General features: G+C 36.6%; 1 protein-coding gene across 1 annotated transcript; it reads left to right on the top strand.

Annotated features, from left to right (window-relative positions):
* The first annotated feature begins 33,997 nt into the window (after window positions 1–33,997).
* On the top strand, window positions 33,998–64,685 carry LOC109109081 (synaptotagmin-9-like). The gene is made up of 7 exons (XM_042754508.1): window positions 33,998–34,444; window positions 51,232–51,682; window positions 52,370–52,922; window positions 59,294–59,414; window positions 59,879–60,050; window positions 60,952–61,081; window positions 64,024–64,685. Exons 1-7 carry the CDS (start codon window positions 34,297–34,299, stop codon window positions 64,090–64,092), a joined length of 1,644 nt encoding a protein of 547 aa, XP_042610442.1. The 5' UTR covers window positions 33,998–34,296; the 3' UTR covers window positions 64,093–64,685.
* The last annotated feature ends 6,819 nt before the right edge of the window (window positions 64,686–71,504 follow it).

Raw genomic sequence — 71,504 nt, 5'->3', positions numbered from 1 at the left:
GGACTGAGTCTGGAGTAGAAACATCCAGAGCCACCGTGCACAGGCGTGTGCTTTTGAACCAGAAACAGCGGCAGAAGCGCCTGACCTGGGCTACAGAGAAGCAGCACTGGACTGTTGCTCAGTGGTCCAAAGTACTTTTCTCGGATGAAAGCAAATTTTGCATGTCATTCGGAAATCAAGGTGCCAGAGTCTGGAGGAAGACTGGGGAGAAGGAAATGCCAAAATGCCTGAAGTCCAGTGTCAAGTACCCACAGTCAGTGATGGTCTGGGGTGCCATGTCAGCTGCTGGTGTTGGTCCACTGTGTTTTATCAAGGGCAGGGTCAATGCAGCTAGCTATCAGGAGATTTTGGAGCACTTCATGCTTCCATCTGCTGAAAAGCTTTATGGAGATGAAGATTTCGTTTTTCAGCACGACCTGGCACCTGCTCACAGTGCCAAAACCACTGCTAAATGGTTTACTGACCATGGTATTACTGTGCTCAATTGGCCTGCCAACTCTCCTGACCTGAACCCCATAGAGAATCTGTGGGATATTGTGAAGAGAAAGTTGAGAGACGCAAGACCCAACACTCTGGATGAGCTTAAGGCCGCTATCGAAGCATCCTGGGCCTCCATAACACCTCAGCAGTGCCACAGGCTGATTGCCTCCATGCCACGCCGCATTGAAGCAGTCATTTCTGCAAAAGGATTCCCGACCAAGTATTGAGTGCATAACTGAACATAATTATTTGAAGGTTGACTTTTTTTTGTATTAAAAACACTTTTCTTTTATTGGTCGGATGAAATATGCTAATTTTTTGAGATAGGAATTTTTGGGTTTTCATGAGCTGTATGCCAAAATCATCAGTATTAAAACAATAAAAGGCCTGAAATATTTCAGTTGGTGTGCAATGAATCTAAAATATATGAAAGTTTAATTTTATCATTACATTATGGAAAATAATGAACTTTTATCACAATATGCTAATTTTTTGAGAAGGACCTGTAAGTAATGGATCTGTTGTCTTCTGTGATGATTTTTTGGTGTGTCAATTTTAAACTAAAGGCACATATAATCAGCCATTCCAGGATTTTCTATGTCTCATGTATGAAATGAATGCTGTCTAGGATCCACTGATCTGTTTCTGTTTCTGTTCTGATTTTATTCCTCACTGTAAGACATGTAGACAGCATTTAACTGAAATTTGATAATTTGTTGGATTTTGATTTGCTTTGGTTTTATCTACCATCCTGATAATGCCCTTTTTTATAAGAAATTATTCTTACCAAAGTCTTGCGTAGATGTTTTGTAGTTGTCTCTCTTCCTTGTTGCTTCTCTGACATGGTTCATACTTTTTAAATATTTCACCTTTACAATAAAAGGAAATGTAACAAAGTGCCTAATCTATTTTCTGACTATTCGTGCAAAAGGTGTCATCATATAACTCCACAGATTATAACAGTACAAATTCATTTAAATAACACATTCGTTGTGCCACAAGGCTTGGTCTTGGGCCCTTTGTTGTTCTCCAGACAGTTGCATATTATCTGCATGATTTATTTATTTATTTATTTTATGGTTGAGCCGTAAAACTGCAAATACCATGTGTGTGTGTACTTGTTTATGATGAATTGTGGGGACCAAATGTACCAACAAGGATAGTAAAACCTGAAATATTTGACATTGTGGGGATCAGTCTGCGGTCCCCAGTAGAGGAAAAATAATACAAATAGTAAATTATGTATATCTGAAAGTATAACAATGCAAACAGGTTTTCTGTGAAGGGTAGGTTTGTGTGTGTGTGTCTGTGTGTGTGTGTGCGTGCGCGCAATTTGTGACACATTGAAAACAATAGTTAATAAATAAATAAATAAAGTTTGAAATAGCAATTAGCCTACTGTGTACCGTGTAAAATTTTCCCCTGGATGCTGACATTTTTAGCTTATTATTATAAGCTAAGTTGTGTCTGAATAATGCAAGGTAAATTTTTGAACAAACAATTTGTTTTTGTTTTTTTATTAAATAACTGTCTTTTATGTTGTCACTACTAGCCAAATCAAAGGATTAAAATATGACCTTGCCTGATAAATCCTTACTGTCATTGAAAGCACAGAGTAGCCAATTCACTCCCACTAGTAAGTGAATGTGTGGCTGACAGACCAATTCTGCACCTTAATATGTTTGTGCAAAATAACATTGTCCTACACACTTTTCAATGTCCATTTGGTTTGTGTGCAATACTTATAGTACATCAGATTCAAACACGTTTTTACTAAAGCACAACTAACAACAAAATCCACAAGAGGGTGTAAAGCTTATTAACAAGCATTGAAATATAATTTCTGATCTTGCTGATTTACAGATGCTTTATCAGTTAGATATAATGACATTGTTTTTAATGCATTTTTTTCCCCATTATTTATTTCATTCCTTTAATGTTTTGTCTGTCATTTGTATTTATCGTGAACATATCACAATTCACTTCAGTATTTTTTTTTCCTGTGATGTTTCTGTGATTTTTACTACAGTAGCATGTGTTTTTACTCTTTAGCACAAATTTCCAAGCTTCTATTAAATATGAATAAAACCTATATTTTCTCAGTGGCATGTTACTGCATGACATAACAGATATTACAAATTATTTTAATCTATCTAGAAGTAAGCCTTATCTCCTTAAAAATATCAGAGTGTTGTTTTGCTACTGTTCTGAATAATTCTTCTGTAGTGTTTGGTTTTGAAAGCTACTCTGTTTTAGAACAATTTGAATTGTGAAACATGCTAAATAAATATCAATTGAAGTAAATGTATTATTATTATCATTATTATCATCATCATCATCATCAACAACAACAACAACAACAACAACAAGATATTTTGAACAATTTCCTAAATTCACTTGTGTTTCCTATGAACACAGCTCTGTCTCTTATATTTGGCCACTAGAGGGAGGTATGAAGATATTTGTTAGGCCCAGACAAATGTTGGGAAGTTACAGATCTGTTTCTCTGCTTATGCATGCTCTCTATTTAGTTTACGCTTTCTATTTGAGCTCTGTATTAATCTTAACCTCACTGGCTGTGATTAATTGTCTGATCCAGCATATAAAGAAACGTGCCACAAACGTTCCTGTAAAAGTTCACACTGAGACATGCCTGCAAACTATGTGTGATTTTGCAATTGCTTAGTTTTAATTATTGTTAATCCCACACTTCTTTTCACACTAAAGAAACAGCCTTCCTGAGAAGTTTATATACAGTAGGTAATGTGTTTGGCACTTACACAGATCAAGTGTGGAAGGGCCTCAAACCAGCAAAATGTGTGAAAAATAATTCTGACAGTGACTTGGTTGACATCACACTTCAAAATGAACGTCACTAGAATGTTGGCTAAGGGATAACTGAAATAGCAGGATATGGGTGCATGGAGAGACAGCTGAGTATTACTCTTATGTTTAACATTTAGAATGATTTAACATATATAGTTTTTGTCCTACCATTTTAATTAATTTAAAATTTTGTTATGTTTATTTGTTATATTTATATTTGTGTATGATTAGCATCATCAATACAGCTTTTAAAGATAATCGTAAACCCACACAAAGAGCCATATGAATTAAATGACAGAATTGGATAAATGGATAGATGAAATGTTCCTAGATGATCCGGTGTCCAAATCTTGAAATGCTTTTCACACTCCTACCACTCAGGGGCAACAAAACACTTTGAAAACTACCTTAAAGGATCTTATGGTGTATAAAGTGGGGGGAGTGCATGAATGGAAACAGAAAACCCATCAAGTGCAGTTCAGAACTGCAGTCTTCATTACTAACCTGATTACCATGAGCCTGCAATAGTTTGTGATGCACCTTTTGAATGCGGTTGCCATGGGAACGTTAGTGATGGTCTTAGCCCTCATAAGCTGCAGTCCCTTTGACAAATTCTGTTGCCTGAGCTTATGCTGTGCTCTACTCTAGCATAGAATATACAAACAAACACAAGTGCTGTCATTTAGGTACAATATGGACACATAATTGCATGACAAAATCAGTACTCAGGTTCCCCTGAGAACAAATTACAGATGTAAGAGGATATGAGAGTGTAAGTATGACTGAATTATTCAGTATGCACATTAAACATTATAAATTGCTGTCGCTATGGTAACGCTGATATGCATTAGCAAGGGCTCTGTTAGGGTTTGTAATAGTGATACCTGTTGACATTTGTGTTAAACATTCATAGAAATTGCTTTGGAAAACAAGATGGTCACACGTGTTTGGGAACTGCATAAACTGACAGTTTTGTGTTTTCTAGTGGCCGCTTTTTCCCTCACTTATGCAGGTTTGCTTTTCTCCAGTGCATATATTGTGTTTGACAGCAAATGTTTGCTCATAATCATTGGCTTCATATTCTGCTGACATATCTAAATCTAAATGGCCTAAATTGAGGATCTATTGTGCTTCTCTGCAGCTGTAGAGTGTCAGTACAGGAAGCCTTCAGACAGTTCTCAGTTTTAAATTAAATAAGGAATTTAGGTCTTGTTTGTTTCTTCTGTGTTACTAGTAATATGATATGATATGATATGATATGATATGATATGATATGATATGATATGATATGATATGATATGATATGATTTTGAAAACTACCATATGTAGGGTTTTAGTGATGCTTGATACAATATAATGTATTATTGCATTAGGGCTGTCAATGGATTAAAATATGATTACAGATGAATGTTTTGCCAATTACAATTTGAAAACCTAATGAAATGCATAGCATATAAAAACGGATGACTAGTAATTTCTTACAGTTAAATTCTAAAAAAAATAAAAAAAAAAAAAAAAAAGAGGTGCTAATTAGGTGTGCTATTTGATAGCAATCTTTCCTCCGAAAACCAAATTTCTAGCATTTGTAAAACCACATTTTTCCATCTCAAAAAATATATCTAAATTATGACCTATACTCTCAATGGCAAATGCAGAAATGTTAATTAATGCGTTCATGACCTCAAGGTTAGATTATTGTAATGCTCTATTGGGTGGTTGCTCTGCACGCATATTAAACAAACTGCAGCTGGTTCAATATACAGCAGCTAGAATTCTTACTAGAACCAAGACGTACTGTATGACCATATACATGTAAGCCAGGTTCTGTTGACACTGCACTGGCACCCTATTAAACATTGTATAGATTTTAAAATCTTGCTACTTACTAGGGGTGGGAACCTTTAGTCACCTCACGATCCAATCCGATTCCGATTCCTATTCTGGGAGTCACGATCCGATTCCAGAACAATTCTTGATCTACCACCCCCCCCCCCCCCCCCCCCCCCCCCCCCCCCATAAATTAATTAGTTTACCGACTTGAGAATCTTAAAATCCTTATATTTACATATCCTTGCATAAGTAAAGTACTTTTTAAAATAATTACAAATTGAAAAAAAAAAAATATAATAATAATTAAAACAGTTGTATGTTACTAATACAACTTCAAAACATAATAGCAAGTAGCAAATAATAAAGAGGAGCGTAGAAGCATAAGTCATAATTTAAACAGGTTGTTCTAAACCTGCATAAAGTTCTTTCTCCTGTTGAACACAAAAGGAGATACTTTGAAGAATGTGTCTCAACTAAACAGCTGATGGTTGTAATTTCCATAGTAAGATAATAAATAAATAAATAAATAAATAAACACATCAGAGTAATTGGGGACTAGAAACTGTTTGGTTACCTACATTATTTAAAGTATATTCTATGTTCAACAGAAGAAATAAATTATTACAGGTTTGTAACAACTTGTGGGTGTGTAAACAATGACAACATTTTAATTTTTGGGTGAACTATCCCTTTAAGTCAGACAGTCAACAGAACAACTATCATCAGACAACTAAATGATTCTCTGCAAACTGCGTGTTCATCATTAGTTACTGGACATTAGTTACTTGAGTAAGACCAAGCCATCCTAAAGTTAGTGCACATAGACTTTTTTGCCGCAAATAGGCATCTCAGTGTGTATTTTTACCATATGGATATTCAATATTTAAGTTCAATATCTGTCAATATTATATACTTTTTATCATTTCAGCTTTACATGCTAACATTAGCTTCGAGAGTGTCAACATAGGCTAACGGCAACAGTCGTACGGGACAACTTCAGCAAATATTTAAAAAGGTAAACTTTTCATAAAATGTGAGCATTACAAGATACACAGTAGTTACGGTAGCTAATGTCTACAAATCCAAAAGTATAAAAACCTTTTCGACCAAGGAAAATGAAAACTCAAGGCCAACCATTAACTGTCACTACGCAGATGAGTGTTGCCATAGATACATGCTGTGCCCTTAAGTGATGTCATTCGATCAAGTGCTCAGTTGATCGACACTTGCTTGTAGCCTATGTGGCTATATTACTTTTTTTTTTTTTTTTAGCTGCACGTGGTATAGCAGTTTTAAATGCAATAACTAAAATAATTTTCCTAAATAACTTTTCTTGTCGGCTTTAATATGTAAATGAAAATAATTAATTTATTTGTCTTACCTGTGTTATTTTTTACTTTATTTTCTTCATGTTTTTCTTGGCTGCATTCATCACCCTATAACATTCTTGTAGAGCACCTGGGATGCAACTTTATTTTCTTCATGCATGGGGAATGCATAAACCTAATTGTAGCCTATATGTTCAATTATATTATTGAAGTGTATCATGATTTTGATGTTTAAATGCTGAAAACAGACTCCCAATTTGCTGACATTTTTAATTACAGTTACTCCTATTTTATTTTTAGTTTTTTCAGAAATGAAATTTAATGAATTTAACATTAACTTCATTTTACAATGTATTCAAATATATTATACTATAGTAAATAATAATAATAATAATAATAATAATAATATCAATCTGCAAAACATTTTTTTTTTTTTTTTTTTGCATTTTGCATTTTGCATTTTGCTTTTTGCATTCTATTATCACAGTTAAGGGTGGGGGTGTTTTAGGAATGATGCCCTTTAAAATCCAATATGGGTTTATATTTTAGTTAAATTTTGTCAACTCTCTTTGTCAGAGTTGCAAGGTGTCAGGTCTGATGATAAAAGCCACTGCATGGGCCACTGGATTGTTCAAGTGTTATGAAATGCCAGATGAGGGACGAAACAGGGACGTTCGCAAACTGGCTCAGACAAATGTCCCCCGAACGTCCACCAGCGAATGTTACAAAGTGGACCAAATGCAGACGTCCTCAGAACGTCCAACAGTGAACGTCAAAAAGAGGACCAAATGCAGACGTAAGTTGACATCCTCAAAAATTCCGAACTTTACAAAGCAGATATACTGCGGACCCAAATGGACCTTTGGAAAGTCCTGGGGACGTCCCCTGTTTGCTGGGGACCTCGACAGCCCTGAATGTCAGCGGAGACCATGTCAACTAGATGAGCCCCTAAAACAGATCCCCTCAGAAGACCTCATCACCTAGATGGAAAATCAGGACAAGACCATTGGAAACCAGATGAATCCTCTGCACAGTCTGACTTTGTTGCAGCCTAGAATTAAACTACTGGTTTCGCCTGGCCAGTAAAGACCTGGGTACGGTTGCACCAGCCATTCGTAAGTTCTTACTTAAATTAGAATGTTAAGTCCACACTAGAGGTTTAGTAACCACTAGCTAGTTTGTAACTATATTTGTACATTATTTGGTTGCACCAGTTGTTCGTAAGGCAGGACACCGGTAGTAGATCTTAAGTTCTATGTAGAGTAATGCTTAGTCGCATAATATGACATTTTCCCCGAACTCATCCAATATAAATCTTCAAATACGCCAGCAGAACTTGTTTAAATGCTATGAATTTTAATTTATCCTTCATTCTGACTTCTTTTGCCTCATGTATACTAACGGTAAAAACAAGTTTCCATTAAAACGATACATTAATAGTATTAGTCTGTAAGCTATTTTTATGTAAATAACATTCAGAAACTGTAATTGAAATAAATAAGGATCAATCAATCAATCAATCAATAAATAAATAAATAAATAAATAAATAATAATAATAATAATAATAATAATAATAATAATAATTAAAACATAAGAAATGCCATTTATTTATTATTCCATTTGACATGAACAACATGGACCAAAGCGCACAGAGGCACACGGTAGATGGGGCGTTGAAGATGTCCTAAAAAGGAAACAAAGTACATTTATTCACATATTGTTCTCTCTCTTAATATGTATGTGAATGTAAATGCCAGCAGCATCATATATGCCTAAGGATTGCAAGTTGTCAGGTAACAGAAGAGCATTTAATTAATGCAGCTCTCAGTCTGCTATTTTATTCCAACTGTTACTCCTGACCAGATGCTTTCGTAAATATTTAGTTTATACGCAGAGTTACACTTCAACTAAGTGTAATGGTGCAACGAAAAAATATTTAGTAGTGTGTAAGTTGTAACTTAGTGCCCATTAATGTCAAAACTTGGCTAAGTTGTAACTTAATGTACAGCTGGTGCAACCGGCCACTGCACACTATTTCAACACACTACTTCCCTGTTTAATACTGTAAAGCTGCTTTGACACTATTTGAATTTATATTTTATCGCATACAACAGTTGTTTTGTAGTAAAGCCATTCAAACCAACAACAGTTTTGCTGATGATATTCTTTTGTTTTATGCCTACAGTAATTATCAGTGAGACATCACGTCATCATTGTATTTCAAACAGTGCCACCTCAAAGGATAAAGGTGAATTGCACATATTGAGTTAACAATATTCAAATATTGTTGCGCAGGAAAAATGTACATATACTATTACACACCTCAAGTTTCTAGTGACCTTATACATGTTTTACAAAATAATAATAATAATAATAATCAGAAAACAGACATCCTTTTAAATGCTATATTTTTATTTTATATTGTTTTATTTTATTGTTTGTAATGATATATGATATGATAATGTAGATTGAGGAATACTAAGAAAGCTGATTTCTAAAAAAATAATAATAATAAATAAATAAATAAAAATAAAAAAAAACGAATGAGGAAAAAGGTAGTGAATGATGTCCCGGGCTATGCATTTAAAGGGATAGTTCACCCAAAAATGAAAATTTTGTCATTAATTACTCACCCTAATTTCGTTCCAAACCTGTAAGACCTCCATTCGTCTTTCCTCTCTAATTTCCTCTCTTATAGCTCTCTAATTCCGGAGGCTGCCGGACGGGGGCATCCTCCACCGAATACCAGTCACCGTCTTAACTTAAGCAGAGAGGTATTAATGAAGGATATAGAGGTTGGATTGGACATGCTGCAATAGTGTATCCACCAGTGCCACAATATAAACATAATACCTGGTGGTAGGTAGTGAGGAGAACACGTTCTATTCACTTGATGCTGCTAGGGTCCTAATCTTTAGAGCATAATTAGTTATATAACTTTTCCTTGTTTTAAATGATATAACTGCTAACTGACTGAAGAATCAACAGTGGACCATCCAAAAAAACTTCTCTAAAGTGAGTTACAAAACCATCGAGATATTGTGTTACCAGCCCAACCTTTTGACAAAGGATGTAAATGCAGGTAAGTATTGCAAGTCACATATTGAAATCCAGGTCATGATGATGAATAATTTCATCCAATCGTGTGTGTGTGTGTGTATGTATGTATATATATATATATATATATATATATATATATATATATATATATATATATATATATATATATATATATATTTTTTTTTTTTTTAACATTGAAATGTAATTTTCAAAAATCTGAAATTTTAAAGAATATCATGTTATCACAAAAATGTAAACAGTCACCGAATCTTTCAAGAATTTGTGCTATTATACAGTATATAGTGAGTCTCTTGATCTACTGTATCTTATGTAACATGATATAATGTCAGATGAAACCCAATGCGAATACTGATAACAATACATACTGCCAACATATTCCAGATCAAAAGTTACAATCTACACATTCTACAGTGAAAGATTACACAGTATGCAACCCCTCTGGGAATGTGAATAATCTTCGTCTGAATAATTATTTGCATTATCCAATACACACAAAGGACACAGAGACATGCAGACCCTTACAGATACTGAAAAGATAAACAGTCAACCTCCAGTAAACAATGAAATAAGCTCAAGCAGGTGGTCGCTAATGTGCACATATCTTATCACACAAGCTCATTTTAAATCAGTGAACTGCGGTAACAACAGCCTAATAGTTTTAATCAGTAGCACAAAATCTGTAGAACTGAGGATCCAGCATGGCACAATGTTTTTTTTTTTTCATTCATTTTTATAATGACAATTTTCACAAACAGCATCAAGCATTAAAGTAAAAGTTCACCAAAAATATAAATAAAATAAAATCAAAAAATTATATATGTATTATTTTACTCATCCTTATGTCATTCTAAACTTGACTTTTTCAATGACTTTTTCTACACTGCAATACAAAAAACATCATGATTGTTTGTTGTTTGTTTTCATTTTTGAGTGAACTATCCCTTATTTTTTTTATTATTATTATTTTTTTTTTTAAATGCATATAGTAGTGCTGCTATATATTACAGAAATGTGCCGTGACAGACAATGTATTGAAATTGGATTGCCTCACCTGTGGAAGTTGCAACAGCAATATGATCAAATACCCTAATGCCTGTTTCACACTTCAAACGTCAGTAGCACACAACTGCTTTTTTAGTACCTATGTTAACAGATGAGAGTGTTCACAATGGAAGCGTAAGAATCGCATCAAGCACAATCTGCTTGTTAAGTCTGACATCACCCGTCATTATTTGGGGGGTCCAAATGCGCTATCATATCCCAAAAGCAAACAACAACAAGCAGTGCTAATATACAGTACTGTACACACAGTATGCTGTAGTGCAACTGAAAAATTATTCAAATCTTTATCTCTATACTCAAATTAAGATATTTTTGATCCCATAGACAGCAAGGACCCTTACACAATCAAGGCTCAGAAATGCAAGGTGCCGAGAGATCTTTAAAATAATCCATGTGACATCAGTGATTCAACCGTAACTTTACGAAGCTACAATGATACGTTTTGTGTGCAAAGAAAACAAAAACTTATGTTTGCGTATGTAATACTCTCCAAAATGGCACTATAGGGTGACGTGGAGGAGACGAATTGTTGAATAAAGTCATTATTTTTGTTTTCTTTTAGCACAAGACGTACTCTTGTAGCTTTGTAAGTTACGGTTGAACCACTGATTTCACATGGATTATTTTAACAATCTCCTTGCTACGTGTCTGAGCCTTGATTGTGTAAGGATCCTTGCTGTCTATGGGAGGGTCAGAGAGCTCTCGGAATGCATCATAAATATATGAATTTGTGTTCCGAAGATGAACGGGGGTCTTACAGGTTTGGAACAACATAAGGGTGAGTAATTTATGATAGAATTTTCATTTTTGGGTGAACTATCCTTTTAAGCAGACACAACAAGAACATAACATTAAAATGTTACCATAGTATAAAAACCTTTAATAGTGAGTTAATACATTTAAAAACACAATCCAACACATTCTCACTTGTGAAAGGTCATTCCATTTTTCCAGAAATTTAAATCTCTTTGTTAGTTTTTTTTACCACAAGATGGCTGCACAATGTGGTGTCGTCTTGGAAAACTCATATTCTTACTGTGAGTGATGAAACTGTGACTGTTCCAAGATGGCAGACATGTTAACGTGTCTGGAGCAGTCGAATAGGGCATCTGTGTGAGGAGAGAGAGTCATAGAGCCAATCAAGTGGATGGGGATTGTTAGGAGGCCATGATTGACAAGGGCCAGTGGCAAAAATTTGGCCAGACCACCGGGATTACTTCTCTACTCTTGATGAGAAGTGCCATGGGACTTTCTAACACCTCTTCCAACAGCAACATATAGTTTTCCCAAGAGGTCTCCCATCCAGGTACTGACCAGGCTCAACCCTGCTTAGCTTCAGTGGGCAACCAGTCTGGTCTGCAGGGTGATATGTCTGTCGCCATATGTAACGACGAGGCTGAGGCAGTATGAGAATCCATTTGCAGGAGTTTATTAAGGGAAGATCTTACAATCAGAGTCGTGAAACCAGGCAAAGTGTCAGTACCGTAATGGCGGTCCGATCTTTCAACATGCACAGGGGTAATCCAATAGGCAGAGATGGATAGGCAGGCAAACAGGTCAAACACAAACATCAGTCCAATCATGCAGTAAATCCAATAGGGCAATCCAAGAGACGTGAACGAGGAAACAGGCAGAATCGTAAACAAACAGGCAGTCAGAATAGTCAAGGAAAATGCTCGGTAAGGCAGGTAAACTGGCAATACTTCGCAGTGAAGTAACATGCTGACTTATGTTAAATAGTCCCAAACAGGAAATGACTGTAGAAGCAGAGGGAGCGGTAAACAGTCAATACTCAGGTGAGAGCTCCCTCTGCTGGCGTGGCGTTACAGAATCCCCCTCCATATGAGTGCCTCCTGGCACTCGGCGCGGACGTCCCCGTGGTCGTGGCGCTGGTCGATCGGGTCTGGCTCGATGGAAGTCCTCCGTGAGAGACGGATCCAGAATGGATCCAGAGGTCCCGTGTAGAGAGCCAGACCCGTTGTCCTGGTTGGTAGGGAGGGTGTGGCTGACGTCGCTTGTTAGCCTGGAGTTCCTGTACTCTTACAGCTCGTTGAAGGTGGACATGAGCACTGTCCCACACCCTCTCACTACGACGAATCCAGTCATCCACAGCGGGGACTGATGATGGTTCGCCAGACCACAGGAACATAGGGGGTTGATATCCAAGGACGCACTGGTGAGGGGTCAGACCTGTTGATGAATGAGTCAATGAGATTTGTGCATACTCTGCACATGGGAGGGATTCTGACCATCGATGTTGTTCTCTGCTGCAATAGGATCTTAAGTATTTTTGTTGTTCTTGATTTAACCTCTCCACCTGACCATTAGCTTGTGGATGATAACCTGATGTGAGACTGACATTTAATATCCAGTTATTTGCAGAATGCTCTCCAGACCTGGGATGTGAACTGGGTGCCTCTGTCACTGACAATAACCTCCGGGATTCCATAATTCCTGAAAACGTGTTGGAACATAGCTTGTGCAGTTTCCATGGCTGTGGGGAGTCCTTTCAAGGGGACCAACCGGCATGACTTGGAGATCCGGTCTATGATAACTAGGATTGCCGTGAAACCATTGGACAACGGTAATTCTGTAACAAAGTCTATTGAGAGGTGAGACCAGGAGCATTGTGGGATGGGCAGAGGTTGCAGGAGGCCGGATGGTTGTGGGATGGGCAGAGGTTGTTGAGCACAGACTTGACAGGCTTTGACATAGTTAGTGATGTCCTTGGACATTGAAGGCCACCAGAACGAGTTGCGTAACAGGTGTAGCGTGCGGGAGATACATGGGTGGCCAGAGCTGACTGAGGTGTGGACCCACTGAATCACCCTGGTTCGCAGACTGTGTGGAACATAATGGGTGTTAGGGGGGCAGTTGGTAGGAGACGGTTCTTGGATCTGTTCCCGTTGGATCTCCTCCATAATATCCCAGGTAATTGGGGCAATGATTACCGATGGAGGAAGAATGCATTCTGGGGTATGGTTGTTGATAAGAAGATCATACTGCCTGGAAAGAGCATCTGCCTTACAGTTTTTACTCCCTGGGTGATAAGTTACGGTGAATTGGAAGCGTGTGAAAAAGAGGGACCAGCGAGCTTGGCGGGGGTTGAGTCGTTTTGTGGTTTTTGTGTATTAGAGGTTCTTGTGATCAGTAATCACCTGGAACGGGTGGACTGCTCCCTCGAGCCAGTGTCTCCATTGCTCTATAGCGGCTTTCATAGACAGGAGTTCCTTGTTCCCCACATCATAGTTTTGTTCAGCTGCCGTTAACTTTCTTGAAAAGAATGCACAAGGATACAATTTACCAAGTTGACCATGGCGTTGAGAGAGTACGGCTCCAATTCCTGAGTCAGAGGCATCTACTTCAACGATGAAGGGCAAGTTGGGGTCAGGGTGTTTGAGGATTGGAGCTGTGGTAAATTTACCTTTCAATGTGTTAAAGGCCTGAGTTGCTTCCTCACTCCACTTGAGTTTAGCAGGTTTTCCCTTGAGGAGCGATGTCAAGGGTGCTGCAACCATGCTGTAGTTTCGAATAAATCGTCTATAAAAGTTGGAAAAACCCAGGAATCTTTGAAGTTCCTTGACGGTGGATGGTTGGGGCCATTGAGTTACTGCCTTGACCTTGGCTTCATCCATCCTGACACCCTGATGACTAACGTGATAACCCAGGAAAGATGTCTGCTTGACGTGAAACATTTCTCTGCCTTGACATACAGTTGATTCTTCAGGAGCCGAGTGAGTACGGTCTTGACATGGTTAACCCTCTGGAGTCTACTGGTATTTTTGGGGCCTGGAGAAGTTTTGTCATGCCCTGACATCTGTGCTTTTTTCAGTTTCTTATAAATATCTAAATGGCTAAAGTCTAATTTCACTGTAATCAGCACAAACTGGGCTATAATAATATGTGAGCAGCATGTATGTACATGATTGTGTGTTTTTGAGAAAAAAAAATGTTATGCGTGGTTAGTGAAAAACTAAAAATGTTAAATCACTTGAATAAGGCAATAAAACACATACAGAACATTGGTTCACAGGACTTTTGAGAACTGGAGCTTGTAGCCTAGAATTTTTTTTTTCTAAATGATGTGAAAATCATCTTGTTTACTCACTTACAGAAAACAATATATTGATTTAAATTTTCTAAGACACTTTTTGTTGGTAAAAGTCATATGCGAGTAGGCGTCAACTATCATGAATTCACACCTGAGAAGACAAAGGCCTGCATAATGAGCTGCATAATGAGCCATTCAGTCAGCTGTGTCACTGAGAGGGATGAGTTACAAGAAAGAATGTGAGGACAAAATAAATCTATATCATTTTATGTTTGTAGTTTATTTAGAATATATTTAATTATCCCACAACATAATTTAATATTCACTTGTGAGTGCAGTTAAACAGTTTATTAGGAACAATCAAAGCTGGCTTTCAAACTGAATTTTTGCATCATTACTCCAGTCACACAATCCTTCAGAAATCCTTTTAACAATCTTGTTTTCTACAAAAAAAAAAAACATTTATTGTTATTATTATCATTATTATTATTATTATTATTAATGTTGAAAAGAGCTGAGAATATTTTTTTTCAGGTTTTTTAGGGGGGATAAATTGAAAGTACAGCAATGATTGTTACATTTGTTACAGTTACATTTATTGTTACATTTATATTATTTACATCAAGCTTTTGAATGGTATAGTAGTGTATATTGTTATTGAAACTTCATAATATTTCACTTGATTATACATTTAGTCAGGAATTATAGTTTGGAAAAAGTCTAACTAGTAAAATGTTTACACGTTATGTGAAAACTAGTACAATAAATAAATAAAAAGAGACTTACTCATGTTTATGATCTCTGCTGAATAAAGTGCTTCATTCTTTTTTTTCTGAGGAAATCCAAATCTCAAATCTTCAACCACATCACATCTTTTTGGGGTGAATTATGTCTTATTTCTCTCATCGCGAAGCAAACAGTAAAATAAAAAAAACTTGAAGAACAGTCTCGCTGCGTTGTCTTCTGTTGTGTGGGCATATTCAAAAGCCGCGCGCTTCAGTGAAACATTTGAATCTCAAAAGCGCGCTCGGCGCGGGGGCGTGGTCGCATTAGAAGATAATGAAGGGAGACGTGAAAAACGGACATGGCGTTGTTTTCATATGGATTACTTTATCACAGAATATTTGTTTTCGGCAGCACTTGTTTAGTTTAAAAGTAGACATGTCATGTCTCTGTGTTGAGTATTCACTGAGTTACAGTTCATTTTAATGACGCGTTTGTAACTGAAGATCAGCGCAGACAAAGGCTGCAGACAGCACTCCTTGTTTGTTATCTTTATTTTATAAGTGCACAAAGTTTTGTTGTTATTATTTCTGTATAAAAAAAAAAGTAGACCCTTTACAGATTCGATTGATGTATTGCTCTTATCTGTACGATCAAAACTGAAAGTGTAATGTAAGTTCTTTTCGGGGTTATCAGGAGAAAATACCCCAAAACGCGTATACGCGTTAATCGACTTCAGAGGGTTAATGTGTTCTGCTTCAGACCTGGAGTAGATGAGAATGTCATCAATGTAGGCAATCACATACTGATTCAGTAAGTCATGGAAGATCTCATTTATGAAGGACTGGAAAACTGCTGGTGCGTTGGCAAGTCCATACGGCATGACCTGATACTCGTAGTGCCCCCTAGTGGTGAGGAAGGCAGTCTTCCATTCGTCGCCCTCCTTGATCCGAATCAAATTGTATGCACTTCGTAGATCGAGTTTGGTGTATATCCTTGCTTCACGGAGCTGTTCCAGAGCTGAAGGAACCAATGGCAGGGGGTAGCGGAATTTTACCGTGGCATTGTTTAATCCTCTATAATCAATACAGGGCCTGAGTCCTCCGTCCTTTTTCTCTACAAAGAAGAATCCTGCTGCCGCTGGAGAAGTAGAAGGTCGGATGAATCCTGAACTCAGAGCTTCTTCAATTTAATCCTCCATGGCTTGGGATTCAGTTCGAGACAACGGGTAAACTCGACTCTTGGGTGGCATGGCATTGGGGAGTAAATCAATACTACAGTCCCAGGGACGGTGAGGGGGTAATTGTGTGGCCTTAGTTTTACTAAAGACCTCTGCTAGGTCATCATAACAGGGGGGGAATAGTGACAGCCTTGGCACTGATGGGACTTTCCACACTGGTAGTATAGCATGGCTGGGGAACTGACGAGAAACAGTGACTTTTACAAAAGGCAGACGACTTGGTCAACTCACCCTGATGCCAAGATATGACTGGGTCGTGAACAGACAGCCATGGAAATCCTAGGATGACTTCATGCTTAGGTGAGTTAACGACATAGAGGGATATGGACTCTTGGTGAAATAATCCCACTTGCAGTGTAAGTGTCTTAGTTTGATGAGTTATTCCAGTTCCGATTGCAGTGTCGTTGATGGCCTTAATCTTAATGGGTGGGTTACATGGTTGGACGGGTAAGTTGTACTTCCTGACGATATCCTCATGGATGAGATTTAATGCAGCTCCAGAGTCGATCATTGCTGTTAACGATATGGACAGTTCTTCAGTTTTCAAGATAAGAGGAAGTTTGAACGCTTGATTACTAGGCAATGACATGTGTTCCATATTTACCATGATGGGGTTCTGGGCTTTGTGTGGGCATCTCTGGCAGCAATGGCCTGGTTCACCGCAGTAGAGACAGAGATGGAGTTAGAGTCGCCTTGCTCGTTCGATCTCGGAGAGCTTGGTAAGGTTTACTTCCATGGGTTCTCCAAGGAACTTGACGGTATTGGTAGGTATGGCTTGAGTCATCGTTGGGGTAACAGGCGGTATCTCACTCACATTCCTTCCTAAAGGAGTTTGTCTCATTAAATTATCCATCTTGATTGCGAGCATGACAAAATCGGTAAACGATACATTTTCTCCCTTACAAACCAATTCTGCCTGAAGGTCAGTATTGAGGCTCCTCTGGAACACAGCTTTCAGAGAAACATCATTCCAACCACTCTGGGCCGCGAGGGTGCGAAACATGATGGCGTACTCTGCAGCTGTTCTGTTTCCTTGTGACATTTGTAGAAGTTGAGTTGATATATCCTTGCCCCCTGCGGGATATTCAAACACTTCTTGAAGTTGTTGCAGGAAATAGTCAAAGGATCGTCTGAATCGCATGTCAGTATCCCAAACAGCTGCAGCCCAGTCAATCGCCTTTCCAGACAACAAGGACATCATGACGGCACATTTCTTTTCGTCAGAGTTAAACTTGTCTTCCTGGTTGTCGAAATAAATCTTCACTTGTCGAACAAAGCCCCTACATCGATCAGCAGAACCATCAAATTTATCGGGTAGTGCAAAACTCACCGCTCTAGGCATGGTTGATGGAAGGGACTGGATGTAGCTTGTCAAGTGCTTGTTGACTGCTTGAAGTTTACCCAACTGATCTTGGTACCCCTTTAATACTTCACTTTGATAAGCGAACACCGCTTGCATGTTAGTAACTTCTGCTGGATTCAGTTGTGGCGAAGTATTCTGTAATGACGAGGCTGAGGCAGTATGAGAATCCATTTGCAGGAGTTTATTAAGGGAAGATCTTACAATCAGAGTCGTGAAACCAGGCAAAGTGTCAGTACCGTAATGGCGGTCCGATCTTTCAACATGCACAGGGGTAATCCAATGCAAAGACGAGTAGGCAGGCAAACAGGTCAAACACAAACATCAGTCCAATCATGCAGTAAATCCAATAGGGCAATCCGTAAACAAACAGTCAGAATAATCACAAGGAAACCGCTCGGTAAGGCAAGTAAACTGGCAATACTTCGCAGTGAAGTAACATGCTGACTCATGTTAAATAGTCCCAAACAGGAAATGACTGTAGAAGCAGAGGGAGCGGTAAACAGTCAATACTCAGGTGAGAGCTCCCTCTGCTGGTGAGGCGTTACACCATAACATATGTGTGCTATAAGAAAATCAGTGCTCATAAACAGCTATTGAGATTCTCAACAAAAACTTTACGGAGGCTTGGGCCCAGAAACAGTATTCGATATATCACAACTCAGCAAGTGGATGTATCTGCTGTTGCAGTTTTGCAGACATGCAGTTCAAGTTGTGCTCACACTAGCAGTGTGAATAAGATATAAAAATAAATAATATATAAATAAATAATGCATTTACTAATAAAAATTGTTATTCTGTAAAGTTTTAGTTATCATTTTTATGCTAATATGAAGATAATATGTCAAAATTCAGATGTGTATACACTATATCAGCTACTTTTACTACACCTCTGCAATAAGTTTCAAGTACTCAATTCAGAATTTTGGACTGGAAATATCCATTTCATAAACAATATACAATGATTTAAACAATATACAATCACACATGATTGTTGGTGTTATTCAACCTAACTGAAAGCAAGAAAGTTCATCCCTATCTAACTGTCAGTGGGCATAAGCAGATTGTATGGAAATGTACAAACAGGATTGCACCAATTTACACATATTTGCCACCAATTTCCCAAAATGTAAAATAGTTATGAATTCCTATGAGAGTGTAATGTTATTTGGTGTTATTTGTTATTGTTTGATGTTATTTTAAACTCACATTTACATATTTAATTTAATGTCCTGATTTTTCTGAGGCAAAAACAGTTAAAAACCTCTGCATTGCATTATTCCAAACCACATAACTGCTAGGGCTTCATCTCCCACCCCTACAATCTCAGCTGTGTTTCTAACAGTATTTCATTTGCATACATCACCCACATTAAATTCCCAAACAGAAGCATGCCAGCAGCACAACACATCACCCATAATGCCCATTTAACTGATCAGTGTTCCAGTCCATATTCTGATTTGAATATGAACTCTCTGTACATTCCCTACAGTCAAGTCAAATTTCATTGTCTTTACTGCATAGCAAGGGAGGAAACAAAATATAGTATCTCCAGAGCTACAGCACAGAAAATTGTAACACATATTTTGTATTTGCCATATATATATTTTTTTAACAACTGCATATACAGTGCATTACACTGAAAAATGCCCCCAATACTACTTTGCCTCCAGAAGAAACTGTTAACAAGAACATCAAGGGCTGGCCAAAGGGAGCAAGCCCGACCATTTTAGACCCTTTTATTCACACTGACTTGAATATGATCAACACTGCCACATGCTGAGGTTACACACACACTGAAGGCATCGCTCATAAAAGTAAGTGTGTGGATGATATTGTGACACCAAACCCATCATCAAACATCTCATTCAGAGACCCTTGTGGCTCTCTCACCTCAATACCTGCAAAGCTGCTTTCCTATCTGTGGACAGAGAGGTGCTTGGGGTAGTCAGAGCCAATCTTTCCACAGGCATTGAATGAGCCTAGACTATGACCTGAAAATACAATTCAATTCAACAGTGATCCATGGAACATTTGGAAGACATCCGGTGTGACCACAGAAAACTATTGAAAGAATGATTTGACCAGAAGCATCAATGTGTTAAGAAATCCTCCTTCGTAGATAGCAGTGCAATACAAAAAGTAATATTTCATATAGTTTTACAGTTGGGTGCATTTTGCTGCAGCATGTAGCTCAATGAGTGTAAAAGTGTTTGAAAAATAAATGATTGTAATGTAATCAGTCTATCATAGTGTTAATATACTGGTTATCATCACTGGCCTCAAATTTCCTAATTAGTGCAAACAGTGTCAAGGCTTACTTTTTGGTACTGCATGTGAGTGCAATTAAGAATTCCTGGGTTACAATAACCAAGCTCGGGAAACTGAAGTGTGTTAGAACTTTTTACTGTACTTATTCCTCATTCCACAAAACAGATAATTTCAAAGCATGCAGTATAGCTCTGATATAGTGCAAGTCATGTGTTCAGTAAGAGACATATAATTATGCTATTTTTCAATGCATTATCAAGGCAGTTAATATAGTTTTTAATTGTAGTGACAACAATATAAGGATAATATTATGTCAGTCTTTTAAGTCCATGTTGGCATAATTTTCAGTCTTCAAACAGAAGCTGATGAAGTCTCCAGTAACTCTAGGATTGGCACCCTGTAATAAAAAACAGGAGAACAAATGGAGAAGGATTAGCATATTGGCTGTTCATTTTATTTCAGGCAAAGGAGATCCATGCATTGCTACAGTTTCATTAGTCATAATTGTAATGCAAAAGTTTGGCTTAAAGAGTCTTTATTGTAATATCACAATATCATTATATTAATATTATTTCTATTAATATTATTTTTATATCTAAATATTAATGTTTTTGCAACAAATGTGAGGCCACTGAATCATTATAAAAAAAATTAAATAAAAATCTGAACCATTACACCACCAATGTTCACAAATTAAAAAAGAAAAGAAAAGAAAACCATATAGAAGGGTCATGATGAGATACAATTTTCATGGTCACAGTTCCATTTCCTGAGCTTATTCATGCTGTGATGGGAAGCATTTCCTGTGCTTTCATACAAAGCCCAATCTTATCCCAAAGCAAAGCTCTTGTTTCTCTCAACATTGTCCCATGTAAAATCCATGTATTGGGTTGTTGAGTGCAGGTGTTGGCTGCAACAGTGTATGATTGTCTGGCATTTCAGGACCTCACACATTTTATTTTTCTCTTATTTCTTCCCTATATTTGTTATTTTTGCCTTCCTTTCCTCTAAAAAGCTTCATATTAAATACATTCTCTCTCTTACCTCTTACTCCTTTGATGTTTCATATTCTTATAGCAAAAAGGTGGGTGTGTAAGGTGTGAAAACTATTTGCAGGGCAACCTTTAATATGCTACAAATGTACACACCTTTAGTTAAAATATACAGTCAAGACCCCATGTTGGAAAAGTGTGCTATTTGAGGTAGGGAGTTATTATATTATGTCTACAATGTTCGAATGTCGCAGTTTGTTCAGTTGTAAGATGTGCAAAACAGCAATGTAGTGTTTTCTTATCATTCAGAGCTGCTTGTTGATAAACAACTTATTCAAACAGCTGACATTGACACATTACAGAGAAAAAATAAATAAATTAAGTTCCTGCTTTGTAATCTTTGGATTGTCAAAATTAAAGGATTATCCCTGAAACTAAGAAAATAAGACTCTAAAACTAATGTGACATGGCAATCAAGCTGATCCAAATTTACCATGACTGCCGCTGAATCGTAACTATAATACATGAATGTTCACATATGTTTAGCTGAGCACTATTAGAAAGGAGAGTTTGTCTGAGAGGAAAACATGCTTTATCATTCGATAATGAATTGGAGCTCATGGAATGAAGATGGAGAGAGACAGACTGGGTTCTCTCACAATAAACCAATTAAAAATAAGAGCTCACTATTGCACTGCCATTCATCAAGCCTTACATCACCATGACAACAACACCCATCTCCAGCAGCTTATGTGTGTTCCACAGAGACGAGGAAAAGATATCCATTCTGTATATTAGAGTCAAATAAGAAATGCAACACCTTTGACAGCTTGGCATCGCTACCTGTGAGATGTCATGAATAGAAAAACAAATTACATGCAGGAGATCAAACTAATCCAAAAATTAGCTGCAAGGTGAAATTCTTCTCCGAGATGACAGCAGAATTCGCCACACATATCAGGACTGTGAAATCTATTTCTGGTTTGGAAACTGCAGGCAAGCATCAGTTTTCCAGGCTTTAGCTGCATTGTTGCTCTGCGTGATAAAACATTTTTGACTGTGGCTCGCATCAGTGTGTGTTTCTGTGGCAACAGCTTCCCTCAAACCATGTGTGTGTTTGCCGGTGTGTTGTAAGTGTGTGTGTGTGTTCTCTAAGCGGGAAGTTGAAATCCCACACACAAGAGGAGGGGGTGACCATCGATCTATTCTTCCAGAGCTGAGCTTAGAGCTGGGAGGTGCAGTTGGGAGCTCTAGGCATAGCTAACATCCCATCAGGTGACTCCCTAATGCTTATCAGGATTTGAATAGGATCTCAGCTCCCTAACAAGCCTTCACAGTCTCTGCTGCATGTGTCAAGAGAATAGAATGTAATAGTTCTGCTCTACTGGAGAGTCACTAAGGCTGCTCTATAAAGATGTTGGAATGCATTGCATACACATCATATTTTACGCACTGTAATGCTAATATATTGTGATTATACACCTTGTTCTTTGAAAGGAAAAGTTTTTTTTATTTTATATATATATATATATATATATATATATATATATATATTTTTTTTTTTTTTTTTTTTTTTTTTAATGGTCTGCCCTAATTAGGTTGTATCTCAGATAGAGATACAAAATATTGAGAAAATTGCCTTTAAAGTTGTCCAAACTAAGTTTTTAGCAATGCATATTTCTAATCAAAAATTAAGTTTTTACATAATCATGGTAGGAAATTTACAAAATATCTTCATGGAACATGATCTTTACCTAATATGCTAATGATTTTTTGGCATTAAAGAAAAATCTATAATTTTGACCCGTACAACTATTGGCAGCTACAAATATACCTGTGCTACTTATGCCTGGTTTTATGGTTCAGGGTCACAAATGTTTTCCCAAGTATCTAAGCTAGTCTAATGTCATGATATTGGTTGTGTACTCTTACTGTATGTACACAGAACTTTCAAATTATTCATAAAATGTGATGTCAGTATTGGTTGATGGTTATTTGCGCTCAGTAAACAGTGATGTGGAACTCATGTTGAAGGCAGATATGACTGCTATGTTACAGTGCTCCAGGGAAGACACGAACTGCTTGACAATAGTTTTAATAAATCAGGAAGCTTGCCTGAGAGATCGTACCTGAACATCACAACCCTGTTACCTGTGCTACTTATGCCTGGTTTTATGGTTCAGGGTCACAAATGTTTTCCCAAGTATCTAAGCTAGTCTAATGTCATGATATTGGTTGTGTACTCTTACTGTATGTACACTGTATGTCTCATCTGTTCTTCTATTTTTATGTCTCCTACGCAACTTCAGAAGAAATATCTCAGAAAAAATGTATGCATTTATGAAGTATGACTGAAAGTTCAATAAATCTCAAAGCTTTGAAAGCATCACTTTAGGAAAAAACTAAACAAAAAACAAAACAAAACAAAACAAAAAGTTTAGTTGGCATCCATTTTTGTCCATTTTTTTCTTAGTAAATTTGATTAGTTTTTTGCTTGAATGTCATAGTCATAGTGAATGTGATTTTTCCAACATGATTTCTGTCTCTTTGTTATGACCTCTGTAGCTTACAGATATGTCTCTTCCTTTCCATAACCTCACCCAATAGGTGCAGACACTCCTTTAATGACAATGCTAGAGCTGTTAGCTCACCTGTGAATAAGAAAACTGTTTCCCAGGTGATGGTCTTTTTGAGCTTGACAAAAAATATTGAAAAGTTTTGCAAAGTTTTGCTATTCACTATTCTGAGACTTGAGAATCATTATGAGCTCCTGCCCTCCCATAATCAGTGTTAATTTTGACAGGCATTTTTGATTTAGTCCTAGTCTTTATCTTGAGATGAAAATGCTTAATAGTTTTAGTCACATCTTAGTCATTTGAATCTTTCATAGTTTTAGTCTAGTTTTAGTCGCTGAAAAGTCATTGCATTTGTGTCAACTTTTAGTCATTACTTTTAGTCAAACTGCATTTACCTAATTTGACAAACATCTTGCTGTGGCCATTGTTTTAGATCGCTAGGTCTCATTTTGGTAGCCTATCCATCCACTGCTGCTGCCATATTGAGACTAAAAATGCAACACCCCTTATATCCGATTGCAATCCAATGACAGGGACGCACATTTTGAAAGACAAGACTGTAGCCTATAGGATGTATTTTGAATGTCCAGTAGTCCTCAAAAAACATTATAGTTCTGTCTTGTCTTGTTTTTCGTCACAGTTTTTATCATCAGATATTAGTTTTAGCTCATCAACATCTCATCTTAGTCACAAAAAAAACAGTTGATTAGCGAATATTTTTCGTTGTCATCTTCATTGACGGAATTAACACTGCCCATAATGTTAAAGCAGATCACACACACACACACACACACACACACACACACACACACACACACACACACACACACACACACACACACACACACATACAAATAAAACCGTCCTCTACAAACTCCAAACCCTAGTTAAAGTAAAACAAAACCACCTGTAACAGCATGATGGAGTGGAATGAGAGTAGCTGCGGTGTTGATCTAGATGTTCTGAACAGATCTAGATTTACTGAAGCAAACAAATCTCAGAAACATGGGAATCCATAGAATATGTGATGAGTTTGTTGCTTGAATGTCATAGCTTTATACATTATACTATATATCAGTATACAGGTGTGAAATGTGGAAAATGCACTGTTGATGGTTATAATTGTACTGTCCTCATAACAGTCCACCATAACAGTCAATGTGATACTGAATAAATGTAGGTGCATGTGTGTTTTAGTCTCCCACATGTTCACTGGTTCTTACTCATCCAGAGATTAAATATTCATGAGGTGAAATGGAGGCAAGTTTTTACTGTCCTTTATCCTTAATTCCATTCAGTTTTTTAGTGCAAATAGTGTACTTAAGCTCTCGGGATGAGCATGAGCTGATGAGAAGAGGCAGTGAAACAGAGCAACACCCGGTGTGGTAATGATCCATTTACCCAAGTTAATCAATGCCTTCTGCTGTTCAAGGCCACCTAATGGGCTTACTAGTGCTCACTCAGCAAAACACACGCAAACCAACATTGAATCATTGCAAGCTCATTCACTTATGCAGTCAACAAAGGAAGTATAGTGTACCGTGGCATCTATTGTTATTGTGTATGTTAAATTATTTATTTCTAAAAATAAAGGTTGTACAAATATCTGCTAATATTTTTGTATTGTTACTGTGGATTGTTTCCCTTATGACACACTATTCATTAATTAATTATTAGGCAGAAATGGATGGCCACCACTCTGAGAGTGCAGTGAATTCATCATTTTACAACCTCTTCCTTGGGGCATTTGGGACATCCTAAGGGGTTGCTTTATGTATAGTTCACTACATCTGACCAGGAAATAAAGCTTAGTATAATATCACAGGCAGGATGTTCAGTATGCTATAGCATTTTGTATATTCAGAATAAAGCTGATACATTTCACTTTTGTATAATTTAAGTTAAAATATAGCATTTTTGGGACATATCTATCATGTCACATCTGAGACCAAAGAGTTGTTGGAGCAGGTGATCACGTGATCTTGGGTTACAAGTTATCACAGTGCATTTTAAAAGATGTCATATTACTGGATTACCCTTCCTGTAAGTTTTAGCTCTAATCCTGATCAAACACAACTACACCAGCTAACTAAAATAAGTAAATATTATGATTTTAATATTATTATTATTATTATTATTATTATTATTATTATTTAATAATTATAAGTATTCTTAAAATTATACCATTCATGCTACTAGACCATCTCATTCTATCATTTAATGCTATCTATCTATCTATCTATCTATCTATCTATCTATCTATCTATCTATCTATCTATCTATCTATCTATCTATCTATCTATCTATCTATCTATCTATCTATCCAAGCAATGAAGGCTGAAGAAGGTTATTCAGAACTTTCAAATTATTCATAAAATGTGATGTCAGTATTGGTTGATGGTTATTTGCGCTCAGTAAACAGTGATGTGGAACTCATGTTGAAGGCAGATATGACTGCTATGTTACAGTGCTCCAGGGAAGACACGAACTGCTTGACAATAGTTTTAATAATTCAGAAAGCTTGCCTGAGAGATCGTACCTGAACATCACAACCCTGTTGGCACAAATGATGCACACAGCCTTTTCCATATTTGGGAAAGTTTCCAGTTAATGCATCACTACAGCACAACAAAAGGCTAAAGAAAAAGAAAATGTGTGGTGTAAATAATTTATTGTTGAACACTGTTCTAATCATGTGCCATAAATAACTACTTGTAATTTTATGAACAGACTGTGTATTGCATGCCCTTAAACATATTTATCTATATATCTATCAATATAATGTGTACAGACATGTTTTGTGTTTTAAAGGGAATTTGTATTCTAAAAGTCCATTAGACCAAAAGTGGCCATAGAAACATGAGTAAAAACACAGATTTTTACGAAGGCTTTGCACATAAATTTGTTCTGCTTGTGTTTAATTAACATGTGAGGTCTAATATAAAGACATGCATGAATTCTCATAGTTGCAATCTGATGAAAATATGATTAATCTTGTTTCAAAAGGAGAGTTTTTGGTACTATGAGGAAAGTAAGGAAATAAATAGCTCACTTTCAATGTCAGCATTCAGCATGTAGATTTACAGTCTCTTAAGACTGACTTAATTTAAATTAATGGTTATGTTTAAAGAAGTATCTCAACAGTTCAGCATGACCCTAGCTGTGCAAGTTCAACACAACATTAATTGAACTGAATGAAGCTTCTTCCCTTGAAACACAAAGAATAAAGATTGCTTATGCCACAGCGCAGTGTATGTGACCTGCAAAAAAACAACAATAATAAAGAAAAACACCATGAGTCAACCATTTCACTGATCTAGTTGCTCTGATACAACTGCAAGCTAATATATAATAACAACTCAATAAATAAATACATAAATAAATAAAGTAGAAATACCTCTGCAAAACAGCCTATTTTGATGTCTTCAACTAAACGCAAAGCCCTAAAAATTATAATGGCTTTTTATTTTGCTGTATTCAGGACCAAAGGCAGCTTTCTTGCCCAGGGATTCAATTATGTTATTTAAATGTTAGATTCATACATACATTGTTGCCTTCCTACCTACATAACCTGTCTGTGAAAACAGCAATTTTCAGTTACCATGACTCTTGCATTAAAATATAAGTGTGACAAACAAGGACTGTAGTCATAGCTGAATACATGTTTAGTCATTACATGTATTCATATACTGTATATAGCAACCAACCTGACACAATAGCAGTTCTGCAATGAAAATCTATTGGATTTCAGAGTGCCATGAGTTTTTTAATGAGCACTCATCCTGCCATGTCCTGTGTACAACAGTGAGTACAACACGAGTTTTAAATAAGTGATGAACTATTTGTGAATTATTCATTAATTTGTAAACATGGATGTGCCTTCCACGCTGTTTGCACTTCCAGTTAGTTTGCAGAAAGAAACAAAGTAAAATGGAATACCTAAGCTCCTTTTTCTCATATATCAAAAAATATACAGGGGCTGTAGCTGTAAAGTACTGTAACATGTTAAACCCTGTGCAATATTCGAAAGCAGCACTAACATGAAATGTGATAATAGTAGCTACAGTTCTCATGATGAAATCTAAAGTAATAGTATACCCCACAATAATAATAACAGTAACTGTAAAAATAATAATAATAATAACAATAATAATCAGTCATAATTTACCCACCCTCATGCACTTTTTCAACTGTCAATGATGATTCATAGTGGCTAATTAAAGGGTTAGTTCACCCAAAAATTAAAATTCTGTCATTAATTACTCACCTTTGTGTCGATTCAAACCCGTAAGACCTTCGTTCAACTTGGAAACACAAATTAAGATATTTTTGATGAAATCTGAGAGCTGTCTGACCCTGCATAGACAGCAACGCAACTGAAATGTTCCCAAGTCCAGAAACGTAGCAAGAGATCTGTAAAATAATCCATGTGACATCAGTGGCTCATCCGCAATTATACAAAGCTGCAAGAATACTTTTTGTGCGCAAAAGATAAATCAACTTTATTCAACAATTTGTCTCCTCCGCATCACCCTAGTGCCATTTTGGAGAATATCCTCTGGATGTATGCTGTTCTGTTTCAGCTGCATCACGCCGGATACACTGTTTCCGTTCATATTAACTCACAACAATGTAAGAAACAGATCCAAAACAGAACAGCATACGTTTACGGATATTCTCTAAAATGGCACTAGTGTGATGCGGAGGAGACGCATTGTTGTCTTTTTTTTTTTTATGCGCACAAAAAGTATTCTGGTAGCTTTGTATAACTGCGGTTGAGCCACTGATGTCACATGGATTATTTTACAGCTCTTGCTACGTTTCTGGACTTGGGAACATTACAGTTGCGTTGCTGTCTATGCAGGGTCAGACAGCTCTCCACTTCCATCAAAAATATCTTCATTTGTGTTCCGAAGATGAATGAAGGTCTTACGGGTTTGAAACAACATGAGGGTGAGTAATTAATGACAGGATTTTGATTTTTGGGTGAACTAACCCTTTAAGCTCCAGACATAAAAAGTAGACTATATTAATTATCAATAGTTTTTCTTTTTTTTTTTTTTTTTGAGGAGTAAACCAAAATGTAAGTCATTACATACTGAAAATTTTATCCTCTGCCTAAGCTGTGAAATCTCATACATGCTAATGTTTATTTCAAACATGGCACCTCATGTCTCTACCTACAATTTTTTTGTCTTTGTTTTTTGTTTACCTATACTGAAGTAATTCACTAAAGTTTCCAGTTTAAATGCACACCAGTGCATATTTTATTAAAAATATTCCTATTTACATAAATTATGATTGTAGAGGCACAGTAATGATTAATAAAGACTTTTTTTATATACTTAATACTTAAAATACCTAAGAAAATGGCACACATGCTATGGTATCTTACTTTTGGACTCTTTTTCTCTTTATTTTTTCTTACTTTTTTTTTTTTTTTTTTTTTTTTGGAGCACAACAGCACCATTTACCCATGTAAGTGTGGAAAAGAGCAGCTTTGACACTCTGCAATGTCTTTGTTCATGTTCTACAGAAGAAATGAAGATATTCAAAAGCAATGACCCAAGATTGGAATTTGTGGAGTCTTTAATAACATGAATCCACTCTGCAAAAAATAATATATATAAAAATGTCATACGATTTGGTCAGTGACCACTATGTCTGCAGAACTGCCACAGGACAGACTTGTCTCTTTTCCCATACATCACCATGCCACGATTCCTTGCAGAGCCCTTTGAGGCTGTTACCAGGTCAGTGGCTTGTTATTTTGCCTTTACCTGACTCAACACATTGTAAGACACCTACACAGAAATGGTCAATAAATTATATCAATGACCAACAGAGAGTCCAGTAGTTGAATTAAATCAATTTCAGTGGTTCAATAGAGGCTGGGAACTCTTCCTTATGTTTTTCTTTAAGATTCTGCAGAGGCTGTCTTTGCTATGCTGAAAAGCTCCAGACGGATCATGTTACTTTTGAGCGTAAATGTCTTTGTGAGAAGGAAGACAAACTGCAGTTCAGTAAACATAATAATGTGGCATTTTGTGACTCTCAAGAGCAGTTCACGTCGTAAAAGGCAGCACTGCACAAACAGATTTAGTCTAGCGAGCTTTATCTCAAGGCTAGGAATATCTGTATAGAATAAAGCCCTTTGCAAGCATTCATCAAGGCCACAGTGATTGTTGCTATGAAACAAGTTGTCACATCACACACACAGGCAGATGTGTGAACATTTTCCCCAAAGAGTGAGCAGCAATGTTAACAGGTGCAGTAACCTACAACACTCTGGAGGTACCACCCCACTGACGGGGTTGGCAGCTCTGCTTCCATCAGCCCTCAGTTGGGAGTCTGGTGTTGACAGGCCTTGGGGAGGGTTATGCTGCACCCCGCTGAACAGAGAGCAGGCATTGTAAGAAAGAGAATCCATTTTCAAAATGTATTTATAAGGCATATATTAATATAGCCAGATTCATAAAGAAATACCTCACCCTACAGTGAAAATTCTGCCATAATATACAGTGATGTCCACAAGTTTGAGGCCATTAGTATTTTCACCAACCGCCCCCCCCCCCAAAAAAAATGGTTTTAAGCCAGTTATTTAGTCTTTTGCTGTAATGTGTCAGTGGGAAATCTCAGTTTACATTTTCACATATTCCTTTTGCCATTTATTTTTATAATCCAGTAAGATTTTCATATACATAAGGAGTCTGACAGCAGCTAGTATGCTCCACACTGTGATTTGATCTCACCATCATCAAATCAAGACATGATGAATCAAAAAAACAAACAAACAAAAAAAAAAACGGACACAGACTGTAACCAGAGAACTGTGGCAACATCTCCACGACACCTCACACTACCTAAAAAAAAAAAAAAAAAAAAAAAAAAAACTATGTGCAAGTATACCTAGGATAAAAGCTGTTTTAAATGTTAAGGGTGGTCACAACAAATGTTGATTTAGTAATAGCCTAAGACTTTTGCACAGTACTGTAGCTCAAAAAATCCAACAATGCTGTAATACGGACTGTATAATGAAAGTCAATTTTGAAATTAACAGTTATTTGATGTGTTTTTGCACAAATTTAATATAGAAGGAGATTTGTTAGTGTGGAATGTTCTGATATGTTGGAATTTATAGTGATTTCTGTTATTTTGCTGATTTGGGGAAGTTACCATTGTGGTGAACATATACAGTATGTTAACTGAATGTTGCTTTATATTAAAAGCAATAACCACCATGCAGTGATCTGTGTTAGTTAGTTAGCATGCGTATGTGTGCTGTTGCTATAGTTAATAGTTAGTGTATTTGTTATTTTAAATGGATTTAAATAAAATAAGTTGGCATTACTCATAAATAAAGTTTTCTAAAATTAATTAATTAGTAATTAATTGGTTTTGTTTTCCCTCTCCAAAACAGCAGTCTAACTTGGATAAATCTTGATGTGTGTAAAGACATGCAGCATTTGTGGTATTTTAATACATGCACTAGATTGTGAAAATAATGCCCATTCCATTGTCTCAGCCATAGACAGGGAAGCACACTGGATACATCGCCAGTCCATCATGTATGATAAATTATTTGTGTTGGCTGACATTCATGAATATCTGTCTAGGTTTATATGCTAGACTTTATGAATGAGACTGCAATCCATCCTCAGGGAAATGTGTATCTCAGTTTCATTGTGCATCTGAGTCTCCGTTTTTATTAAACAATCTCTTACAAGCTTCAGAGTTAATCTGGAAGAGATAACATTACCATGCCAATTAAGAATATATTAAATTGTATACATATTCATAAACTGCAGAGTAACCTGTGATTTATCCGGGACTGAAAATCTGTAAAGCAATATTAGACTGTTAAAATACCATCAGAGATTTCTTTATAGCTTCCAGGTATTAACTGGCAGCCAAGAATTTATCAGCTTATCAGTGTACAGCACATTGCATGGATACTTTAAGTTCAGCATCTAAGGATTTATTAGTGTGATGACAACCATTTTTCTTCAGATTCTTGGGGAAAACAGTTTTAATTACAGATACTTTTTTCATCCTTTTAAAAGCTCTTATCATAATTTGCACAAGTTACACCTGTACATGCATGGTGTCAGTATTGTGAAACCAGGCCTTTTGATGGGAACATTTGCCCAAAGCAAGGCTAAACCTCGGAAATGTCTAGTACCTCGGAAAAGAGTGTGAGTGATTGTATTAATGAAGAGCTACTTATATGCTATCAGTAATTTTTCAAAATAGACACCATTAGTTAACTAATAATTTGAATCAGATTTTTAGCTGCTTTTCCTTCACATCATGCCAAAATAAATAAATAAATAAATAAATAAATCATACATGGCTTTGGCTGATACTGTATGGTTTATTTGAAAAGATGTTTAATATTAACACAGTACATAGCATATATATTAGTAGTAGCCTGAATACAAAGATAGTGTGGGTGTATTTTATCCAGTGACATTAGTGCTGTTTATGAACCAAATATATATATATATATATATATATATATATATATATATTTATATATATATATATATATATATATATATATATATATATATATATATATTCTTAACATTTGTAAAATAAATTAAAAACTCTTTATAATTAGCTTTGTTTACTGAAGCTAAACTGTCTTGTTTATTGAATGCATCTGGTATTTTCTTGACATTTGCATGGGTTAATAAACCTTTAAGGTGAGTTCTGTCATTGAGATTCTTCTCTGTGATTCTCAGCTTTCCTTTTGTGTAATTTTAACCATTTAACAATATTCCTCACACAAAGCTATCATATGAAGTCAGATTTCAGTCTAAAAATAGCAAGGAGCTGAAGGATCACTGTTATGATACTTTTATTGTGTTTTTGTCATTTTTTTGGAGCCACAGTGTAGACATTCCAAGCAAATAAACTGGAGAGAGAGAGAGAAAAAAAAAAAAAAACAGACACAGAAACAGAAATAGAAACATAGTATTTTTTATTTATTATTATTATTATTTTTTTTAATAATAACTATAGTAACTATAGTTGACAACAAAAAAAAAAACTGATGATTGATGTTTTCAAACCAGAACAAGAGATTTGATTTCCTTATGAGCCTGTGTTGGGCATTCAGAGGCAAACAGCAATAGTTTAAAGTGTTTAAACTATTAAAATACTGCTGGGCACAGAGGCTGTCTAATGAATCATGTTTACTATAGGACATGCCAAGGATGGGCTTCTGCTTAGAGAGTTGCCAAAACTTGAGTAAACAACATAAACTTTATAGTTTGTCCTCTTCTAGATTTATTGATTTTTATTTCACATTTTGCACTTTTTCACCTCTGTAAAGATGACCTCAATATCAACGATGATGTATTTTCTTCTAAAGGAAGTGTGTGATGAAGGCTTTGCTCTCCACCAAGGTACATGCATCTTCATTACTGGTGCTGGACAAGGTCTGTGCACTTCTGTACACACTGGTCTTATACACCCCACTGTCACTTCAAGACAGTCTTTTGGTAATTGCAGACTGAGGGTGACAAAAAGACAAAGACGTTTGATTCTGGCACAGTTTTAATCAATGTTGTCTCAAATATACTAGGTTTTCTTTGCTTCTATTCATAAATCTAAAGTCAGCTGAATGTTAAATCTAAGGAAAATACACAGATAAATACTCTCTCTCTCTCTCTCTCTCTCTCTCTCTCTCTCTCTCTCTCTCTCACACACACACACACACACACACACACACACACACACACACACACACACACACACACACACACACACACACACAGCACACAAATTGATACCAAAATTGTTTAAAGATTTAAAGGCTCATCTTCCAGATATCAAGAGGCTGTTTCACCATTTACACTGCTAGCAAACACTGATAAGCTGACAATTAATTAGCTGTGGATCTGTGTCAGTTATCTGCAAAATTCTTAATTTAGATTAATCAGATATTTAATTGATTTCACATTGTTTCACGTGTGGCCACTCATATTGATATTGAATACATTCTCAGACCATAAATCAGGTCAGTTCCTGTTTAAATGAGTAAAAGCAACGTATTAGCGTAGGCTAGTAGGCTACTAACTCGCTTTGGACCAAGAAACACAGAATGATTGCGCTCGTGCTGATGAGTAATTACGTGGCGATCGGGCGCTGAGAGTGAGCATGCGCACTGTTTTCAGCACCACGGCGAGCGTGGACAGCGAGCGCCTCACACTTCAGTTCGCGCGTGTGATTCAACCGGTGGCTTTTCATTTCTGACTCCACTCGCGTCGCGACTTGGCTTCACATCACGCAAGAACTTCACCGTGTCGAATAAATCCTGACAGAAAATAAATAAATAAATAAATAAAATTACCATTACAGAAAGCCGGGTTTGTCCGTGAGAGTGGGATGCCGTCCGTGAGATGATGTTTCTCTGTGGGAGGATTGCGCTTTAGAAGCTCCACAATCCAGAAGGATGCTGGTGGGAAATGCCTGTCGACAGAGAGGACGAGATTTGTCAAAAAGCACTAGAACTCTTATCGGATCTTTGTTCTAAGGGAGAGGTTCAGAACGAAAACTGTTTGGATTTCATTTATTATTTCCGAGACCTTGCCAGGCCGAGGTATTCGGACTCAGGTAGGCGACACTCCTGCACAAAACGGTTGCATGCGCTTTTCCCCCTTGAAAGGATCATGAACTACATTGAAGTGCCATCGCAACTTCATATATATTTCCACGTAGTAGGTTCTTTTTAATTTGATTCAGTATTGACTTGTTGCTCAACAATTTATTCCATTTTAACCTCCAGGTGTCATCACGCTGGAGGAATATCGACTGTATTTAATGTGATACTATATTTTACTCGACGTGATATTCGGTGTCGATTCAGTTTGGTGTATAGACTCAAATACTTTTGTCAGAAATAAAATGCTATAATGTCATAAATCGAATGTAGAAATGCTAGTGGAGCAGCTTTTATAATTGTACACCAATTAAATTAACACGATTCTAATATCAAACCGTTTATAATATTTATTCATTTATTACAGTTGCGCAGCAGGGCCATATTTCATTCTTGCAGGAACCTTTAGATTGTACAAATTGCAGATTTGTTGTCCAGATTATGTCATCATTACACTGGTAAAAGCTTGTTCCTTATGACATGGATAGATCTCTGGTGATCAAAAAAAAAAAAAAAACACGTTTCAGTCCTCAATGGAGACACTCACCTCTGGTAAATTACAATCAATATTAATAGACAAAACATATCAAAACAGAAATTTAGCTTATAGTCATGATAAATGAATTGAGGTGGTTACAAGACCTCTTCTTTAAAATACACTCTTAATGTCATGTCCCTTAGGTTAGCCTGAGACATAATTTTCTTACACTTTGACCATGTTTCATCATCATTAACTTTTTTTATTCATAGCCGGAGCCACATCATCCAGGATGAAAATTTATGCATTTTAATTAAATATGGCATCTGTTACTTCTCATATATGCTGTGCGGATAAACTTAGATTGAGACACGTTACAAAATCCATTCCAACAGCACAGACCAAAAGTGCAGCATTGAAATATGACTGATTAGATTTAAATGCTACAGCACCTGCTGAGCAAGAGGGCAGAAGTCTTTTGTGCTACAATGAGGTGTACCGGGTGATTTGATAACCTGCGTTAAATCTACCATCCACCAGTAATGTTTTATTTATTTATTTATTTATTTATTTTCACAAAAGCTTTTATTTTGATTCCTTTCGATGTCTGATGCAAGCTTTGTTTATAACACCAAACAACCAAATTTCAGGACCAGCTGGGCCTCTTTATAAGATACAGCTTTGGTATAGGTCATGAAATTTTGGAAAAATGTCTTAACTGCATGACTACAAGGAGCCAAATGTGAACCCCTCCCCCAACAGATGCACACCAGCTCAAGAATCCTAGAAGCTTTATTGGCATCTCTCTCACACTCTCACACACCGATCCCCTGTGGCTGCATTGACAGCTGTTCATGGTTGGTTTTGTCAGTTCATTGAGAGCCAATAGTCTGCACCCTACCCAAATTCCACAGTAGTGTAGTAATTAAAGACTATAGCTGAGATGTGTTATTTCATATTGGGTGAGTGGCATCAAAAAAAAAAAAAAAAAAAAAAAGGAAAAAGTCTCTGTACTATTTATTTATTTATTTAAATATTATTTGTTTATTTTATTATTTTTTTTTTTTTATCTGAAGGAAAGTTGAAGTGGTTTATTAAGTATGAGCAGACTGGGTGAGAATGCAAAAGCATTCAATTCATAAAAAGAAACCTAATCTCATAAAGAGAGTACCTAATATATGCAAAATTCTGTTTTCAGCTGAATTGAACACTATTGGAGGAAAAACACCACTAACATTCTTCGGATAGTACAAATTCTGATTACAGGGGTAGGTTATTGATTATTAAAGACTTACACTAGGGGGCCATTGGATACTTCAATCTGATTGGTTGACGAATGTGCAATTGTTTTACAGAAACTTTTACCATAGTGCATGATTTGTAAACTACTACATTTGGACCTTTGCATAAATCAGTACCATACGTAAGGTCTTGCTGGTGTAGTAAACTTGAAAGGTAGCTAATCTGGTACCTGGTCCTCGGGATATGTTGATAAAAGTAAGTAAATAGTTGTAGAAGAAAGCTAAAATGGAGCTGATGCTTTAGTTTGCTTTTGTTAACACTATTGGTTGGTTTAGGCTAGGGTTTAATGTAGGTGATACATTATTTTTAAACAAAACTATTAACCATTTAGAACCATTTACGAACTGCTGCAATCTGAATAACAACCTATCTATGTAAAAAAAAAAAAAAACCTGAGCAGATAAAACTCACTCATGGCTCAATTTAGTATGTTGCAAAACATGCAAGAAGCAATGTAATTTCATAGATGACAAAACTTCATGGTGTAACTCACCCTGAATGGTTGTACTATGGACATGAATGATACCACAAATTGTGCAGGATAGGTATACTAATACTTTTTACAAACATGTTTACTGTTTTTTGCAGGTAGACAGTGTTTGATTCACTAAAGGAACCATCTAGACACCAACCAAGCAATCACCTAGCAATGCTCTAGCTACTACTAGAAAATGAGCATAAATCCACCACGAAAATTAGCACCAAAAACCAATCCACCACGAAAATTAGCACCAAAAACCACAAAGCGCTCCTTATAGGAGATGTGCAGCGAAGCCAGTATCTGTATTTGGATTAAACCAGATGTGGTTGGGTCTTAAATCATAAGTTTGTCCAATCTATCTATCTATCTATCTATCTATCTATCTATCTGTCTATATATACAGTATATATATATATATATATATATATATTATCTATCTATCTATTATATAGTCAATGCTGATTATACAGTACAGGTCAAAAGTTTGGAAACATTACTATTTTTAATGTTTTTGAAAGAAGTTTCTTCTGCTCATCAAGCCTGCATTTATTTGATCAAAAATACAGAAAAAAAATGTAATAATTAATTTGAATATATGTTTATTAATATTATTACAAAATTGCTTTAAAGAGAGAATGTCCTTTAGTAAAGAACATATGTGTAATTTGTGTGTGGGATGGGTAAGACATATTCCCACTTCTTTTAGTCAAATCAGGATTTTGTCCCTATCACTTTTTAAAAGCCATTAAAAATATCTTGCAGAAATTATATACAAAGCATCTACAGTCCATCATTCTTTACAGTTTAATTCATACATTCATACACACATTTGCATTTTGTTCTGTGGTCGAAAAGTTAGTCGATATATTATCAGACCCAATGGCACAGTACTGTACAACCTCTGCCATATGTAGGTGTGATGTGAATAACCAACCAAATGAAAAGTTGCTTCAGTAAAATTCCTAGAATTATTCTTTATTTACTTTTCATATTTGTTTATAGGTCAGTATAGTGCAGAGAATAAAGTAGGAGAGAGAAAGGAGGACTGGGATCATGACTCTGGCAAGACAACAGCTTTTATATGCCCTCAGCACATCCAAGTTCTGGCAAAATACTTACTGTACTCTATTTGATAAACCATTGTTTTGCAGTGCTAGATGGTTTCCCTAGTATTTTCAGCAGAAATCAAACATTAATGAACACTGTGCTTCCCAATATTTTGGATTTGATTGAATAAGCAAATCGACACATTTGACCAGTTTTACGCCAAGAGTATTTTTGCTCCATGGGATATCAGGACATTCAGACCAAGTGGCTGTGTAAACAGTAATTAAATAATCAGCAGCATGAAGCCGGAGTGAAAAGAAAAGAAGCAAAACAATCATTATCCGGTGTCTCACTGTGTCGGAATGGTCGACTTTATGTGAAGCCATGGTAACATTGTTATTCCGTTTGGAGGACAGATGATCAAATGATTTTATAAGAATAGACTTGATTACACAAGGGGCAATAATGAGTAGCAAAAGCAGTGCTTGTATGATTTTGCAATCATTCAGCATTTCCATAGCCCTTCTTTTGAAAGTGCTTTATAGGCATAACCAGCATTTGGTGTTCTTCAGAGCTGTTTTTTATTTTATTTTATTTTTATTTTTTTATGTTCGACAGGCTTTAGCATGTCACAACATACTAAGGGTGAATGACCACCATATGTAATATATTCGACAACCGGCATATTCACCATACTGTATGTATGATATATTATTTTAATTGCAAACAACAGTTTTTTTTTTTTTTTTTTTTTTTTTTTTTTTTTACAATACATAGAAATTGTTGCTATAATATTACTCTTTAAAACAAGACTCTAAATTTCTCATTTATTGGCCACTGGTTAGTAAAAATGCTTAACTCCTTTAGTTTAAAATGGTTAAATCCTCGGTATTTCCTGTGTGTTCGCACAATGTTAACACAGATGCATTCATACAGGCAGCTGCAGTGCAGTGGGAAGCTCAGCTACAAGGCTCTTTGAAGCTCTTTGTGTGTTGGAATGTTTCTATGGGTTACTAGATATGAGCCATTGTGGAGCTTTCACTTTGATGTGTAACTGACACACTCAGTGGACTGAAATGAGTTGTGCTGCTTTAGAGGACTCTGCTCAGAGACAGCCCAGATCAAATAGAGGTTGTCATCTGCTGTCTCTGCTGAATGCTAGAGAGATGTGGTGTACAAAAGAAGAGGAAGGGGGGAAAGTCAGTCCATTAAACAATCCAGGTGTAGTTCCGTCTAGTTGGCATACAAATCAATTGATGTATATTGACTATCTTACTAACTGTGGCTTCATAGTGCAATTTTAAGAGTTGAAATATATCTACAGGTTTTCGTGTGTAGGTCTTACTTTTTTTTTAGGCTTTCTTCTGCAAAAACGTGCAAAATATCACTTTAGAATAATACTCCATCGTTTATAGCTAACTATACAGGAAGTAATGCAGGTAGAACATTCCAGGTACTACTATTAACCTATATGGAAACTTACTAATAGCAAATTTAGGATTGAGATAGTTCCTTAATATATAATGAATAATTACTAAATTAGATAATTTTCATTTTATAAAGAATTACACATTAAATACTGATTACAACATTAACATGTTTCTGAGAAGTGAACATTTGTAACACAGATGATGAGGCAAACCCAGTTCTAAATTGCTGACACACGTTAATATAATAATATAATTAATATAATAATATAATATAATTAACTGATTTATTGTTAGATTTTGGTAAACAATTGTTTTATTCAAATTATATTTTAGGCACAAAATCATATTTACTCTTTTGTCACATTCAACATTAAAATACATTTAAATTATAGCATACTATAACACTAAGGGAGAAAAAAAAAGGTAATTTATGTCTTGATAATTTATTTAAACTTTGCTTTTTAACTGGTTGGTCTGTTTCTCTGAGCCCTGGCTGTGCACTATAAACTGTGATAAAGATAGTTTGTTTTGTGAAATTCAATTTTATTTGTGTTATAAATCCATTTTACAGTAGGATAAAATTATATTGTTTTCATGATTTGTAATTTCAGTAGATTTCCTTTGCACCACAATCATTCTGAACCAGCTGAAAGCTGTCCCCATTTATTATATATTTTGGTCAACTGTTTATCACAGATAGCTGAATCTTAATACCAAAGCCCTGTTTACACCTGGTATTAAGATGCGTTTTGGTTGATCAGATCACAAGTAGATGAAGGAGACACATTCCAGTTCACACTTGATGCTTTAATCTGTCTCATCTGTCCACTTTCAAACACTTCTGTCCTGGTTTCTTTTGAGGAGAGGGTCTGTGGGCCAGTGTATGTGGGCTTTTTCTGATCTTTCGATCTAATATTGTGAAATAAACTAGCACAATTTACATATGATCCAAATGCTGATTTATTTTATTTTATTTTATTTTATTTTATTTTATTTTATTTATTTTATTTATTTTATTTATTTTATTTTATTTTATTTTATTTTATTTTATTTTATTTTATTTTATTTTACTGTACAACCTGTAGTCTAGGGCTGGTGCAACCGACCCCTGGTGTGCAAGCTTCCTGTTGCATAATGACATATGCATGGGGGAAAACACACTTGTGAATTGACACTCTGTTGGATGGGGTGGATAAATGGAGAGAAAATTTTCATTTTTCTGTGAACTATCCTGTTAAATACTCAGTATCACCTCATATGTAAGATTTAAATTACTGAATAACCAGTCATCTTTTTAATGGGAATCACGCCGACACATGGTCTGTGTCCCATTTTCTTCAACATTCGGAACCCGTTATCAGATTTCCCAGGATCCTCGTGTACCACATGCTCCAACCTACTAATAATTGTGGATCAAGAAGCAAGAGACCCTTTAAAGTCTATTACTGTATGCCACTGGTGTAAATTTAACATGATGTGGAGGACCTGTCTCTCCACCAGAGCAGCATCTCAGAGCAGGAGTCTCACAGCAGCAGTGGGCAAGTAAAGGTGTGATCACACTATTCTTTGGCTCTGTCCCAAAAGGCATGTTTGCACTTGCAGACTTGCACTAGATCAAAGTCTCTTATTAACTTACACTGACAGAATATTCAGGATTCAAAAAGTAACCAACAGCAATGACATTGTAATATCTCCATACTGAATTGTGTGTGGAGCTGACTCACATCTATTTAACCATACAGTATATACACCAAGGAAATAAACAGTAACAAAGGACTATAGTTCTTGTCTGGACTGGAAGCATTTCATGTTGTGGTATTTTCATAACCTAGAACTGCCAAAACAAATTGAGTAGTGCAAACGTTTTGAGTATAGCAAAATTAAAATAATAAATGGATATATATACACACACACAAAATAAAATCACACCAACAGTTGTCTCCTTCTTACCAAGCTTCTTGCTGATGGTCTTGTAGCCCATTCCAGCTTTGTGCAGATCTAAAATCTTGTCTCTGACAGCTCTTTGTTCTTGCCCATGGTGATGGGAGTGGTTGAAATAGATACAGATTATGTGGACAAATGTCTTATACACCTAACGAGCTGAAATTAGGAGTAACATCTTACAGTGACAGGACTAATCTGTGTTCCACATGGGCACATAATCAATCTGTGGGAGCCAGAATTGACCTATTGGTAAGCCCCACCCATCGAACGTAGATGAAGCAATGGCAGTCGAGTATAAGTTGCACAGGGAGTGGAACTCGGACATCTTTATATTTCAGGGGAAGTCGTGGCCTAATGGTTAGAGAGTTTGACTACTAACCCTAAAGTTGTGGGTTTGAGTCTCAGGCCGGCAATACCACGACTGAGGTGCCCTTGAGCAAGGCACCGAACCCCCAACTGCTCCCCGGGCATCGCAGCATAAATGGCTGCCCACTGCTCCGAGTGTGTGTTCATGTTGTGTGTGTGTTCACTGCTGTGTGCAGAGCACGAATTCTGAGTATGGGTCACCATACTTGGCTGTATGTCACTTTGTCACTTTCAGAGCCAAAGAGAAACATTGGAAGATCAGAAGCATTCATTGCTTCAATGGTGTTTATGCTACGAAAATGGAAAGAACTATGTGCCTGTGGTACTTGTAACACTGATTCCAGATATCCTGAGAGGATGGGCAATAGAATTTATTTTATTACATTTCCTAAACCCAAACAAAACAGAGCAAAATGTCCCAAAGCATTCAACCCCAATACCAATGAAGACAAAAACGTTCATTTTCTGGTCGTCATACTTCTCATTAAGTTGCAATTTTCAACTGCTCAAGCAAAACGTTAATGTCATCTTGCATTTCAGCAAGGTATATCTGGCTAAAGCCAGATAATGTTAAAGTTAGTGAGTCAATGCTATTACAAACCTAAATAGCAAACTGTTCACACACCATGTACAGTGTAAGTCAAAAACACATAAGGTGTACATTTCAGTGCCTCTCCATATCATACTAGTTAAATGTACATTCATTTAATCATACTCTGCAGTACATGAACAGTGTTGATCCGGGATGTTGTCCTCCGTGATCATGATGGCCGTAATATGAGACTTCTCTCACTTGCATTGTGATCTGTAAACCCCCGGTTCGAGTTACCCACCATATTTATTTTAAAATCTTTTTATATCCCTCCATGGAATATTTAATTCCCAAATGAATGGTTGTTAGGGACCAATCAAGCTCGGTCCCATCCACCAGTCAGCGTTCACACTCACCTGAGTATTGATCAGCACCTGTTCCCAATCAGCACCGTCACTTTCCAGCACATAAAACCCATCTCACAACAGCACTCCAACGTCAAGCCTTGAATAGGACACACCACTTACCTGCTTATCTTCATACCCCATTCCAAGTTCGCGGAGAGAAGTATACTTATCTGAAGATTGTTAAATTCTGTGTCTCTGTTGATCTTCTTCCAGATCCGCTATATGATCCCTGGTCTGATCTCCCAGCTCCTGTGTATCCTCAGACTCTGTTTCCATCCAAGCTGTCTGTTCCTGTGAGGGAAAAAGACCAAGTCTTAATGACCTTTGTCCACTACGATACAATGTATTGCATCGCGGATACTAACCTGCTTACCTCCAATGCATCGGGTGAACGCTACCAACTTTGCCACAGATTCACCTAATCACTCATCTTGCACTTTATTCTTGTAAATAAACACTGTGTTTGGATTCACTTCCCTTGTCTCCGAGTGTGTATCCTGACAGAAGGCTTGACCAAAATACCGTCATGGATCCAACACAACCAGAAACCACTCCACCGCTGAGCACAGCTGGCAATTCCAACGCTTCCGCATCATCCACTCCTTCGCTGATGTATGTTACTAGCCCGACATCTAGACCAGCGCCCTTCTCTGGCAGGGCGGAGGATTGCAATGGTTTTCTGCTTCAATGTTCACTGGCCCTGGAACAGCAACCACATCAATATTCCACAGAGAGATCCAAGATATCTTTTATTGTGCAACAATTATCCGGGTCAGCTCTGAGATGGGCAGAAACCCTCTGGTTCCAGGAAACTCCAGTTACAGCAACCTTACAGAATTTTCTAACACATTTTAAAGAGGTGTTCGGCCGGCCAGTGGGAGATTCCTCCGTCAGCGATCAGCTCCTGCAACTCAGACAGGGTAAAGATTCAGTGTCTGAGTATTCATTTAAATTCAGAACCCTGGCCTCAGCTAGTGGGTGGAACGAGAAGGCACTCATCACAGTGTTTCGAAGGGGGCTTAATCCCACACTCCGTCTACAACTAGCCATTTATGATGACAACATGGGGTTAGAAAAATTCATGCAGCAAGCCCTACGAGTAGATCAGCGATCCCAAGTTTGTTACCATGAAATTCCGAACCAGGTTTTCACTTCTCATATGAATCTCACTGAACAAGTGGAAACACAAGGGGTGGAGCGGATGCAAGTTGAAACCAGCAGATTATCCCAAGCAGAGAGGAAACGTCGCTATGAACTCAAGCTCTGTTTATATTGTGGAAATCCAGGCCATTTTCTACGATTATGTCCATCTCGTCCTCCTCGCATGATGGTGAGTTCGATTTTAAATACCCCTCCGTATCCTCTCCACTCACGATCTCAGTGACATTAATGTCTCCTAGTTTCAACGTTTCAGTCTCTGCCATTATTGATTCCGGGTCTGCAGGGGATTTCATCTTGGGAGAATTATCGTCCAGACTCAACCTCAAGAGGATCACCATTCCGAAGCCATACTCCATCCACGCCGTAACTGGAGAGATCATCAATAAAGGGTATGTCAACTACCAGATCAAACCAGTTACATTGTGTGTAGAGAGAGACCACCAGGAGTGTTTTCATCCTTTTATTCTTGAAAATTGTCAAACAGACATTATCCTAGGTCGTCCGTGGCTGATTCGTCATCAACCTGAGATCGACTGGAAAACGGGTTTAAATTTGCTGGGGTTGCAAGTGCTTCTTAACATGCTTAAATGATCATCCTCAAATCACAAATGAATTATCTAACTCAGTCCACGTGAATTCGACCTCAATTGAAAGTCCCAAAGGGAAACTTTCAGTGATCACACCTCCATGCTATTCTTCCTTTGCCGATGTATTTAGCCCTGTGGAGGCCTCCAAACTACCTCCACAAAGACCTTGGGACTGCGCTATTGAGTTAATGCCGGGTGAGCCTGTTCCCAGAGGTCGAATATACTACTTATCCATTCCAGAACAAGAAGCCATGCAGAAATATGTCCAAGAGCCCCTACAGCAGGGGTACATTCAACCTTCTACTTCTCCTGCAGCTACCAGTTTCTTTTTTGTCCCTAAGAAGGATGGAGGATTAAGGCCTTGTATAGATTACCGAACCCTAAATAAGATCACGGTTAAGTTCAGCTATCCCCCCGCTTGTGCCTTCTGCTCTGGAACAGCTCAGAGAGGCTACCATTTTCATCAAACTGGACTTGAGGAGTGCCTACAACCTGATCAGAATTCGGGAAGGGGATGAGTGGAAAACAGCATTCATAACACCAGCAGGGCACTACGAGTATCTGGTTATGCCTTATGGGTTGGTAAATGCTCCCTCAGTCTTCCAGAGTTTTATGGATGAGGTGCTTCGAGACTTCTTGAATCGTTTTGTGTTAGTCTATATCGATGACATCCTCATTTTCTCCAAAAATCCCTCCGACCATCAACACCACGTCTCTCAGGTGCTCCAACGACTTCGGGAATTCTCACTGTTCCTCAAAGCGGAGAAGTGCACATTTCATCAGGAATCTGTCCACTTTCTGGGATATCGTCTGAGCAGGAGAGGGGTGGAAATGGATGATAGTAAAATCAGTGCAATCACCACATGGCCCGTTCCCAAATCTGTGAAAGAGTTACAACAATTTCTTGGTTTTGCGAACTTCTATCGTCGATTCATTGATAAGTATAGTATGATGACAGCCCCATTGACCTCCCTTCTGAAAGGAAAACCCAAAGTCCTCAATTGGAATCCAGAGGCGCAAAGAACATTCACCGCCTTGAAGACAGCTTTTACAACGGCCCCATTGCTCTGTCATCCAAACCCTGATAAAGTATTCATCCTGGAAGTTGATGCATCGACTGCAGGAGTCGGAGCCATACTCTCACAACATCAAGAAAATTCAACCAAACCCATGCCTTGTGCTTTCTTCTCGAAGAAGTTGTCCTCAGCAGAGAGCAATTATGACATTGGGAATCGAGAACTTTTAGCAGTCAAACTTGCACTTGAGGAGTGGAGACATTGGTTAGAGGGGGCCAGACACCCATTCGTAGTGTTAACAGACCATAAGAACTTACAGTATCTGAAGGAAGCAAAGAGACTAAACCCCCGTCAGGCCAGATGGGCTTTGTTTTTTACCCGCTTCCATTTCATGATCTCTTATCGTCCCGGGTCAAGAAACACTAGAGCGGATGCCTTGTCACGTATCCATTCCCCAGAAGAAGTTACAGGCGAACCTGAAACCATTCTTCCTGCCAAGATATTCGTCAATTCCATTCAATGGGACCTAAACGATCAGCTCCAGGAAGCATCAAAAGGTCTACCTACCCCTCCTGAATGCCCTCCGGGCAAGACTTATGTTCCCGAAGCTTTCCGCATAGCTTTGATCTCCTCTGCTCATTCCTCAGTAGGGACTGGCCATCCCGGGACTACTAAGACCTGCACAGCGATCCAACAGAAGTATTGGTGGCCAGGTATGCACCAAGAGGTTAAAGAATTCATCCAAGGTTGCCAACTCTGCGCCATGACCAAGGTTCCTCGACACTTACTCTCAGGGAAGCTGTTACCACTACCCATTCCACAACGTCCCTGGTCCCACTTTGGAGTAGATTTCGTCACTGATCTACCACCCTCTGAAGGGAATACATGTATTCTCGTTGCCATCGATAGGTTCTCTAAAGCCTGTAAACTAATTCCCCTCAAGGGTCTCCCCACAGCCTTTAAAACTGCGGAATTACTATTCGAGCACGTATTCTGAAACTTTGGAATCCCGGAGGACATTATGTCTGATAGAGGACCGCAGTTCATCTCTAGGGTTTGGCGAACTTTCTTCTCCCTCCTGAATATAACAGTGAGTCTGACATCCGGGTACCATCCACAAACGATTGGGCAGACGGAGCGCAAAATCCAAGACGTCAGTGGTTTCTTACGTACATTCTGCCATAACAACCAAAGCATATGGAGCAGATATCTGATTTGGGCAGAATATGCCCAAAATTCCCTCCGTCAAGTATCCACTAACCTCACACCATTCCAATGCATTCTGGGTTTCCAACCCACGTTACTTCCATAGTCAGGAGAGCCTTCAGAAGTACCTGCAGTAAATCAATGCTGTTAGCAAAGTGAAGAGGTTTGGAACCAAGCCCACCAACACCTTCAACAAGCCAGGAATCGGCAAAGACGGTTTGTAGATGTCCACAGACAACAGAATCCAAACTACCAGCCTGGTCAACTGGTATGGCTGTCAACAAGAGACATTCGCCTACGTCAACCCTGTAAAAAACTGAGCCAAAGACATATCGGGCCGTTTCCTATACTAGAACAAATCAACCCAGTCACCTACAAGCTCCAACTCCCTGCCCAGTATCGGATACACCCCACATTCTATGTCTCTCTCTTGAAACCACACTACTCACCTGTGCCTGTTCCCTCCACAGATCCGGTCTCTGACAACAACCCCCCCTCCTACCGCCCATTGAAGCCGATCCCATCTATGCGGTTAAGGAGATATTGGACTCCCGACGTCAGTGTGGTCGCCTCGAATACCTAGTGGATTGGGAGGATTACGGACCAGAAGAGAGGTGTTGGGTATTTCGAAATGATATCCTTGATCCGAATCTACTGAATGAGTTTCGCAAACAACACCCTCAAAGACCGGCTCCACGGCCCCGAGGCAGACCCCCACGACGTTGGGGTCCTTGGTCCATTGGCACGGACCCTGGATTGGGGGTGTAATGTTAGGGACCAATCAAGCTCGGTCCCATCCACCAGTCAGCATTCACACTCACCTGAGTATTGATCAGCACCTGTTCCCAATCAGCACCGTCACTTTCCAGCACATAAAACCCATCTCACAACAGCACTCCAACGTCAAGCCTCGAATAGGACAGACCACTTACCTGCTTATATTCATACCCCATTCCAAGTTCGCGGAGAGAAGTATACTTATCTGAAGATTGTTAAATTCTGTGTCTCTGTTGATATTCTTCCAGATCCGCTATATGATCCGTGGTCTGATCTCCCAGCTCCTGTGTATCTTCAGACTCTGTTTCCATCCAAGCTGTCTGTTCCTGTGAGGGAAAAAGACCAAGTCTTAATGACCTTTGTCCACTATGATACAACGTATTGCATCGCGGATACTCACCTGCTTACCTCCAATGCATCGGGTGAACGCTACCAACTTTGCCACAGATTCACCTATGTATCCTGACAATGGTGGCCCTTCCGTGTCCAAAATTATGGAAAAAACATCATGGGGCAAGGTTTTCACACTGACAGTTGTCATTGTGAGACAGTGAGCAGCTCCGTATGTTTGTCCGAGGGAGCAACAATAACTAAGGGGGACGAGGCTTACCGATAGGTCAATTCTTGCTGGTTGGTAGGGGATCGAATACTTATTTCCCTCACTGAAATGCAAATCAATCTCTAACCTTCATAAGGTTTTTTCTTTCTTTTTTTTTCTGGATTTTTGGTTGGTATTCCTGTCTCTAGCCATTAAAACTAAACCTACCTTAAAAATTACGGACTCTTTATTTCTTTGTAAGTGGGCAACTCACAAAATCAGCAGGGGATCAAATAAATATTTTCCCCGGTGTGTGTGTGTGTTTGTGTGTGTTTCTGTCCTATTCTCTAGTGTGCATTTTGTCTTATGACAAAAGCTATCTACAGATGCATCTCAATAAATTAGAATGTCGTGGAAAAGTTCATTTATTTCAGTAATTCAACTTAAATTGTGAAACTCGTGTATTAAGTAAATTCAATGCACACAGACTGCAGTTTAAGTCTTTGGTTCTTTTAATTGTGATGATTTTGGTTCACATTTAACAAAAACTCACCAATTCACTATCTCCACAAATAAGAATACTTCAAAAGACCAATTAAAAAAATAAATAATAATAATAATAATAATAATATATATATATATATATATATATATATATATATATATATATATATATATATATATATATATATATATATATATATATATTTGTGAATTGTTGGCCTTCTGGAAAGTATGTTCGTTTACTGTACATGTTCTCAATACTTGGTAGGGGCTCCTTTTGCTTTAATTACTGCCTCAATTCTGTGTGGCATGGAGGTGATCAGTTTGTGGCACTGCTGAGGTGGTATGGAAGCCCAGGTTTCTTTGACAGTGGCCTTCAGCTCATTTGCATTTTTTAGTCTCTTGTTTCTCATTTTCCTCTTGACAATAACCCATAGATTCTCTATGGGGTTCTGGTCTGGCGAGTTTGCTGGCCAGTCAAGGACACCAACACCATTGTAATTTAACCAACTTTTGGTTCTTTTGGCAGTGTGGGCAGGTGCCAAATCCTGCTGGAAAATGAAATCAGCATCTTCAAAAAGCTGGTCAGCATAAGAAAGCATGAAGTGCTCCAAAATGTCTTGGTAAACGGGTGCAGTGACTTTGGTTTTCAAAAAACACAATGGATCAACACTAGCAGATGACATTGCGCCCCAAATCATCACAGACTGTGGAAACTTAACACTGGACTTCAAGCAACTTGGGCTATGAGCTTCTCCACCCTTTCTCCAGAATCTAGGACCTTGGTTTCCAAATGAAATACAAAACTTGCTCTCATCTGAAAAGAGGACTTTGGACCACTGGGCAACAGTCCAGTTCTTCTTCTCCTTAGCCCAGGTAAGACGCGTCTGATGTTGTCTGTGGTTCAGGAAGTGGCTTAACAAGAGGAATACGACAACTGTGGCCAAATTCCTTGACACATCTGTATGCCTTGACCCCAGCCTTGGTCCATTCCTTGTGAAGTTCACTCAAATTCTTGAAACGATTTTGCTTGACAATATTCATAAGGCTGCGGTTCTCTTGGTTGGTTGTGCATCTTTTTCTTCCACACCTTTTCCGTCCACTCAATTTCCGTTAAAATGCTTGGATACAGCACTCTGTCAACAACTGGCTTCTTTGGCAATAAATGTTTGTGGCTTACCCTCCTTTTGAAGGGTGTCTATGATTGTCTTCTGGACAACTGTCAGATCAGCAGTCTTCCCCATTATTGTGTAGTCTAGTGAAAAAAACTGAGAGACCATTTTGAAGGCTCTTTGCAGGTGTTTAGAGTTGATTAGCTGATTGGCATGTCACCATATTCAAATTTTTTGAGATAGTGATTTGGTGGGTTTTTGTTAAATGTGAGCTAAAATCATCACAATTAAAAGAACCAAAGACTTAAACTACTTCAGTCTTTTATTATATATTTTTTTGTAATTGTGTCAAGGCATTGTGAACTCTACTCTCATTAAAGTGGGGTGGAAAAACAAAACCATAAAGGACTTGGGTATGAGCCTAGAGAAAACAACAACAACAACAACAACAACAACAAAAAACCTTTGGGCTGACTGACATCCCTGCATTTTCTGGGTAAATTATTAAGGGGGCTTGCATGTTCAATGGGTGGTCCCAGCTCACCATGGCCAACTTTTGGCTACAGCTCAATTAAACCAGTTTTGTCCATTCTAATTAAATGTCACCTGCTTTGAGTGAACTGTGTGAGGGCTACCTTTTTACTGCTTACTCTTAATTAACTTAAGTTCCTGATTTTAATTAAAGTTAAGGGATTTCATTAGAGTCGCTAGTGGTTAGGGCCAATCATCACAGTGACAATACCCAATGTTTCAAGCAGCTGTTGATGTCTAGGGAATACAATGTGCTCAATAGGGGCTATATTAATGAAGAAAGCTAGGTAAGCATTATCTGGAAATTGGAACAGAAAACTGTACAAACTGAAAGGAATTGGTTATCAAAGTAAGGCAGGTGCCAAATGTTTAAAAGAAGATACTACTATAGTGTCTATATGAGAGATTTGAGTAAAAGGTAGTAAATTACATCAGTCTGAAGCTTTACCCTCTTACTTCAAGACCATTAAATGAGCCTTTGATTTCTGAGTGGCTGCTCAAACATCTTTAAACCTAATGGCTGTGAATGGAAGGAGTGAAATTACCATTCTTGTGATGAAATGTTTTGTAAAATATTTGCAGGTTCTTTCATTGTAGTTTTAAGGCTGTTGACTTTTGTATATGATAAAATAAATACATTAATTAATGAAAAATTATTTAAATAAATAAACAAATAAATACAATCACGAGATCTTGTTTTTGTGAATGCAGTGTTGCTCCTAAGATCTGCTTCTCAAACTGCCTTTGATTTTAAAGTCCCTTTTCCAATGAACATTTATCTTTAATAGGTTATTTTTGATATCTTTGATTCATAGACTGCTTGTGAAGTCTGAATCTATGAGCTGGATGTTCAAGGAATCATATAGATAGACTGAAATGCAACACCAACTGTGTGAATGTGCTGTGATATTACTTACAGTTTTATTTGCTAAAATATTGACTCTCCAAACATAATATGGATTATATATTGATTACTTCTAAGGCATTTTTACATTTTTGATGCAATTTGCCATTTAGACACTGCAGCGAAATATGCCTGTTCAATTGTGTACTACGTATTTATAACAGTGACAACTGCATTCTACAACCAAATACATTCTTGAAAAAAGGGACAGCCAAATATTCATTCAGTCTGAAGAATTTGTACAGAACTGATTAAAATAGTCCTATTTGGACCTGAACAGCTTGTGCTCCCACCAGCAGTTTAATGATCCCGTATATTGTGGTCCAGAGAACTTTCTTGTGAAATGAACTTATGTACTTATGTAGCCTACATTTTTGTCTCACCCTCTGTTTGTATGAACTTAATCATTTCTTCTTAGATATATCCATTAGCCTGCTGTCTTTGGTGGTGACCGCTTGTGGCTTGGCCCTGTTTGGCGTCTCTCTTTTCGTTTCATGGAAATTGTGCTGGATTCCATGGCGCGAGCGAGGCCTCTCTCCAGGCACCAAGGAGGGACATCCAGACCCCCCTCATCCTCCTCCTCCACCCCTTCAACCCCAGCCCATCTATACCGAGGTGGACGCCACCCTCGACCGCCGGAATAATGCCAGAAGTTCAGTGGTAAAAGAGACTACGGTGCCGCCCACTCCGGTCTCTCCGGCAGTTCCGGGATCTCCTCCTGCAGTGCCAGTGCCTGAGGCAGCCCTCAAAATAAGCCACACTTCACCTGATATTCCGCTGGAGGTTGAGTCTAAGACTCAAGAGAATGGTGTCCATGGCAACACACGCATGCAGAGGCAAATCACAGATCCCTCCTCAACCTTTGTCAGGTAAGTTAACCTTCTATAATTACTTTAATGGATTCTGGTGAAATGTCAGTCTCTCAAAAATTGTACTGGCTGAGAGGTCAATTTGGTGTCCAATCAATCAGAGTTTATCACTAAATGTCTCTACAGTAGATGACACTGACCTCATAAAGATGCAGTGTTCATTTTAAAGTTGGACAATTTTAAGTTTTCCTACACATTTTAAAATTACAGCATAAAATGTCAAGAAATTTCCTGAAAGAATATATTCAGTCTTTTGAAACAGCCTACAGTTGTTACTTAAAAGAAGAAGAATTTGTCTAATTTTCAATATTACAAAATTGTAACTAGTTCCTAAATATTTTTGTATTTTATGATATTGCTTTTGCCATCTTGTAAACAAATTAAAGGGGTAGTTCAATGGATAATTCTTTTTACTTTGGTAAAATGACACTTATTATAAAACCAATTTCAGTTCTGGTTTCTGATCTGTCAATGTATTATTTTGTTTCTGTATAACTAATTTGGCAATTTTCACTCAAAACTTCTTTGACCAAATCAGTTAACAATCAACACATAGCTGTCAAAAATGGCAGTAGTTTGCATCTTTATTTGTCAGACTGACTATTGATATTGATTTTTTTATGATGATGTATCAAAGGCCCGTCGTATCCAGTATTATTGTTTTTAACTCCAACGATATGTCAACAGGCAAAGTTCAATTCGACGTCAGATGAACCAGTCCAACCCTGACTTCACAGTAACCCAGTTTCAGAGGCAGGACTCTCTGACTGGCATGAGTCTGGGCCAGCTAAAACCAGAACTCTACAAACAACGATCCCTAGATGGCGAGGACAACCGAAGCAGTTGTGTGGGCAGCTGTGGACGCCTCCACTTTATTCTTAAATATGACTGTGACCTGGAACAGCTCATTGTCAAGATCCACCGAGCTCAAGACCTCCCTGCCAAGGACTTTTCTGGAACATCTGACCCATATGTAAAAATCTACCTTCTCCCAGACCGCAAAACCAAGCACCAGACCAAGGTGCATCGTAAGACTTTAAATCCTGTGTTTGATGAGGTCTTCCTCTTTCCTGTGGCATATGCTGACCTGCCCACAAGGAAGTTGCACTTCAGCGTCTACGATTTCGATCGTTTTTCACGCCACGATATTATTGGGCAGGTGGTGGTTGACAATTTTCTGGATCTAGTGGACTTTCCCAGGGAGACAAAACTCTGCAGGGATATCCAGTATGTGTCTTCGGTGAGTATTTTTCATGCTTCTGTTGTTTGGTATACTCTTCGAGATTAACGAAAATAGATCTCAAAACATTTGAGAGTCAGTTGAGAGATTCAGTGACTATAGATATTTATTACCCTTTTTAAAAAATTGCAAACACTGTGGCTCTGTGGCACTGTCAAAATATTTTGTTATTCATCAAAACAAAGCTCTTTGGTCAGGAAATGTTTAAAATAATAATAATAATAATAATAATAATAATAATAATAATAACAATAAAATGCATATTATGTTTATTTGTAACGCTGTAATTCAAATTTAATTGTGAATCTACAAAATCATCTGCTTCACGCACGCACAAATTGAAGCATTTTGCTTGATTGTAGTGCATTGCATAAAAATATCCTGTACTCATTATTCAGACACACCATTAAGGTGCAGTCAATGATCCATTTTCCAGTGTTGATACTGTAGCAATGCATGACTGCTTACTGCTCAAACCAAGCAGCTTTCTGTTGGTCAGCACAGTGGATTTGATTGACCAACTTAAATACAAGCAAAATCATGGAGAGACTTTTTCACACTTCATGTGAAACTCCCAATCGGACAGATTCCTATTAAAATAAATGGAATTCTGCCCTAAGATTTCACAGAGCAACAGTAAATTTAGAGACTTCATCTGTTTGACAGCAGGTGCTGCAAATGCTCACAACACTAACAAATAAAGAAATGCACTGCAAATGCTCACAACACAACCAAATAAAGAATGCAGCATGTTTCTTTGTTTGGTTGTGTTGTGAGTATATGCAGTGCGTGTGTTGTCAAATTAAGTTGTTTTCTTAATTTGCAGGTGTTTTTTTTTGTTGTTGTTTTTTTTTTGTGGTTTTTTTTTGTTGATTCTTTTTGTCTTGTGTGCATTTGTAGCACGTGTGTTGTCAAATTGATGAAGTTGTTTTCTTAATTTTCGGGTGTTTTTCCTATTTGCATCGCATTTCTTTATTTGGTTGTGTTGTGAACATTTGCAGCGTGTGTTGTCAAAATGATGACGTTGTTTTCTTAATTTGCAGGTGTTTTTTTTCTATTTACATCGCGTTTCTTTATTTGGTTATGTTGTGAGCATTTATAGTGTGTGTGTTATCAAAATGATGAAGTTGTTTTCTTAATTTGCAGGTGTTTGTTTATATATATATTTGCATCACATTTCGTAATTCGGTTGTGTTATGAGCATTTGCATCGCATGTGTTGTCAAATTGATGAAGTTGTTTTCTCAATTTGCTGGTGTTTTATATATATATATATATATATATATATGTAACCCAGGTCTCATGTAGTTAGATTTTTTTTATAGAAAGAGTATGGCATGATACAGGAGACATGAAAATAACATAACAACAGTATGTAGTAAATCAGTTTTAGACGACCATGTAATAAAAAGGCAGTGGTTTTAAATCCACAGCACTGCATATTTAGCATGTCTTATCTAACCCACAGTTCACTGAGACAAACCACTGGTATTACAATTAATGGGTAAAATTGGAATGCCCAGTATGACAGCTCTGGGGAAGTAAATCCCACCTTCTAAATAAAAGAGCCAGTCAGTCACTGTTGCTGCCTGGTCTTTACAGTAGTTCTTGCTGTTAGAGGACAGTGTAGCTGCAGCTGCTGTTTGAAAGCTCCAGAGACCATAGAAACAACCATAAAATGGTTAATACTGTCAGAATTTGTGCAGCATTTTCTGCACACTGCACAAACACATTGTCTGGACCAACCAGAAAAATAAACAAATAAATAAAAAAATATATAATTTGAAATACAATATTGAATTGTGAGTTAAACAAGTAGTTTGTGAGTTTTTTTGCATTTCATTTTAGAATAATGTTCCGTCATTAATGAATACCTACACAGGATCAAATGAGTAACACAAAATTAGATACTCTGATTAATGATTTAGTAAGTAATAGTATACATTTAAATGCAGTTGTGAGCTAATAAATAACTACTTTTTTTATGCCTCACGGTGAACTACTAAGATGAACTTTGTAAATGTAACTTTTGGGACCTTAAACATGTGGCCAGTTTTCCGGCCACCCTCTGAAATTCACCCTTATTTGTATGATTGATTGATTGATTGATTTAATATTATTATTAATACTTAGTTGGAGAGAAGACAGTTTAGATATATTACTCATTGAATAACTAGAGCAGTGGTTCTCCATTGCATTCCTGGGGAACCTCTGAGCTTAGAAAATTTAAGAAAAAAGTCAAAATAGATTTTATCATTACTTTGCTTTTTAATTTTGATCCCAGGGACCCACATTACTAGACATTTTGTATGCCTACCTTTTTTTTTTTTTTTAACACTTGACTTAGATCATCAGTTTATTAGGAGAGGTTTTCATGAACTGAACCAAAGTCCCTTTCAAGGCAGGTCAGCTTACTTGGCAGACATCTTTGGAAACACATTTGTGCAGCATTTTTCATTCATATCAACACAGTTTCATTTTATAATATCCCCTACTTAAACTCTCTAACTTTTTTCTTTTTGCATTTACTGACTTTTTTCATAAATTTTCTCACTTCTTCATTATATCTACATACTCCTCTAAGATCACTCCTTTGAGTATGAGGTATCACTCCATGAGGAAAATGGCACTGGAAGTGTTAGGAAAATGGCTTTTGAATTGGCAAAGATGATTGCTTCTGTTTGCGCCTTTGTGTGATCAGTGGTTTGCATTCTCCATTTAGAAATGAATGTCTGTACTGGGTCAGACCAACTAGATGCCTCCTCCCTGTGTAGCTGTTATTTTAAACACACTGTCACACATCACTGAGAATCTTGTGAAGCTGAAATGTGTCCCATTTACCTTTCTCAGATTTTTTTTTTTTTTTTTTTTTGTGCTTTAATGTTTGTTTTAAAGCTGACATGGCATATTGGTGTATTTCAAACTTCAATAATTATGAGGAACTAATTCATCAGAATCTTCTGTTCCAAAAGACCATTGCAAATAATTTGTTTTATGCACCTGCAGCCATTTCAGAACACATCTATGCATTTGTACCTTCACACAACAAATCACATACCTGCATCAGTTCACATGGTCAAACACATTTGAATAGCCACAGCTAAATCATGTGGAATGGCAGCTATGTGAAATATGTATAGAGCATAACTGTCTATTGGTCATAGCAGGCTGATAAGAAAATAAACACCTCTCCTGTTTTAGCTTTTTGAATATATTATTAATACAATGAAATATTGAATACTGAACCCTAATTGGACTACTTTTTTTCACAAGTTCTGGTAAACAGTAAGCTTTTTAATTTCTGTAAGTGTACAATGAATTCAGCTTCAGAAAGAATCCACCATTGTAGGCCAAACCCTGATTCATCCAAACCCACTCTGTTCTGCCAGACGTCTCAGCAATACCAATCTGGAGTCTAGTAAACAGAGCAGTTTTTACAGTGAATAAGCAATGAACTGACTCTGAGAGGCATTTCTAAATAAAACCACTGGTGACTTTCTGAAATTAACAGCACACAGTACGTGGTTTAATGTTCAAACCCGTTTTTTTTTTTTTTTTTTTTTTAATTCAAAAAGAATAACTAGAGCTAATTTAAGACTCAACTCAAGCTGACGAGACAGATCTACCCTGATCTGTCATAACAATCACCAATACAAAATGCAGAATGCTAGAGAAAATGAGAGGTTATTCTCATTCCTCATTCAAGCATACAGTATAGCTCAGTGCCCACTAGACAGAAGACCAGCTTGAATTATTGCAGTTTCTCATGCAGTGGAAATATAAATTATGATTATCTGCTTTTGGGGGTAAAAAATGAGGACTAAAGAAATAAAAGTTCTTAGTTACTTGTAAACTGTGAATAAAAGTGGTCAGTCGGTCATTATCACAAAATAGACAATTGTCTGGTATCATCATGAAGGTGTTTATTTTGCGATAATGAGGGTCTAGCTGTACTTTATCCAGCTTGTTATTTGACTGCTTACCAAATACATAAATGTTTGTACATGAAATGTTGTTTTGACCAGAAATTATTTTATGTGAGAAGAGACATGTTATGGAAAATCAGTTGATAAGAAATTACACAGTTTACATTATAAACATAGGTATAATGTGTTATTATTATTCAGTGTGATCCCATCAGTTTTCATACACAGTTTTTGTACAAATATTTTGTAGAAGAACAACATCAGATGTAAAAATTTTGAGGAATCCTCTGTCCTCTATGGGAAGAGAGTATTTAAATTTATTATGCAAAGTCAGTTTACTAGTATTTGCGCCTTAACCCATTCTGCACCTGTGTTGTTAGTAGATCACCTGTACCTGGGGCCTCATTTATAAAATATTGCACGGAAACTGTGCTACATTTGATCTTACAATCATTTCTCAAATGTTTGTGCATGTGATTAAGAGAATGAATTTAAATACCAAAAAATTTTTTATCTACATATATTAGAGCACCAGTCAATGTCTAAATCCTTTACTTGAGAATGGTGTGTGGCAAGAATAGCTTAAATACCTGCAGTACTCGGACACCAAAAAGTGTGTATGTCTGCTTAAACCCTGACATAGCGCTAAGCACTTTTCCATGTCAAATACTATTTCCAAGTCAAAGACCATATAAATCTGAACATTGGTGTGGATTTTAGCATACACGCACTCTAAGATCAAATCTGTGCATATGCATGTTTTACAAATGAGGCGACCTTATGCTAATTTGCTCTGCTCTTGGTAGATTGTGTTGGTCATTATGAAAATGATCTGGCTGCATCTGTGTTCGTTTATTTACACTCTGTCAGTAGATCAACAGCAGAACTTTCTACTCCCATTGTTACTTTTATGGAACTGCAGTTTCATGCTAATTTGCCCTGCTTTGTAAATCTGGCCCAACTCTAATAACATGACTCTCATTTACTAGTAAATGATGGAGATGCTTTGCGTGAAAGTGGCTAATTTATCCAGATGGATCTTCTTATAACACTTCCAGTTTTTTTTTTCTCACTACACATCAAATGTAGATCTTACTGCATTGAACCATACCTGTTAACATCTTTAGTAAATCAGGCAATATATTTATGAAATATCAGAATAAAAGAGCAGCAGTTGCTGTTGAGTATTTATTTACCCTTTCTAAATGGCATGGCCACTAGCTTTTCAGATCCTCTATGAAACTAGATCACAGATATCACAGCACTAGAATGACCTTTTACTGTCACAACCAGCACGACCCATGGCTATCTTCAGCATGAGCCCCAGGCATACAGTGGAGTGTCAGATATGAACTCATAATATCTCACTGCCACAATATCTTGGTTTTTGGAATTTATTTTATTTATTTATTTTTTACTTTTTTGCACCTTGTATGCTGACTATTAAGACATGATATGTAAATGCCATTATAAAAAGAATATGGAATCAGACAAAAGCTTGTCTCATCTTTGGATACCCTCTGTTTTAAAATCAATAGTTAAGAGACTGCTACAGTTAGGGCATTTGAGGAAAAATCAGTTTGAAACAGACTTCCATAGAGGCACTTAGTAGCAAGCAACCTATTATAGAAAGAAATATGTTATAAGCAAAGTGTGTTATGTGTTTTGTATTAAATAACCTGTACTTCTGATTGCAATTCTGATTACATAGTCTGTACAAATTTTCTGTTTTCTGCTTGTTTGCTCTATAACGGCTCATGCAAACTGCTGAGACATTGTTTGATTGTGGGATTATTTATTTATTTATTCTTTCTTACAGTGGTCTATTACACTGTGGTCTGTTATTGCTCCTAAATGGCACACAGAAATAAAACATAATTTTTAACATTCACAATAAATCACCACAGCAAGAATACTAACACATTTTGGAGAGAAAAAAAAAAAAAAAAAACATTTTTTTTTTCTGCCATTTCTGGGTTATGTCATTCTAAACCGTATCCGTGAAGTTCATATTGCAGTAGCTGATGGTTAGGTGTAGAAGAATCTCATCAGTTAGATCCTCCTTTTTCAGCAGACTGGATGTAAGCCATCATTGTGAAGTTCAAATGAATAGGTGTTAGAAAAGCTCATCTCACATTCTCGGCTGAGTTATTTTGAGAGAAAGTGATAACATGGCTGTTACTTTTAAATGCTGCTGACGTTAGTGTTGTTCTGATATGATGCAAAGTGCCAGGAATTAATTCATGAGAAGGTGGCATCTTGTTCCTCTGTGAACTCCATGCAATCTATATTTAAAATGTTCTGCACGATTTTCAATGAAAGAATGAATACATGAACAAATGTATGAATAAATAACTGAATCAAAATGTCATTAATTTGAATGGAGGTATTTACTGTACAAGTAGAATAGCAAATTGGAGTAAATAAATCTTGTTTCTGTTGCCAGGATAATGTGGATCTGGGGGATCTGATGTTTTCTCTATGCTACCTACCTACTGCTGGACGACTGACCATCACCATGATCAAAGCACGGAATCTGAAGGCCATGGACATCACTGGAGCTTCAGGTATGAGCAGATTCAGATTTCATTAATACACCTGTATTTACACATTTTGAAATGACGTATTATCTTTTTTTTCTCTTTAACAGAATAGCTTTAGGGGATTTGCAACTTACGGTATGACATGTAAGAGGCTTATAGATAAAGATTTAAACTTGTGAGGAAAAAAATAATATTTAACCACCCCACAGTGCAATACTTGAAAAACTAAACTAGAACTTGAAAAAAAAATCTCACTTTTCACAGCTGATTCCCTTTTATAGTAATATAACATGGTCAGAGTTGTAGCTTTGAATGTATTTCCAGACATTAAAATAACTTTTCAATTTATGTGTATCTTTGGATTTGTGTTCAAAAGGAACTGCAGATAAAAGGTCATGGTGTTAAATGTAAATTAAGATATATTATGTTAATATTCTTACTATGATAAGATTACTTATTTTTGCTATCCACTTGGACTCATTTCCTAGATCCTTATGTGAAAGTTTCTCTGATGTGTGATGGACGGAGACTGAAAAAAAGAAAAACCTCCACCAAGAGAAACACATTAAACCCAGTGTACAATGAGGCCATAGTGTTTGATGTCCCTCCAGAAAACATTGACCAAATCAGCCTTCTCGTAGCTGTTATGGACTATGACCGGTGAGAGTCTCACAAATGTTGTGTCCTTTCTGTCCATTATAGACACATGCTACAAAAGAATCATTTGAAGTTATAGATGATTGCTTTGTTGATTTTTTTTTTTCTTTTGTGCATTCTTTCTGATTTTTAAACAAGGTTCCAGTTTCAAAACAAGTTAAGCTCTGTGCACAGCGTCTGTTGATTACCACAGACATGAATTTTGACTCATCCTTCTAAACATCTCTCAAACATAGATCACATTTACAGAAGGCACTTACAGTGGAAGTCTATGGGACATGACATTATTTTTATTTTATTTTATTTTATTATTTTACATTTATTTAAAAAATATTTAACTGACAATTATTCATATGGATAATTATTAAACAATGTTTTAATCTGCTGGTGTGGATGATGTTATTGTTATCATTATAACTTTTGCTGCCTTTAATCATAAGTTTTGTGCATTCTCATGTAATCCTGTTTGTATTCTTTTGTTTATCTGTAAGTGTAGCATTGTTTTGGTTGTTTAATATTTGGATGTTAAAAATGGACATGGACCAGGCAAAGCAAACACATCCTAAAATTTACTTTATGCTTGTGGACTTTAAGTCTGTACTTCACTGTATGTTCATTATTGTGAACATGCTTTTTGAAATAAAAATAAAAATAAAAAACAAGAACTGGGAGATGGGAAATGTTGCTTAAACTGATTTATTATTATTATTAATTCAGAAGTTTAATAATATTAATATTAATCCAAAATTATTAACACAAAAGTATACACACATGTCTGATTGAATGATCTTGATGAATTGATAAAATATGTGAACCTTATAAAAGTTCTGCAAAAAGTATAAAGTATAAGATTGCAAAACGTAGTCTTTCAAAGTAAACAGTATTTTTCTGTCTCTTTACACAGTGTAGGTCACAATGAGGTCATTGGCGTGTGCCGAGTAGGTAATGATGCTGAGGGTTTGGGCAGAGAACATTGGAATGAAATGTTGACATATCCACGCAAACCCATTGCTCATTGGCACCCTCTCATTGAGGTAAGACCACACTTACTCTCTCATTCAAAAGATAATTCAGGTCAAATGTAGTATTTGCTAAAGGGCAGCAGGCCTTATTCATCAGGCATAAAACTTACTGTCTCAAATATGCCATTTAAGTTTAAAAAGAGATGAAAACAATGATTTGTTTGATATTCTGTTTGAATCCCTCTTGTTTTGTGTCGGTAGGACAGTAGATGTCTATTTAGAGCCCCAGCATGTGCTGTATGGATGTTCTCTTTCATTGTCTGTATTCCTGTTTGCAATTATTATAGGATGTTTACAAAATGACTCTCATTTCAACAATTATTTAAACATTAATTAAACTTACCACTAAACCTTTGTACATGATGATTGTACCTCATGGCTGAATTTGGAATTTGAAGAACATACTACTGTTGATAACATACTGCTAACAGCTGGTCTTGCCAATTAAAACAAAATCATTTTTTTTCTTCAATACTTTTGTCATTACTCACAACATAATTCACATACTCAGGTAATTGCTGTCAAAAACTAATTATAACACTTTAATTAGACATCTTACATTCATATGCACATCTGCACATTGTTATTTCTGATGAGAGAATTCACCAGATAATTCAGTCACGAGCAAGTGAACAAAACACTAAATTTCAGCGATGACTAATCTGAACGTCTCTGATTGGCCATTGCATTCATAGGCTCAACAGAATCGTGTGTGATTGGTTGTAATGCAGCGCCATACAAATGTGTCTGTCGGCTCAGTGCCAGCCAGCGAACACAGATTTGAATTTAGCAGCTGATACTTTGATGCACTGAGCGATCTCATCACACCAGTGTGATTGTATTAAATATAAAAAATGTTATTCTGCAATTTTTTTGTCTTTTGGAAGCCGTATTCAAAATCCACTTGGCTCAGAAATCTGAGGGGGCACATGTCCCCCTCTGACGCCTCTGATTACAACAATACTTCTTCAGAGTTATTTTTATGCAGAAAACATACAGTGGATATTAAAATTAGAGAACAATCTATAAATACTATGTTTTTTTAAATATTGTTAATCTTCATTATATTAGCTGTAGGTATACCACTGTTCTATTAACGCTTGACAAAATATCCAAGGCATTTAAACAAAAACCTTTTTGTGTGTGTGTGTGTGTAGCACAGTGATCAAAACTAGAGAACAGTAACCACTGGAGGGTTATAACTGTCAGAATAAAAGCAGGAATTGTAGAGGCCCTTGCTTTGAATGACTTGAGGACATCTGCGGCCACGGGACATCACTAGTTTCTAAGACTGTGCTGATGTGATCTTGGTCCACTCTTCTTCCCGTCGATTCCATAGTTCAGTAACTGTAGTGGGTTTCTTAGCTGTAACTTTGTCACCAAGGATTTTCCAGAGATTTAGATCAGGATTCTGGCCTGGCCATTTCATTATTTCAATATTCTTAGCTTCAAGGAACTGCTTTACCTGTTTGCAGTGTGATGGGGGCATTGTCTTGCATGTAAATTGCAGGCTGACTGGGAGATGCTTGCAGGGAAGGAACTGCATGTTGTTGAAAGAGGTTCTGATGAAAATTTGCATTCACCCTACCATGTAGCTGCATAAAAGGCCCAAACTCATGCTAAAGAAAACATCCCCCATTTCATGACACTTTCCCCTCCACCTTTCTTTACACACTTTGGCTTCAGTCCTTCCCTAGTTTGATGCCGAACAAAATGTGCAAGTGTTCTCAAATTTTGATCAGAGTATTTTTTTCAAATATCTAATATATATATATATATATATATATATATATATATATATATATATATATATATATATATATATATATACTGTGCTTCAGAATACAATTAATTCAAGAAATTTGCTTAAAAAAACTCCCCTTCTACTCCTGTTAGGATACATAAAAATAGGACTAAGCAGTGACCTTGAATGTAGGAAATTATGTACACTTTATGAGACAAAAAGTCTAAGAAAAGTTTTTTTTTTTTTTTTTTTTTTTTTTTTTTTTTTTTTACTATTTAAAAGAAACAAAAGAAATAGAGAGGCAACACACACTCAAAAGACATAGCTAGGATGTTCTGGTCGTTTGAAGCAATCTGATCTATTGTTAAGGAACATTTCCCTAGTCAAGGTCATAGTAGTCATGCAGGGGGAAAAAAAATCATGCTTAAATTATCGAAGACACTCTTCATCTGTTATTCTGTTCTTTCGAGAAGGAATTCAGATTCACATGGGGAAAACAAAAGAATCAAGCACACTGAAACATTGCTGACCTTAAAAAAGGTCAGAATTTCTCTGAAATTCTCTGTAAACTCACTATCTAGAGACTTTATTTAAAGCAAACATCCACTATATATATAGCTCTGTCATTTGTGGCACTGCATGAAGCAATAACAAATAATTTTCTCTCACAGCAGATGGTTTTGAAGGCTGAGGTGAAGAGTACTGTGAGATCCTGTTTTTGTTTAGTTTTGCCCATTAAAAGGCCAACTTATTTTTAACTCTACCCTCCCACCTAAAAAAAAAAAAAAACCTTCCACTTTCTCATCACATATTTCAGCACAACATAACAAATAAATAAAAAGGCCTGTTTTAGGACCATTACTTTAAATGTCAAATTTTAAAAAATTAGCATAATTTATAAATTATTACAAATTATTATTTGATTATTAATATATTATATACATGTATAAAATAAAAAAATAAAAAAAACTCACACACATATTAATAAACTAAATTCTAGCATGATGTGTACATACCTTTATTTATTTATTTATTTATTTATTTATTTATTTATTTATTTATTTATTTATTTATTTTTTTTGCTTGACCTGTGAACCGTGAATTTAATGTACATGTCCAATGCGGTAATGTCAAAGCAATGCAAGCATAGCTAATGAAGTTTTGAGTGAACTAAGATGACTAGTTCTTTGTTCTCCTGCACTCTCTGCAGTATCACAGTACTGGAGGGGGAAGTCAGGGAGGTTCCTGTAATTCCCTGAAGGCCCCTCCTTCACCATAGCCTGAGGTCCAAGGTCTCATCTTTAGAGCAACAACTGAAGAGAATTCATGCACAAGATGTTCTGTCCTGGGATCCAGAGGCCCAAGATCAGAGAGCTCCAGTTGGCTGTTCCTGACAACAGAGGGAATGGTGTGCCATTTTCTTCTACCTGTGCACCTGGAAGCCCTTCCACTGCATGGGAATACTTGATTGTTTCAGCTGCATGTTGAGTGGTCACATACTGTATGGTTATTTTGTGCTACTCATGGTGAATTGGAAAAGAAAATTTAGTAGAAAAAAAAAAGAGGAAAATAATATTTTATGTTGTTCTCAAAATTTCGATTTCAAGTAAATGTTTTCTAAATCAGTCTCTGTATGTGTTTTTAAATGGAGTGTCATTGTGTCACTCAATGCTGTTGAGGATAGAATGTCAATTTCCCTTTTTAATTTATACCCTCCCACTGCGCATGAGTGTGTTTTGGTGTGGTAAAGTTCAAGATGTTCTCTGTTTCTTGTTTGAAATGCTCTGTGGATTTTGTCATAAAGCATCATGGTGGTGAATTGTTTACAGACTTTGCAAGTAAAATGTTCTTTCCCATGTTATTAAACATCTATTTCTTACAAAACTAATCTGGTTTAAATAAAGTGTTTCTCAATTATTGAAATCACTGCGCAGTATAGGGGTGTGATGGTTCCATTTTATCATCTTTAGACTTAGTTTAGTTTTTCACTTTTTTTTTTTTTTTTTTTTATTTTTTTTGTGTTTTTTTTTTTTGGTCATAAAATATATTGTGAGTTTTAAATATCTAAGTGCACTCCAAAGGGAGATATTTCATTTTTTAAATAAAATCCCTTTTCAAGAACTACAACGAACAGCTTGTTTGGACTACAGCGTTGTTTTCTGGGTTTTGTGATGTCACAAAGTGGCCCATTAGAATATCATTAAAATAATTCCTGCCTCAAATGGTTGGGGTTGGGGAGGGGGCGAGGTAGTGGTTAGAACACTTGGTTGAGTGCATCAGACAAGACGACGACGAAAAAGAAGTGCTGCTGTAGCATCAAGTTTTCGCAAGTTATTAAACATGCACCTGAATAATTATGTATGTAAATATGCATGTTATGAATTATGAAAATGTTTTTTAGAATAAATTGCTGACAGTACAATACTGCAGAATTTACACTTCAATTATGAGACTACAGTGTTTCCCATACATTGAGTGCGTGTGTTTTTATATCACTGTATTTCTGAAGGAAACCGACAGTTTCCTTTATTTTCATTTCATCTTGCATGTAATGTCTGATAAAGCAGCATTTGTGAACAGAGCGCTGCTATGTGTACAGCCGTCACCGGGGAAACCTCGATCTCTACCACTCCAACAGTGAATTTGCATATATATGCCGCCACCAATAGAGTGGAAGTCTGTGGGAAACACTGGACTATGGTATAGATAAATTCAACTGTATAACAGTTTCACTGCAATTAATGTTAGAATGTTAGAATTAAAAGACAATAAACATAATACATATGCACTTATCTGTAGATAGTAAATGCAGTTATTTTTAAGCGGTTGTTGACATCCTATTAAAAAAAAAAAAAAAAAAAAAAACATTTCCACTCTAATCTGTCTTGCAAAATACATGCGTGAAAAAGTTCTGCATGATCCTCTTGCTCAATATTCTTGGGGTCTGAATCTGGCTCAAACTGATATGGCAATATTGACACCATCCTTAACTAAACCAGAGCAGATGAAATGTTCTGCTTTGGCAAGGGGCGGGGCAGTGCTGAAACACCATCTAAGCTGTTCACCAATACCATGTTAATTACCATTTAAAAGATGTTTTAATGAAATATTTACTTTATGAGCCTATAAGACTTGCTCATCATGTATATTGTTTATATGACTTTATCCTTTTTATTTTTCCATTAGCACTTTTTTTTCTTTGTATTTTATTTTGCTTTTTATTTTAGGATTAGATGAAAAAAAAAAAAAAAGACCTTAGTGGAAGCATTTAAGCTGCACTATATAACATATAGGAGTATCAATATCGTCACAACTTGAACAGGACAGGCAATTAATTTCTAATAGCAGAAGAAATATTGAACCACAGTTCAAAAAAATATATATTCACAAAAAAAATAAAAAAAAAGTTGAAAGTGCTGTGTTAAGTGTCACAGGGATGGTGCAACTCATGTCAGATGGCTCTGATTTATGGAGATTGATTTAGGCTTTCATTGTTCTGTTTGCTTTGTCACCAATCACTCTCAATTTGTTCCTGTCTGAGTCCAGAGGTCTTGCTATAATCAGATACATCTGTTTCCCCCAGATAGAGAATGGCCTTGGAGAATATTTTGTCACAAAAAGAACAGGATTGAACAAGAACCCATGCTTCAGCACCTTATCTCTTATGCTGCATTATATTCAGTGTTGGAGGTTATTCTTATTTGATATCTCTGGATTCAAAAACTTGTTTTCCAAAAAAAAAGGTAGTGTTAGCTTTTATTTTGCAGGTGTACGATTATCAACAAAGATGACACCTTGATAGACAACTGTACTCTGCAAAAAATTGGGTCCCACTTTATATTTAGTGTCCCTAATACCTGTATACTTATAAAGTAACAACATGTGTACATAGTATGTAACAGTGTAAGTACACATTGGTACATAGTATCTACAGCTGTAATATTTATGTAACTACACACATGTAACAACCCTCCGAATGGTTTGTGTAAATACAAATATGTAACAGGACATATATAACTACATTTTGTAACAACAATATGTATAAGAGTAATTGGAACCATTTGATCCAGGGGGTGGATATGGGTAGGTTTAGGGGTGGAAATAGGATCCAGGGGGTGGAGATGGGTAGGTTTAGGGATATGTAAAGTGGGAGGAGTTGGATCTCAAGTTAGAGTTGGTGCACCACTGTAACATTCTCGACACCAGCCACAATTTATATGTAAAGCCTAACTTACTGGCAGCTGCTGTGTAACATCAGAGTAATTAAATGATAAATCTAATATAAAGTGTGACACTTTCTTTACCGAAAAGTGCTGTTAGTCCTGTTACACATTTGTACTTTCATTACCAAAAAGTGTTGTTACCAATGTGCCTTTTACACATTTGTACTTACACATACCATTCAGTGGGCTGTTGCATGCGTGCAGTTACACAATTATTGGAGCTGTAGATATTCTATACCAATGTGTACTTACACTGTGGTTACATACTATGTACACATCTAGTTACTATGCAAGTACACAGGTATTAGCGACACAATATAAAGTGGGACCAAAAATCTGATCATCTACCTAGTTGTCATTTTGCCTGACATGCGCCTACATAGCCTACAGTAGACATCAGAAAAATCATATTTACCTGTTGGAAGCCTGTCTACATGTGGTGTTATATTACACTTTGAATTATACAGAATCACATCATTACTGAACATAATATATAACATAATGATAAAACACTTGAACCATTCAGCCTCAATTAATCACAGACTGTTTTATTTTGGTTTTTTACATTTACAGGACAAATACAGAAAGTCCATATTACTTTTAAAATTCATTTTAATTTATTCTTCTTTTTTCCCCTTCTTTTTTTTTCTCTTCTTCTTATTTCATTGGAGTTTACAAATTACCAAAATTCCCAGTCTCCAAATTTGGAGTCTCTTACTAAAAAGTACTCTTCTGATTTTTTGTTTTGTTTTTTTGTGGCATTCTCCAGATCTTCGTTGAAATGCAAACCGATTAGCACACTGCTATTTCTGCTACCCCCCCCCCCCCATAAATAATAATAATAATAATAATAATAATGATAAAAGTCTTTATGCATTTCAGATTATGATCGAGCACCTACTTAAGTGATGTTTTGATGTGTGAATGCTATATTGAATGGACCTTTCTTCAGATTTCTGATCTTTTTTTTTATTATTATTGTCTAATGTAACTATACGCATTCAGCTAAATGTCAAGCAGGAATTGAGGCTGCATCTTCTAAACACTTTAAGCTACTGAAACAAAACTTGATATGACGACTTAAAACAGAAAGCATGATCAATTTGAAGAAAAATAGCAGTTTATTTTTTTTCCCCTCAACATTTCAAAACCCTACTGCCCTCCTCTTTTAAGCACTTTATACATATAAATCAAGACACATTTTGACAGACATTCATCATAAGCACTTTATTTCATGCACAGGATTCTAAATACATATAATAATAACATGATTTTTTTTTTTTTTCTAACCAGTATAGATGCATTTTATTTACCAACGTGTAATAGTTAGGAAAATGTGTATGCAGCTTTACAATCAACATTTACCATGAATAACATAATAAGAACACACATGCCCATGCCCAGTTTTACCAATATAGTCACCAATAGCAAAAGTAATGCGATCTGTGCTCAGATGAAATAACACTAATGGAGCTCAGCTTAAATGTCAAATAGATTTCTATTCGTTTTGTTGGCTTTGTGTTCTATAAAGCACTTTGGCAATTATTCTAGGCTTGTCATGGGATTAACAGGTTACTCAGTACACATGGACCACGACCCTGCAACAGTGCCATTTTCTCTCCAGCACTCTGATCACATCTGTGACATTAAAGGTCATGGGTCAGAGATGTAAGTGCTGACCAGAGACTTGTTAAAACCTCATTACAGTTTTGTTAAGGGTAGACAGAGTCTGTGCTGTATAAGTGTAGTGAGAGCTGATTTTCTTCCATTGTGTGTGTGTTTGTTACATATCAGGACACAACTTTGTATAATGACATGGGTATGACAGGTATTACAAGGAGAGGGTGACTTATGAGGACATAACCCATGTCCCTGTTTTTCAAAACGCTTATAAACCATACAGAATGAGTGTTTTTGAGTTTCCAGGGTGATAGTATATACAGTTTGTACAGTATAAAAACCATTATGCCTAAGGGATGTCCCCACTTTTCACCAAAACAAACGTGTGTGTGTGTGTGTGTGTGTGTGTGTGTGTGTGTGCGTGTGTTTCTGTGTGTTGCTCCACATGATTAAGAGGTTAAAATGAAAGAGGTTAAAATGAAATTAATTCACTGTCATGCAACACTCGAATTCTAATCAAAACACTCAGACTATGATGACTCACATAGCATGGGGTGTGGAGATATAAACTATCAGTTGTGAAAAAATGTGCTAAAATGTCTACTTACTTTACAATAAAACTGATTCAAAGTCACTTCACATGAATGGTGCTTGTTAAGGCACCCATCACTGTTTATATTGCTCATACACAGGGTTTTTGTCTGGTGGAGAATTAAAAAAAAAAAAAAAACCTAGAAATATCTAGGGACTAAAATATCATAGACATATGGAAGTTGGTTCTTTTCTTACCCACCTAACAACCAACTAGAACAGGAAAATGGATGAATTAATTAAGACGATTAAATCATGATAACTGGCCACAGAAAGAGTTTGGCTGTTTAATATAAGAATTGTTGCAACGTTAGATGCTTAAATAATGTTAACTAAAGAACTGAACACTTTCGGCTCCAGTGAAATCGTACGTGTAAAATAAAATACAACTAAATATGGCTTTGTTGTTTGTGTCTGTGTTGAATCAAATATACTGACAAAAAACCTATAATAGTAATATATTTAGAATGCATATATTTCAAGTATAGTTCATTTGAGACTTACTGATATAAAAATGAGAATTAAACTTTATTTGGAGTACTGCTTGTTCACAATGCACATTTCTTAATGTTAAAGTGCTTTAATGTCACTATTGATGAGGATTGTATGATCTTTGAATAATATCAGTTTTTAATGCAAGATATTTAAAGTGTACCTAAAGTATACTCGAAATAGTTCAATTTTAGCACAATCAAATATACTTAATGTACATTAACAGTCCAACTAAAGACATAAAGTACAAAATAAGTTGTTCCAATTTAGCAGACTAAGCAGACAATTTAGTATACTTAACAGAAAAAAAAAACCTTTCCAAATACTTTTTAGTATATTTATTTTTCACTAGGGAAAAGTTATTTTAATTTGTTAATTAAAAAAATTGGAACTTATGACCTCTCATACATATGAGCCTAAAGCTCCCTAATACTAAAATATTAGAATCACCCCTGTTCTCTAAATGTGCTAAAAGAAGGGACTAGTAAGGCAACAAGTCCTACATGTGCAGCTTTTGATAAAAGAAGAGTCCCTCGAATCATGTGGTCGCCATCTAAGTACACACTTAATAATATAATGCAGCAAAAACTGCTGGGTATGAATTGCACTGTCAAGTCACCAGTGCAGACTTCACAAAACAGCTACTCAAAAGCACTGGGAGATAGCAGGTTTCGGAGGATTAATTAGGGGTTTAAACACGTCGTGCTGAAATGCTATTGAAATTGTTAGACTATTTATTTGTATTATTTTATTACTTTTGATGTAAAATACAAAGAAATATCTTTACTTTTGTGTGATAAAATGGTAATACATACTATTCACACAAAGACTAAATAAAATAATGTGTTGTTTGTAATAGATATAATAACTTACAATATATAGGGAATGGTGAGCATAAATGCTGAAATTTCATTAAATATATATATATATATATATATATATATATATATATATATATATATATATATATATAATATATATATATATATATATATATATATTTTTTTTTTTTTTTTTTTTTTTTTTGTTTGTAGTTGGTCGTTCTTTCGGTTATTGAGCCCTGCTGTTGACATTCGTGATGGAGGTACATTCATTATCTTGCCTTGACTCACAGCTATCATCTTTATTGTGTGTGTCTGTGTATAAGTGTGAGGCAGTGCATGCTCAGCCTCTCTGTTGCTAGGAAACTGAAGCCTGAGCCTGTAAGACACAGGGGGGAGGGTTAGAGAACACTGGTGGAACTGGTGGAATTTATACTGTGAGGATAGTAGGGTTAGTAGACCATAATAGACCATTAAGGCTTTTTGCATTGATACATTTCATGACAACCACACAACTGCCATTTGAGTCTCTTAGCCATGTCAGACTATTGCTTTTAATAATGTTTTAATAAGTTTTTTTTTTTTTTTTTTTTGGTTAGCTAGAAATTGCTTCCTCTTGAAAGGTGCAATAGATAAAAAATTACTTACTTACTTACAGTAGGTGGACAACCGAAATGGGTAAAACTGCAGCATGTACTGCCGCCAAAATGTGGGATAGTCTTAGGCTACAGTCTACCATCAAAAATTTAAAGAAAGACCTTTACACAAATGCTTTTACTGCATGCTATTGTTATTAAACAGTTATTATATATATTTATGTGGGGTAGTTTTAGGATATAGTGTACCATCAAATTACTGCATGCTATTGTTATTAAACAGTTATTATATATATGTAATCTTGGAATTAATCTAGATTAATCTAGATTACAATGGCTCATTTGAAT

The sequence above is a fragment of the Cyprinus carpio genome, unplaced genomic scaffold (genome assembly GCF_018340385.1).
Source record: "Cyprinus carpio isolate SPL01 unplaced genomic scaffold, ASM1834038v1 S000006534, whole genome shotgun sequence".
Classification (NCBI taxonomy): Eukaryota; Metazoa; Chordata; class Actinopteri; order Cypriniformes; family Cyprinidae; genus Cyprinus; species Cyprinus carpio.
Note: the sequence above shows the minus strand (reverse complement) of the source record. Positions and strands in the feature narration are given on the sequence as shown.

What these genes read in the sequence shown, in the direction of transcription:
- LOC109109081 (XM_042754508.1), top strand. Translation starts at nt 34,297, where the DNA reads ATGCCTGTCGACAGAGAGGACGAGATTTGTCAAAAAGCACTAGAACTC. An exon ending in ATATCCAGTATGTGTCTTCG is followed by an intron (nt 52,923 to 59,293) that starts GTGAGTATTTTT and finishes TTCTGTTGCCAG; the next exon opens with GATAATGTGGATCTGGGGGA. An exon ending in GGACATCACTGGAGCTTCAG is followed by an intron (nt 59,415 to 59,878) that starts GTATGAGCAGAT and finishes CTCATTTCCTAG; the next exon opens with ATCCTTATGTGAAAGTTTCT.